Raw genomic sequence first — 72,089 nt, forward strand, 5'->3', positions numbered from 1 at the left:
ATTCATTCGCAGTCACTCACTCAGTGTTACTCACTCACAGAGTCACTCACTCACCCTCACTCGCACTTTCACTCCACACACAATCATTCAACACACAGTCACTCACTCACATTCACAAACAGAGTCATTCACACAGTCACTGACTCACTCACACAGTCACTTTGTCACACAGTCACTGGCTCACTCGCACAGTCACTCACATAGTCATTCACTCACACAAGCACTCGCTCACACAGAGTGGAGGCGAGTGCGGGGGGTGGAATGCTGGGGTTGAGTGTGGGGGAAGGGAGAGTGGTGGGAGGGAGAGTGGCGGGTGGGGAGCATGGGGGGAGTGTGGGGGATTGTCGTGCGGAAGTGGGGGAATGCGTGGGGAGAGTGCGGTTTGTGGGGGGAGTGCTGGGGTGAGTTTCGGGTGAGGGAATGTGTGCGGAGTGTGTGGGGCGGGGAGTGAGGAACAGGGGAGTGTGGGAGTGTGCGGGGAGAGTGAGGGGTGGGGCAGCTGAACACCAATTGTCACTTCTGATCCCCACTTTCCTATCATTTGCTCCAAGAAACACAACGACTGATGCCGCAGTCACTACCTGCTCGTAACAGCTATTTGTTGGAGATTATTGAGTCCGGATCGGACTGTGCAATAATTGTTCTAACGACTGATTTTATCTTCTCTTTCCAGCTCCTCCCAGAGAACAGTCAATTGCACAGACACTCACAGTCATTCACTCGCACAATCAAAACACAGTCACTCACACAGTCACTCCCTCACAGTCACTCACACAGTCACTCAAACAGACATCCACAGTCACTCAATCACTCACACAATCACTCACTCGCCCAGTCTCTCAGAGTAACTCGCGCACACAATCACTTGCACATTCATTCACAGTCACTCACACACAGTCACTCGCGCACACAGTCACTCAATCATTCATAGTCGCTCACTCATACAGTCTCTCACTAACTGACAGTCACTCATTCACACTGTCACTCACTCACACGCTCATTCACTCGCACAGTCACTCAAACGGTGACTCATAGTCACTCATTCACACTGTCACTCACACAGTGATACACTCACAGTCACATGCACAATCACTCTCAGAGTCACTCTGATAGTCACTCAGACTCACAGACTCACACATTCACTCACACAATCACTGACACTCACAGAGTCATTCACATACACACACTCACAATCACTCCCACAGTCGCTCATTCACAGTCACTTGGGCAGTCACTGAATCACACAGTCACTCTCTCACAATATTGCTCACAGCTACTCACTAAATCACGAGCAGAATCACTCATAGGGGGACTCACAGTCACTCACTCACAAAGTCATACCCACATTCACTCACTCAGAGTCACACACACAGTCACTCTAATAGTCACTCAGAGTCACTCACTCACACAGGCATTCACTCATCCAGTCACTCACACACATACAGTCACTCACAAAGCAATACTCTCATATTCACTCACTCAATCACACAGTGATTCACGTAAACAATTACTCACAAACACAGTAATTCAAACACAGATACTCGCTCACACAATCACTTACACACAGTCACTCACAATGCAGTCACTCACACACCGTCAATCACATACACACAGTCACGGACACACAATCACTCACACACACAGTTTCTCTCACACACACAGTCACTTACATACACACACACTCACAGTCATTCACACACAGTCATTCACATACAGTCACTCACACACATAGTCACACACTCACACAGTCACTCACACGCAGTCACTCACACATATATAGTGACTCGTGCACACACAGTCACTCACCAACATAGTCACACACTCACACATTTATTTTCACACTCACGCAGTCACACACACAGCCATTCACATCCACTCACTCACAATCACCCGCACAGTCACTAACTCACAGTCACTCGGGCAGTTACTCACTCATACAGTTACTCACAAACACAACCACTCAAAAGCAGTCACTCACTCACACTGTCACTCAGAGTTACTCAGTCAATCACTCGCACAGTCACTCACAGAGGGACTCATAATCACTCACTCACAGATTCATTCACTCACACTGTCACTCACAGACACACAGCTATTCTCTCACATTCACTCACTCCATCACACAATGATTCACGTAACGAATTACTCACAAACACAGTCATTCAAACACAGTGACTCAGTCACACAATCACTCACCCAATGGCACTCATACATGTAGTCATTCACACACAGAGTCAATCACACATACACTGTCAATTACACACAATCACGCACACACACAGTCATTTATACACACACACAGTCACACACACTCACACAGTCACACACAATCACACAGTCACTCATATACATAGTCACTCACTCACACATTCACTCATTCACACACAGTCATTCACATTCACTTACAGTCACTTACACAACAATTCACTCACATTCACTCACTCAATCACACAGTGAGTCAGTCAAACAATTAGTCACACGCACAGTCACTAAAACACAGTCAGTCGCAAACAGTCACTCACACACACACATGTCACCCACACACACAGTCACTCACGTACAATCACTCACACAATCACTCATACACAGTCACTCACACAAGCAGTCATTCATACAGTCACTCACTCTTAGAGTCACTCACTCACACAGACACTCACAGTCACACAACGTTACTCATAATGATTCACTCACACAGTCAGCCCCTCACAAAGTCATTCATAGTCTTACAAAGTTATTCACAATGATTCACTCACAGTCAGTCACTCGCACAGTTAATCATTCACACAGTTACTCATAGTTACACAAAGTTAATCATAATGATTCACTCACACAGTCAGTCATTCACACAGTTAGTCACTCACACAGTTACTAACAGTCACACAAGCAATCATTCACACACACAGTCACTTACAAACACACAGTCACTCACTCACTCACGCAGTCAATGATTCACACAGTCATTCACTGTCACTCACTGATACAGTTATTCACTTGGCCAATTTTTCACAGTCATTCACATGCACAGGGTGGAGGAGACTGAGGAGGCGGTTGGTGTGCGGGGCGCGATGTGCACGGGTTAGAAAGTACGGGGCGCGGGGGTGGGAGTTTGGGCAGAGGGAGTGTGTGTGGTTGATNGGGGGGGGGGGCAGCTTGTGACCAATTGTCACTTCTGATACTCACCTTCCTGTCATTTGCTCCAACAAACCCAACGACTGATGTTTTCGCTACTTCCCAACTGCACTGACCATGCAATCCCTGGACAGAGTATCACAGGATCAACACACGATTAGTCACTCACACAATTACTCAAACAGTCATTCACTCACAGCGACTCTCACACGGTCACATACACACAGCACTAACAGTCACTCAGTCACTGCACAGTCACTCAGTCACCCTCACTCACACAGTCACTCATACACAGTCCCTCACACTTTCACTCACTCTCACAATCACTCACTCACAAAGTACCTCACGGTCACACAAACTCTTACTCATAACGACTTACTTATACAGTCACTGACTCACACAGTCAATCATTTACATATTCAAACATGGAGTCATTCCTAGTCACTCACTTATACAGTCACTTACTCACCTACTGGCTCACTGACTCACACAGTTATTCACATACACAGGGTGGAGGGGAGTGAGGGGAGGATTGGAAGAGCGCTGGTGGGGGTTTGAGCGGAGGGAATGTGTGTGGTTGATGGGAGGCAGCTGGTGACCAATTGTCACTTCTGATCCTCACCTTCCTGTCATTTGCTCCCACAAACACAAAGACTGATGTTTTCTCCTCTTCCCAGCTCTGCAGACCATCCAATCAGCGGACAGAGAGTATCACAGGATCGACACGAACAGAAACTGGGCTGAAGCCCGTGATCACTGCCGCAGTCACTACACGGATCTCGTCAGTATCCGGAGCCCAGAGGAGAAGAGACTCATTGATCCCCTGTTTAATGGAGGTCAATTCGTTTGGATCGGGCTGTACAATAATGACCAGAGTGAGGCGGGTTGGAAATGGTCAAATGGAGACAACTTCAACTATACACACTGGTACTCAGGAGTGGAGCCGAATGAGTACACGTACGTATCAGTCTGTGTCCGTGTGATCAACAATGGAGATGCTGGTGGTGTATGGCATGACACTATATGCGGATATACAGGCCCTTTCGCCTGTTACAGAGGTAATGAGTGTATGGCTGACATGACAGGGTGAGATGTGATCTCAGCAACGTCTCCCTGCTGTGGGCTCGGTGGCGGTGGATGTGAGTGTGGGGCGGGTTTACTGCAGGGCCTTAGGGCCCCCGGAGCTCTGAAGGGCCACAGCTATAATGGGCAGCTTTCGCCCCTGTCTATGCGGAGAGTGAGTTACGGAGCTGAAGGATTAACCCAAACCTCCATCACCGCCCCCACCTGCTGTCACTCACTGGGTTGTTCCAGTCACTCACGCAATCAGTACAGTCACTCACACAGACCCGTAGTTCAAGGCACAGTCACTCACTCACACAATCACTCAACGTGAGTCACTCATATAATTACTCACTCACACTCACTCCCAATCTATGGGCAACATTGTTCAGCGAGTGGGGTCAGATTAATGGGATGTGTTCTCACCTATGTGAGGACATGTGCCTTGTGGTGGAGTATGCGGGGGAAGCATGGTGGTGGAGGGTATGAACGGCAGATTCAGGGGGAAGCGCGCGTGTGTGTCGGTGGGAGTCTGAGGGAGTTTGTAAGGTGGGAGCGTGGGTGGAGAGTGTGTGTTGCGGATGTCGGGTGTGAGTGGGGCGGTTGGGTACACTGTGAGAGGGGAGATTGGTAGGGCAGAATTGTTGGGCGGAGCGTGGAGGAGTGTCGGGGTGATGTGTCAGGGAGAAGTGTGGGAGGAGGGAGCGTGGGGTGGGGAGCGTGAGGGGATTCGTGTGAGAGTGTAGCGTGGGGGAATTGTGGTGGGGGCGTTTCGAGAGTTTGGTGGGGCGTATGGAGGGGTAAGTGTGGGGCAGAGGGTGGAGCATTATTGATATCACAACCTGTCAGACACCTCAGATGCTGGTGCTCATTAGTCAGGTTAGTGTCCCTGGGCTGCCCGTTAGGGGCTGTTTTCCTGACAGGGAAATTCACAAATCGGGGCCTCCTGCTCGACTCTTGGGCTTTGCTCATTCAGTTCTGCAACTGGCCTCATGGCCTCGTAGGTAAATGGCGGCCGAGCTGGTGTCTGGTCTGGTTTACACAGCGACACCCCAATTTAACAGACTTCATTGTGGGGACCTATAGGATAGTGTGGGGACCTATAGGTTAATGAGGGGACCTGTAGGTTCGTATGGGAACCAGCAGGTTTGTTTGGGGGCCTGTAGTTTAGTGCAGAGACCTGTACGTTTGTATAGGGTTGTTTACGTTAGTGTGGAAACGTCTACGTTAGTATAGGGCTGTTTAGCTTAGTCTGGGGAGCTGTACGTTAGTATGAAGAACTGTAGGTTAGTGTGTGGAGCTGTAGATTAGTGTGGGAAGCTGTAGGTTACTGTGGGCAGCTGTAGGTTACTGTGGGGTGCTGTAGGTTAGCGTGGGGTGCTGTAGTTTAGTGTGGGAAGCTATAGCACAGTTGGGGTTGTTTGCGTTAGTGTGAGGACTTGTAGGTTAGTTTAAGGCCCTTTTGGTCATTCACATCCATTCACTCACAATCACTCCCACAGTCGCTCATTCACAGTCACTCGGGCAGTCACTGAATCACACAGTCACTCTCTCACAATGTCGCTCACATTTACTCACTAAAACACCAGCAGAGTCACTCACAGTGGGACTCACTGTCACTCACTCACAAAGTCATACCCACAATCACTCACTCACAGTCACACACACAGTCACTCTCATTGTCACTCAGAGTCACTCACTCACACAGGCATTCACTCATCCAGTCACTCGTACACATACAGTCACTCAGACAGCAATACTCTCACATTCACTCACTCAGTCACACAGTGATTCACGTAAAGAATTACTCACAAACACAGTAACTCAAACACAGTGACTCACTCACACAATCACTCACACACACTCACTCTCACATCCAGTAACTCACACTCACAGTCAATCACACACACAGTCACTGACACACAATCACTCACACACGCAGTTACTCATACACACACACAGTCACTTATACAAACACACTCAAACACAGTCACTCACACACAGTCACTCACACATAAATAGTCACTCACGCACACATTCACTCACACAAATATTCACAAACTCACACAGTCACTCACACACACAGTTACTTACGCACACAATCTCACAGACTCACACAGTCACTTACACATAGTGACTCATACACACACATTCACTCACAAACATAGTCACAGATTCACACATTCACTCACACACTCAGTCACACAACAGTCATTGACATTCACTCACTCACAATCACTCGCACAGACACTCACAGACACACAGCGATTCTCTCACATTCACTCACTCCATCACACAGCGATTCACGTAAACAATTACTCACAAACACAATAAGTCAAACACAGTGACTCACTCACACAATCACTTACACACAGTCACTCACAGTGCAATCATTCACACACCGTCAATCACACACACACAGTCACTGACACACAATCACTCACACACACAGTTACTGTCACACACACACACCGTCACTTATACACACACTCACACATAGTCCCACACAGTGACACACACACAGTCACTCACACACAGTCACTCACACATAAATAGTCTCTCACACACACAGTCACTCACACACATAGTCACACACTCTGACCAGACTGAGGCCGGCTGGAAATGGTCAAGTGGAGACAACGTCAATTATATACACTGGGGAGATATGGACCCGAATGATTACACATCCGGATCAGTCTGTGTCTGGGTGTACGTTGGTGGAGATGCAGCTCCTCTATGGTTAGATGCTCCATGCCATTACGAACGCCCCTTTATCTGTTACACAGGTAAAGAGTGTGTGGCTGAAATGACAGATTGAGTTGTGATCTCAGCAGCGTCTCCCTGCTGTGGGCTCGTTGGCTGTGAGTGTAGGGCTGGGTCACTGATATTCTGGGACAGTGTAAGAGAAGGAGTTTTACTCTGCCTCTAACCTGCGCTGTAACCAACATTGTTGTCCATTAGATGGGAATAACGTACAACAGAATATTCTGGAGGTTACGCTAGTGTATGGTTTATTGCTGGTAGCTACAGAGCGTGAATGTGGGGTAACAGATTAGAACTGTCTCCTGTACAGGGCCAGTAACTCCCCCGTGTTTATTTCCAGAGAGAAAGACACCAACAACAGCTCCGTCCACTGCAGCTACTGAAACCACCCCATACACATCCGGCAGAGACACCTTCACCCCATCACAGAGCCCAGCAACCGAGCCCACCTCCCGCTCAGAGCCAGGTCAGTGTCCATGGGCTGCCCGTTAGGCGCTGTGTTTCTGACGGTGGCTCCAAACAAAGCTCATCCGTGACTTCAAACCATCTCGTTCATTCCCAATTATGGTATTTCAGATCCACCTGCCCTTCCCCAGAGCACGGAGTCTCCTCCTCCACCTTCCAGCTTCCCTCCTCCCAACATACCAGGACCTACAGCGACTCCCGAGAACATATTTACCGGGACCTCCAGAGTGACAGGTAAGTAACTGTCTACCAGTGAGTTCTGCTGCTGATTGCCAACCGGTTTGTGGGTCAGATTGTAGCTCCAGGTGTGGAGCATTATTAACATCACAACCTGTCAGACAGCTCAGATGCTGGTGCTCATTCGTCAGGTCAGTGTCCCTCGGCTGCCCGTTTGGGGCTGTTTTCCTGACGGTGAAATTCATAAGTCGGTGCCTCCAGTTGGACTGTGGGGCGTTGCTCATTCAGTTCTAAAACTGACCTCGTGGCCTCATAGATAAATGGCAGCCGAGCAGGTGTCTGGTCTGGTTTACACAGCGACACCCCAATTTAACAAACTTCATTGTGTGGACCTGTAGGTTAGTGCGGGGACATGTAGGTTACTGTGGGAACCTGTGGGTTAGTGTGGGGACCCAAAGATTAGTCTGGGGACCAGCAGGTTAGTGTGGGGCCTGTAGGTTTGTGTTGGGAACTTCAGGTTAGCGTGGGGACCTGTAGGTTCGTATGGGGACCTGTAGGTTAGTTTGGGGACCTGTTGGATAGTTTGGAGGCCTGTACGTTTGTGTCGGGTTGTTTACGTTAGTGTGAAAACCTGTAAGTTAGAAAAGGGCTGTTTAGGTTAGTGTGGGGAGCTGTACATTTGTATGGAGACCTGTAGGTTACTGTAGGGAGCTGTAGGTTAGTGTGGGCTTTTATAGGTAAATTTGGTAACCTGTAGGTTTGTATGGAGACCTGTATGTTAGTATGGCGTTGTGTAAGATAATGTATTGACCTATTGGTTAGAGTGGGGAGCTGTAGGTCTGTGTGGGGAGCTGTAGATTATTGTGCGAAGCTATAGGACAATGTGGGGTTGTTTGCGTTAGTGTGAGGACTTGTAGGTTAGTTTGAGGCCCTGTAGGTCAATGTGGGGTCCTGCAAGTTAGTGTACGTTAGTATGAGAACTTGTAGCTCCGTGGTTAGAGCACTGGCGTTGCAAAGGCGAGCACCTGGTTTCGATTCCCAGCAGCTGATACGTTGGGCGAGTTTCATTATTCCACACGTTTCTGTTTACGGATCGGTTCGATCGGTGGTTTACTTTTCCCGGGATAATAATACTCTCCACAANTTTTTTAATTTTTTGAAATGTAATAATAATCCACGGCTGTTTGAGTGACGTCGCTCGGCACAATTGGCTGCTGCGTTTCGCGCACAAACTACACAGTCACTACACTTTACAGTATATCCTGTGAAGCGCTTTCACACATGACAAGGCGCTGTATCAAATGCAAGGATTATTATTATTAATACTGTTATGATTATAGGAGCATATCCCTATCTGATTGTGGACAACATAAAGAATCATGTAACCTGGTGCTTGGCTGCTGGACTCGAGGCTTGAAGTAATATGTGGAGTGTGAGCAGAGACGAACTGGGTAATGCTTCTCCTGTCTCCACAGAAAGGCAACCAACACCCTCTTCCCTTCCAGTGAGGACTTCGACCATCGAGTATCAAGATTTCTGTGACGCTAACCCTGGTCAGTGCACTTTGTGTCTCAGCAATTCTCAACTTGTCGACAGCTCTTTACATACTCTTCTTCTGTCACCTGGACTCTCCCCCCACCAACCCTCAAAACTCCCAACCCCCAAACCGCAGCACCTCACCCCCAACCCACAACTCACCCCAACCCCCAACACCCGACCCCAAATAACCCCAATATTCCAACCCCCCAACCACCAAAAGCACCCAACTCACTCCAAATCCCAAACCCACAAACCACAAAGCTCAACACCCCCAACCCTCAATTCCCCAACCCCTGAAACTCACGAACCCAACTCCCGACCCTAACCACCCCCTAAACCCGCCGAACCCGTCCCTACCACTAACCGCAACCCCAGACCTGCCAGACCCGCAACCCCGCCAACCCAACAAACAACTTCCCACAACCAAACACCGACCCTCGAACACGCCAACCACACCAAATCAACCCGCAACATCCCCAAAAGCCCGCATATCACCGTCCCACCACACCCCCCATCTCACCGCTCGCCTCATCCACTCCCTCACCAGCCCAACACCGCACCTCACTTCAACCCCAGCTCACTTCACCCGCAGCTCACATCACCCCCACCTCACCTACCACCCACCTCAACCGCCCACCTCCCATTTGAGTCTCTTCGACCTCACCCTCCAGAGGTACAACACTGGAGACAGGAGGAGACCATTCAGCGCAGGAAGCCTGTTCACCCAGTTTGTTAAATTGTGGCAGATCTTTTCATCCAATTCGCTGCCTTTTCTCCACAAACCCCTTTACTTCCCAAATGATTGTCCTACATTTGCGGTGTTGAGTTCAGATGATATCCCACCAATGGCGCTCGCATTCCTCTCTCTGACCAAGGCCAGTGCAACGGGAGCCATAAGGTTCTCGGGACTGAGCCATTGTGTTTGTTTGTGTGTGTGTGAGGGGAATCTTCTCAATCGTTTTCAAATCCCTTCATGTCCTCACACCTCCAAATCTCCCCAACCTGCTTCCCCTCCATTCCAATACCCACTGCCTCCGCTAGACTGGCTCTGCTCTTTGCCCCTCGTGCCCTCCCATCAATGGCCGAGCTTTCAGCCACTATGCCCCCAAACTTTGGAACACGCTTCCTCTTTTCCTCCCTCTTGTCCTCTCCTACCCCATTTCCAGGTCGTACCTGAAAACCTTCATACTTGACAGTGCCTACGGTCACCTCACCCCGGCTCAGCGTCGTGCTCTGTCACTATCAAACGCTCGGGGACGCTGCCGAGCATCAGGGGCGCTGTGTAAAGGCGAGTTGATGTTGTTGTTGTGATTCTCTGACGATGCCGTCAGTTTTGTCTCCGACTCCAGCTGTGGGTCAGCAATTGAAGAACCGTTGCCTAAAACTGAGATTAAGAAACCATTTGTTGTTTAGAATGGCATTTGGTGCCTTTAACGCTCCACATTACGTACAAGGGAAATCCTCCGACTCCTGAAGAAATTGAGCAACTGAAGGCGTCGGCTTGGGAGCAGGTAAGTCGTGGACCTGAATTGACGCTACACTGTATGAAACATGGGCCCCAGCCCTGACCACACAATGAGCTACAGCTCCCTGTAACCTTCCTCTTGTCGCTGTTTCCAGTCTCAGGTGGACGTCAAAGATACCAAGGGACAGTTGGAAGAGAGAACGGAGTTTCTCCCTGTGTCCTGGTCAGCAATTCTCCAAATAAAATTGCTCGCTCACTCCTTTTGAGAATTTGCTGTGTGCGAATTGGCTGCCGCGTTCAGCATTCAAAAAAATACACTTTACATTATTTCCCGTGAATCCGTTTGGGACGTCCAACCAGCACTAAAGACGCGATAGCAATCGTAAAGATTGTTATTGCTATCATGTTAAATGGGATTAACCCTTCACAATCCCACTAGCTTTCTGCAAATGACTGACATCTCTTTCTGTCCAACCTGCCCTCTGCGCTGCTCTGATCTCCATGTCAATTGTTTATTTTATTCAGTTACACGAGAGGCTGAAGAAAGCATTCCCCAAGTTGACTTTCGGGAGAGTGAAGCCCAAGGATCGTTCTGCTGGCAAGAATCCGTGAGGGATGAGGGGAACGGAATAAGGAAAAGCCGGCAATGCCTGGACACAGCTTGTGTCATGTTCTCTCAGCAGTTGCTGCCTTGCCCCTGGCTTTAGAGGGTTTTAGGAAGGCTTGTGTTTCTGCATCATGTTGTTTGAGCCAATGGTGATGGGTTAGCACTCTCGTGCTTAGCTTTAATCCAACGCTGTGACAAAGGGGTGTATTTTAACGCTTCTTTATTGTATTCCAATAGTTGTGATTTTACGCATTATTTTATTGTATGGCTAAGAAATGAGTAATGTTTCATTTTATTTACCGAGCGGAGATGGACCTTACTTCCTGTCCTGTGATTCCTATAATACATAGTTTAGAGATAAACGCTCCTTTGATGTGCAGTTTTGAGTAGATTGACTGGCAATAGCGGTAATGGCAATATATGGAGATTGAAGTATGTTTTTTGTTGTTTGAGCCGATGCAGATGGGTTAATAGCGCTCAGCTTTACCCCAACTTTGTGACAAAGGGGGTACATTTTACCGCTTGTATATTTTAATTCAATAGTTGTCGACAATCTGGGAATAAACATGGGAACCTTATACATTGTAAACCTTTGCATTTGTATCTCCTCATCTGAAACCCTTTCAATTCCCAATAAAGCTTCTTGAACACAAAGTGTGGAGGGAAGGTTGGGCACATATTTTGTAAGCTTTTGCTTGCGAAGAAGTTTCTGCTCATTTAATCCAGGCTGTAACAATGCTGGAGACGGGAATCTGCATTGATACTGACCTGGGAGTGTGGACGCACACTGCAGTGGGAGGTGTACTGTATCTATAACCCTGACATGGGAGTATGGATGCACAGAGAAGAGGGAGCTTTACTCTGTATGTATCTCTAAATTGGGAGTTTCGACGCACAGTATAGAGTTTTACTATATACAGAGTTTTACCGTATGTCTAGCCCTGACCTGACATTGTGGACACACAGTCTAGAGGGAGCTTTACTGATTTTCTAACCCTTCATTATTAGTGTGGACGGATGCACAGTGCAGAGGGAGGTTAACAGTGTCTCTAACCCTGATGTGGGAGTGTGGATGCACAGTTCAGAGGAGCTTTACTTTGTCTCTAGCCTTGGATTTGCAGTCTAGACGGACGCACAGTGAAGAGGGAGCTTTACTGTGTCTAGAGCCCTGACCTGGGAGTGTAGGCACACAGTGTAAAGTGAGCTTAACTGTGTCTCTCATCCTGAACTGGGAGTGTGGAAGGACGCACAGTGTAGAGGAACTTTACTGTGCCGCTAATCCTGACCTGTGACTGTGGACATATAGTGTAGCGGGAGCTTTACTGTGTTTCGTTCCTCCATGTGCCTCCATTTGCCAGCTGTCAGCAGGAACGTGGCTGTTTGCCTATTGGAGGAATGTTTTTCCGAGGGTAATAATCCCTTCAACATAAAATTAATAAATGGTTCACTTGAATCCGCGACTGTTTGGGGGGCGCTGCTTTGTATAATTGGCTGCTGCGTTTTTCGCACAAAATACACACAGTCACTACACTGTACCGCATGTTGTGTGAAGCGCTTTGAGACGTGTGGACAACATGTGATCAGGCGCCGTATCAAAGGCCAGGAATATTGTTATTGTTATTATTGTTATATTGGCCTGCTCCAATTTTCCAGAACCACCCGCCTCACCATTGGCGGGAGAGCCTCAGCCACTCTGCCCTCAACCTCTGGAATTCCATCACCCAATCACTCCGCCTCGCACCCTTCTTAGCCTTCTTCAAGTCCCATCTCAAGTACCTCCTTTTCGACCATGCCATCGGCCACCTCCCTTCCCCTCCCATCCCTTCTGCCTCCCTGACCCCAACTCAGGTCTGAAATGCTGTACTCTGTCCTGCGCCTTGGGACGCCCTCCCCAAATGAAAGCACAATACAAATGTAATTGTGTTGTTGTGTGTGCTGGTGTCTGTTTCTGTGTGTGTGTTTGCGTGGGTTTGTTTCCTTGTGTGTTTGATTTTGGGTATTTCTGTGCATGGTTCTCTGTGTATTTGTGCGTGTAACTTTGTGTTTGTTTGTGTGTGTTTCTGTGTGCGCGTGTATGTGTATTTATGCATTAGTGAGTTTCTGTGTGTGTGTTTATGTGTGTTTGTGTATGTGTCTGTGTGTATTTCTGTGTGTGTGTCTGTGCGTGTGTTTCTCTATTTCTGTTTATTGTGTGTGCTTGTGTGATCGTTTGTGTTTGTTTGTGTTTATACGTGTTACTTTGTGTATTTGTTTGTATATCTGTGTTGATTTTGTGTTTCTGCGGAGCGTATTTGTGTGCGTCTGTGTTTTTGTGTGTTTGATTGTTTATGTGTGTTTTTTGTGATTGCGTGTGCTTGTGTATGTTTCTGTATGTGGGTTTGCATGTGTGTGTTTGAAGTGTGTGTATTTGTGTGTGTTCCTGTGTTTACTTGTGTGTTTTTCTTTGTGCGTTTCTGTGTTTGTGGTTCTATGTATGTGTTTGCATGCGTTTGTTTGTGTTTGTGAGTAATATGTGTTTGTGAGTTGATGTTTGTGTGTTTCTGTGTGTATGTGTCTGTGTGTATTTCTGCGTGTGTCTCTCTGTGTGTTTGTGTGATTTTGCATGTTTGTGTTTTTGTTTGTGTGTTTGTCCCTGTGTCTGTTTTTGGGTTTCTGTGTGTGTTTATTGATGTGTGTGTCGGTTTGTTTGTATGTATGATTGTGTATGTGTGTCTTTGTGTTTGCTTGTGACACTGACTGAGGCAGTACTGTCCACACAGTCTGTTTAATGTGGAATATATTCTGGAGACTTTAATGATTGTTTATTAAAGATGTTAATCCTGATTATTATCACAAAAACTATCACACACCGGGGTCTCTTTCTTTCTCTTTCTCAGTCTCACGCTTCTCTCTCTCTCTCTCTCCCTCTCTCACTCTCTCTTTCTCTCCCTCTCTCTCTCAGTCTCTCTCTCTCTATCTCTGGCTCCGTCTCTCGTTCTCAGTCTCTCTCTTCGAATTTCTCTCAGTCTTTATTTCTCTCTCTTTCTCTCCCAGTCTCTCGGGCTTTCTCTCAGTGTCTCCCACAAAACACATGTTTTTATATATTTCCTCCGACAGTCTCTCTCTTTCTCTCTCTCTTTCAAACTCTCTCAGTCGCCCCCTCTCTCACTCTCTGTCTCTCCCTGAGGCGCTCTCTCTCTCTCTCTTACACACGCACTCACCCAGTTTCTCTCTCGCAGTCGCTCTCTCTCAGTCTCTCAGCCTTTCTCACTGTCTCTCTGTGTGTCTTTGCCACGTACGATACAGTCACTACATTTCATAATACATTTTCCCATACAGTTTCAGCCTGTATTTCACTCCCACTCGGTCTCCTTCTGCCACGCTGTCCATCTCTCGCAGTTTCTCTCTCTTTATCTCTCCCACAAAACACACCGTCACCACACGTTATGCTCTGTCACTATCACTCTCAGGCTCTCTTACTCTGAGTCTCTCTCACTTAGTCTATCTCTCAGTCTTTCTTTCACACACACATACACATAGAGACACACAGACACAGGCAGACACACTCACGGCAACAGACAGACACACAAAGAAACACATAGAAACACACTCATACACACGTACAGTGATACACACAGAAACACACACAGAGACATACACATACAGATATAAACAGACACACATACAAATAGATATAGACACACACAATCACAGGCACACACAGACACATACAAGCCAACACACACACAGATAAACAGATACACATACACATTGACACAGACGCTCACAGGCACAAACAGTCATACACAAGCAAATACACACACAAGCACATAATGACACAGATACACACGCACACAGATACACAAAAACACAGACCTCCAATGACACACACAAACACACACAGATACACAAAGACACACACATACACACACACACACAGGCACACATACACACACAAAGGCACACATACACATAGATATACACACAGACACACACATAGACACCCACATTCACATACACACACACATACAGGCACACACCCACAAAGACCGATACGCACAGACCCACACACAGCAAATGTCAGTGAAATCTCTTAAAACGAAATGGAAACTGAGCAACTCTCTGCAGCACAAAATCAGCTTCAAACTCAACAAATAAAGGCACATATTTTACTGTAAACCCATTGAAACATCGGCTTAACCAAAAAAAATTTTTGAAGTCACTCACTTTTTACAGATCTCTGCGTGTGCGTATCTGTCTGTATCTCTCAGTGAATCTATGTCTGTGGCTCTGTCTGTCTCTGTGTCTTTCTCAGTATCACTGTATCTGTGTGTCTGTTTGTCTGTCTGTGTCACTAAGTCTCCAATCCTCAGGGTTCAAGTGCATCAGTGCAAAATATCCGCAATTCTGCATTAATATTAAGCAAATAAACCGCTTTTTGCATTAACTTTGTATTGTAATTATAAGTCCCTCTCTGGATGACACACGGGTAATCGGTTTGCAAAGTCCTCACATTCCCAGGGTTTAAATAGTAGCAGTTTATTAAACCACAATGTATAAAGACATGAAACGGGTTATAACATTTAAGTGCATAGTGTAAAACATTGCGGAATCTGCATTAATATCAAGTATATCAAAACGTTTTTGCATTAACTTTGCATTTTGATTTTAACCCCAAACCCAGGAAAAATATTGCAATTTTACAATCCCCGGATCCCGAAGTTCTAAGTGCATCAGTGCAAAATATTCTTAATTCTGCATTTATATTAACCGAATGCACATAGATACACAGAAACCCGCACACAGACAGACAAACACACAGACACAAAGACATACACACCCAGACACACACACACACACAGTTACATACACACACAAATATACAGACAATAACGCAGCCACACACAGACACACAGATACACTCGCAGAGACTCACGTGGATACACAGATACACAGACACATACACAGACCCACACACCGAGACATAGAAACACACACACAGATACACAGATATAGAAACACACACATAGACACACAGAGACACATACACATCCGCACAGAGACACACATACACACACAAACACACATAGACACACAAACAGGCACGCATGTCGACACACACACACAGACATACAAACACACACGCAGGCACACATAGACTCATGTGTACACACAGATATACACAGAACCAAATATACATATACAGGCGCCGCGCTCCAAAAAAAACACCGTCGGTCCCGCGCGCGGACAGAAAGAGACGGCACTGCGCAGCCGCCGAGTTAGAGAAAAAAAAGAAGCGCCAAAGTCAGTCGACGAGAGACACACAGAGAGAGAGAGAGAGAGAAAACAGTGCGGCAATGCCAACCCCCAGTCACCAGCACCCACCCCCCACACATACACACAGACACATACAGAGAGAGAGAGACAATAGTGCGGCAATGCCAACCCCCAGTCAGCAGCCACCACCCCCCACCCCCCCATACACACAGACACACACACAGACAGGGAGAGGGACAGACACAGAGAGAGAGAGAGAGAGAGAGAGAACAGTGCGGCAATGCCAACCACCAGTCAGCAGCCACCCCCCCCCCCCCACACACACACACAGACACACACAGACAGGGAGAGGGACAGACACAGAAAGATAGAGAGAGAGAGAGAGAGAACAGTGCGGCAATGCCAACCCCCAGTCACCAGCACCCACGCCCCACACATACACACAGACACATAGAGAGAGAGAGAGAGAGACAAAAGTGCGGCAATGCCAACCCCCAGTCACCAGCTCCCCCCCAGACACACACACAGATACAGACAAGGAGAGGGACAGACACACAGAGAAAGAGAGAGAGAGAGAGAGAACAGTGCGGCAGTGCCAACCCTCAGTCAGCAGTCCCACACACTCACACAAACACACACACACACTCAGGCAGACAGACAGGGAGAGAGACAGACAGATTGGGACACAGAGAGAGAGAGAGAGCAGTGCGACGATGCCAACCTCCGTCGCCAGCCACACACTCTCACACAGACACACACACACAGATAGGGAGAGAGACAGACAGACTGAGAGAGTGACACCGTTACACGAACAGACACAAAGACAGATAGACACACAGTGAGGAAGCAATGTAAGCCACTAGTCACCAAACTCAGACACATAGACAGACAGACCAACGTACAGAGACTCAGGCAGACAGACAGACAAACAGGTAGACACACAGACAGAGATAGACACAGTCAGACAGAGACACAGACAGACGCAGAGACAGATACACAGAAAGACAGGAAGACGCACGGACAGACAGAGAGACTCACAGTGAGGAACCAATATAAGCCACTAGTCACCAACCACAGACAGACGGAGACACAAAGAGACAGACAGAAGCGAGTGAACACATCGATCATTTATTTAATTTCATTAATTAAATAATTATTAAATAATTGTTTGTTAATAATTAAATAATTGTTTCATTAATTCTGAACAGAAGGAAAGACGTGACAGGAAGAGGTTTCTGTGAGTGACGCCACGGCTTCTCTATCAGGACGTCGGTGAAATGAAATATCCGGACAGAGACTCGAAGCTTTTCTGAACCGACGACCGGACGTGGTGAAGATCTTCCTGTTGGACAGTGACCTGCGGTCACCTCCCCCTCGGCTCGGCCTCGAGCTCCGCCACTGTCCAGCGCTCTTGGAACCTCCCACTCACCAGCGGCGCCATATAAAGCCAAGTTGTTGTTGTTGTTACAAACACAATATTAATACAGAATGGTTTAGTTTGACACAGTAGCCGTTGTCCCCACCGCAGGGCGAGGAGACGGGCAAACTGTACAGTGTAATGTTTTATCCGAGGCTCCAGGAGAACAGTACATTGACACTGTACGAAAGGCTGATCCCGTCACTACAGTCATCCAAACTGCTCACTGTGGCCACAAACAGCCCATACCCTTGGGCGTCACCCAAATATATTGCCCAAAATATATAGAGTCAGTTCACTTCACAATATATCCTGTGAAGCGCTTGGAGTGGCGTTGTATCAAATGTAAGGCTTACAATTATTATCACTCAAACTACCAGTGATTGCAGCAACTGCTATGGTACAGGACTCCACAGATTAAATCGCTGTACACAATAACACCCCCCAAACCATAAGGAAACTAATGTTCAGAATTTTAAATAAATAACAGACAGACAGATAAATGTGGAAGAATTTTGTTGGAAGCTGTAGCCACTCTCTACCCTTGGCCTTGAAAAAGATTCCCGCCTGACCTAACAGGTATGAAATAGACAAATGAGACGGAAATATTTGCAGTCCCAAAACCTCTCAATGTTCTACATTAAAACACCACAGAAGTCATATCATTCGGGAGCATATCATTTAATATGACTGATGAAATATATAATAATAATAATCCTTATATTTAATATCGTGCCTCATCCCGTCTTCGGAACATCTCAAACTGTTTCACAGAATACACTGTTAAGTAAATTGACACTATTTGTGGGCGAAATGCGGCAGTCAATTTTACAATCGACGTCCCACAAACATCCGTGGATTGATTGAGTAAATTATGATCAGAATATATTCAGGGGGGAGGGAAAAATATCCCCGGAAAGTGATCCAACAATTGACTAACTAATGCCTTCCGATTTATTGCCAGGTAAACAGAGCCATGCTTGTCAAGTAAGGAAATTTGCCTATGGTATCGCCCTCACCAGCCCGGGAATCGAATCCATGTGGTCAAACTTACGAGGCACTCACTCTAACCACTGAGCTGTAGGACTCGAGGAAAAGTGCGAGTTGCAGGAAAACTGTACAAGTTGTGAAAAATCAGATTGTCTAAATAATCTACACTGCGAACGTGTAATTTAATACAGCCAATAAGTGCCCACACAGTGATGGGTTAAGAGCACATTTCCCCCGAATCAATGCATCTTGGACTGTCACCACATGCATATTGAAAGCCAAGCGCTGGTATGGCACTGAATCGCGGGTTTGTTGTGGCTTCTAGTTTTCCCATCAGCATAAACGTGAAGAAGAAATATCTTGTGGAAACAGTTCATGCCAATCTCGCTTGTGGTCAGCTTTTGAGGAAGAAAGAAACCAGTAAAAACCTGAATATCTAAAGGTTAGCCTTTACAGCCACAACAAGAAAATTACACTTGTAAGTTGCCTTTCGTATTCAGAGGATGTCACAAGGTATTGGACAACAACAACAACAACAAGATTCCATTTATAAAGCGCCTTTCACGTCAGGAGGACGTCCCAAGGCGCTGCACAGTTGGGTCATGACCCGAGCAGGGGGGAAATGGTGAGGGGAGGGAAGGGAGGGAGCGAGGAGGGGGGAAATGGTCAGGGTAAGGGGAGGGAAGGGAGGGAGCGAGGAGGGGGAAGAGAGTCGAGAGGGGAGCTGAAGGCTCGGTCAAAGAGAAAGGTTTTGAGACCGGCCTTGAAGGAGGAAAGGGAGGAAGCGGCGAAGGCACTGGGGGATAGAGTTCCAGAGCCTCGGGGCTGAGAGGCTGAAGGCCCGACCACCGATGGTAGGGCGGTTGGGGCGGGGGACGTGGAGCAGACCGGAGCCAGAGGAACGGAGGGTACGGGCAGGTAGGTAGGGGGATAGTAGGTCGGAGAGGTAGGAGGGAGCAAGGCCGTGAATGGCCTTGTAGGTGAGGATGAGGATCTTGAAATCAATCCTCTGGGGGATGGGGAGCCAGTCACCCAGTCACGCGAGCGAGCGTGGGAGTGATGTGATCGCGAAGCCTGGTGCGGGACAGTACACGAGCTGCAGAGTTCTGAATGACCTGCAGTGTGGAGGGAGGTGGCGGGAAGGCCGCGAGGAGAGAGTTCCCATAGTCCAGCCTTGAGGTGACAAAGGCGTGGACCAGGGTTTCAGCGGCGTGAGGGGTGAGGTAGTGCCGTAGTCTGGCGATGTTCCGGAGGTGATGGAAGGCGGTGCCAGTTGTGGTGCGGATGTGAGGGAGAAAGGACAGCTCAGGGTCGAACAAAACGCCGAGGTTCCTGACTGGCTTTGAGAGGTGGAGAGTGCAGCCTTGGATGCTGATGGTGTCAGCGCCTGAGGTGCGGAGGCGCTGACGTGAGCCAATCAGGAGGGCCTCGGTTTTTCGCACGTTGAGCTGAAGAAAGTTGTCTCTCGTCCAGGACTCGATGTCGGACAGGCAGCTGTCAGGACATCGGTGGTCGTGGAGTTGAGAGTAGAGGAGGAAAGGTAGAGTTGGGTGTCATCCGCATACATGTGGAAGTTAACTCCATGTCTGCGGATGATGTCACCAAGGGGGAGCATATAGAGGGTGAAGAGGAGGGGACCGAGGACAGAGCCCTGAGGGACACCACATGAGACAGTGCGGGGGGTGGAGGGGAAGCCATTCGTCGAGACAAAGTGAAGATGGTGAGAAAGGTACGACCTAAACCATTCAAGGACAGTGCCTTGAAGGTTGAGGTGGGAGGACAAGCGGTGGAGGAGGATAGCGTGGTCGACCGTAACGAATGCTGCCGATAGGTCGAGGAGGACGAGGAGGCAAAGGGAGCCCTGGTCACAGATGGTCAGGATATCATTGGTGACCTTGACCAGGGCAGTTTCTGTGCTATGAGCAGCACGGAAACCTGACTGAAGGGGTTCGAAAAGAGAATGGGTGGAAAGGAAAGAGCGCAGTTGGGAGGCGACAACTCTCTCACACACACACTGACTGCTCTCACACACCCACACACACACTGACTGCTCTCACACACACACACACTGACTGCTCACACACACACACACACTGACTGCTCACACACACACACACACTGACTGCTCTCTCTCACACACACACACACACTGACTGCGCTCACACACACACACTGACTGCTCTCACACACACACACACACTGACTGCTCTCACACACACTGACTGCTCTCTCACACACACACTGACTGCTCTCTCACACACACACACTGACTGCCTCACACACACACACACACACACTGACTACTTTCTCTCACACACAAACACAAACTGACTGCTCTCACACACACACACTGACTGCACTCTCTCTCACACACACACTGACTGCTCTCACACACACACACCTACACACACACTGACTGCTCTCACTCACACACAGAGACACTGACTGCTCTCTCTCACACTCACACTGACTGCTCTCTCTCACACACACACACTGACTGCTCTCTCTCACACACACATACACACACACACACACACTGACTGCTCTCACACACACACACACTGACTGCTCTCTCACACACACACACTGATTCTCTCACACACACACACTCTGACTGCTCACACACACACACTGACTGCTCACACACACACTGACTGCTCTCTCACACACACACACTGACTGCTCTCTCACGCACACACACACACTGACTGCTCTCACACACACACACACTGACTGCTCTCTCACACACACACTGATTGCTCTCTCTCTCACACACACACACACTGACTGCTCTCACACACACACACACTGACTGCTCACACACACACAATGACTGCTCTCACACACACACACACACATGGCTTTACAGCCATCGGTATGTGCCACTGTATGCCATCACGATAGGTAGCAGAGGCCATCTGGAGTGTGGGGAGGTCTGTGCTGGTTCAGTTACAATTGAACATTGTGGATCAGACGGGGAATCCCCCGAATGCTCGTTTGTGCCGCTCCATCCGCAGCTCAGCATAGGATGGGGGGGCCGATGAGTGAGTCTTTACCTCATCAACATGGAGAGTGGCGGTTCGCTCTTGAAGAGCCTTCCAAAGGTGGAAAAACAGGATACGATGTGTAAAGGGTTGATTATCTGCAGAAAAAAAATCCCTAAAAGCGTAAAGCGGGAGTAAAACAACGGTGTTAAGCCCGTAAGCACTGTCAGACCAAATTTGAGTTGGTTGATTTGCTGTGTGTAACTGCAGTGTATAAGGTTCAAGTTCAACCCATTGCCCACAAATGTATAGTCAATTCACTTTCCAGTCTTTTCTGTCGAGAAGACGAGAAAAGCGTTGAACCAATTACAAGGATTATTATTAATTTATTATTATTGTTATTAAGCTGAGTGAGGGACACATGTCAATTTAAGTGTTTCTTGTGGAAGAACTGCAGCAAAACCAGTTTACTGCACTCCTGGTATAGAGTCGGAAGAGTCATCCACTTTAGACACCAATAACCGTCCGTGGATCCCCATCTGGTGTTTTGAGGGGAGTCTTTGATACCGGGAGCTGAGGAAACTGAAGGAAGGGCGCGGGACAAGTGAGCTCGACTCCGAAATAATGCATCATCTGAGGAACGAGCGGAGCTTGTCTCGGTGTGAATTCGATGTCCGACCCAACAACAACAGCAGCGTCCAGTGATTTAAGTCTCTGTGAGGAGAAGAGGGTATCACCGGCTTCATCTGAAGGTATGGGCGGCGTGTGCGGGTAGTGCAGTGTTATATTCTGTAGCCGGAAATATAGGTGAAGGGTCTCTCCGCCCGGCAAGTGGCGAGAAGGTGGCGTTCACAAGGGTCGCGCCGTTGTTCCACTGCAGTCAGTTTGCGAGATGCCAATGCAATGGGCGACATCCGTTGGTGATACTGTTGAGCGAGTCCCGGTGTGAGGCTGAGATCCGTGACAACCGCCTCTCCTCTCCATGGACCGCGGCCGCGGGGGCTGGTGAGCGGCGACTTGTTCGCCCGCACGACCCGCCCGTGTCAGAGCCGTCACCGACTCAGTGTGTTCCTGCTGCCAAAGCCCGTGCCTCTCTCCCTCTATTCCAGGGGGAAGATTGTCCCGGGGTTCGGCCGATTCGGGAGAACAGAGGAATGAACGATCGCCGGTGTCCGAACAAACCGAGAATAGCCCGGAGCGCCGTGGTTGCCTTCGGGAGGGGTCGGCTTTGTATCAGCTCAACCTTTCTTCCCCCAAACTCCCCTTCTACCGTATAAACCCCGTGTCGGTTCCTATTGAGCTTCCAAACCATCGGATTTCACCTGAACGCCCAACGCAACCGCCCCACCATTGGTGGGAGAGACTTCAGCCACTCTGCCCCCAACCGCTGGAACACCATTCCCCAATCACTCCGCCTCACCTTCTCCTTAGCCTCCTTCAAGTCCCACCTCAAGAGCCTCCTCCTCGACCATGCCATCGACCATTCCCTTTACCCTCCACTCCCTTCTCCCCTCTTCCCCTCCCATTCATTCTCCCCCCTGACCCCAGTTCGGTTCTGAAATTCTGTCACCCTTCAGGACGTCCTCCCGACGTGAAAGGCGTTACACATATGTCATCTTGTTGTTGCTGTTGTTGTTGTTGTGGCTCCGTGTCGCATGATGGACGTTAAAATCCCACATGATAACACTTTCACTGCCCCCGATTCCCGGTAAATCTAATAACCCGTTTAGTTGCCCATCAATTAGCCTCAGTGCAGCGCCCACAGGAACATCAGTCTCACGGCCTCCGAACAGTGACCGCGGGATTCAGAGTGAACGGTGCCTCCACAATATGCTGCACAGCGAGAGGTCACTGTGAGACCAGACCAGAGAAACTGTCCTGGTTTCCCCCGGAACAGGGGGTTGAGGGTCAGATGTCAAGAGGAGGAACAGATTATCAAGCGGCATTGAATGGGGTGGCGTTTGATGCGGGGTGGAGGCAGGGGATGGAGCGGGGAACTAAAGCTCAGTTACGGTGATTCGAACGGCTTCCTTCCGTACTGAACGCATATGATTCTCCACTTCACGCGTAAATCACTTTCCTATTTTTTTGGTGTAAAATAGACAGTTTTTGCCCCATTTGAACCAACTTTCATCAGTGACTATTGTGACCTATTTTCCTTCTCTCTTTCTCTCTCTCTAGTTTCGTTCCCCACGGTTTGCAGCGAGAGTTGATCAAACCAGATTAGCCTGGGCTAACTCCGACTCAGGCAACCAGTGCAATGCCAGATCGCGTGGCTTCTGGATTGAAGGAGAAGGTGAGTCGCGGCGGTTAAACATGGAATAAGGTGATGGGGACGGATCAGCTTTATATACAAGAAAACTAACACCAATTTGTCCCAATTCCATTTTAGCATTTATTTGGCCACATGGTGGGAGGATGGTGGGAGGAACTGCCGCTAAATTGGACCGCCCTATTATGGAAGGAGTCCAAATGTTGGGACCCCCTATTATGGAGGGAGTCGTGATGTTGAGACCCCCTATTATGCAGGGAGTGGAGATGTTGGGACCCCCAATTATTGAGGGAGTGCGGATGTTGGGACCCGCTATTATGGAGCGAGTCGGGCCAACCCATCGTTCAAACAGGGAGTTCGACCTTCGAGAAACCTATTTGTTTTGCAGGACGCAAATCATCTGGATCCCTTTGTATAGTTTAATAAAAATACCTATTTTCAGAATAAGTCTCCTCCGTTGTCTATCGACACGCACAGACAGACACACACTGTCTGCTTTCTCTGTATATCTCTCTCTCATTCCACCCCCCTCACACACACATACTAACTACTCTCTCTCTATCTCTTTCTCTCGCACACACACACACTGACTGCTCTCTCACACACTGACTGCTCTCTCTTTCTCACTCACACAATAACAGTTCTCTCTCCCATACAGACTGACTGCTCTCTATCTCCCCTTCACACATACACTGACTGCTCTCATTCTCTCTCACACACTATCCAATCTATCTCCCATAAAGACTGCCTGTCCTCTCCCTCTCTCACACACATACACCCACCAACACACTGAGTGATCTCACTTTCACTAGCTCATACACAAACACTAACTGCTGAGGCACAGAGAGAGGGAAAGAGATAGACGGAGACTAAGAAAGACCATGAAAGAGACTGAAACAGAGAGACAGAAATATATAAACTGAGAGAGACTGACAGAGAGAGAGAGACAGTGAGAGAAAATGCATCAGTTGTGGTCGCTTACAGCAGTTTAGCAGTGACTGAGGGTCGGGGCTCTCCAGCCGCCCGCACGCTCGGAGGCGTTGTGTGTCAATAACAGTCCCCAGAGCAGAAATGGGAGAGAAATCAGGATTAACATCTTTAATAATCAGTCACTACAGTGTCCAGAATATATTCCATATTACACAGACTGTGTGGACAGTCACTGCCTCAGTCAGTGTCACACTAACACTGTCAGTCCAGCTCTGATTCCGCTCAGTGACTTCAGCTGATTCGATCCGTATAAACTGAAGCTGTTCCCCTACAGCCTGAAACACATTAAACAGGAAACAAACCCATGGGATAATGATACGAACTTTGAACTGTTCATGTCGCATTTGAGTAAGTAACTAAATGTTTTGAAACTGTTCCCATTCTGATACACAGCCCTTTCTCTGAGTGTTTAGCACATTGAACACTGACACAAACACTCACCAGATGTCCTCCAGGCTGGTGCAGATCAGTGTGAGGAGGCGGAGAGCGGGGACAGAGCCCTCTGTGAAGGAGTTAGACCTCAGATCCAGGTCCCTCAGTGAGCGGTTTGTACTGAGAGCGGAGACCAGATCATCAGTGCAGCCATCGGTCAGTCTGTTGCTGTCCAGACTGGAGATCAGAGACACAGAGACATGACAGGGATCAGAGTAAACACATTGTGTATAACCCACTGTCACCCACCACAGGCCGTCACCCACGGAAGGAAGAGGCGTCAGAGGCCACAAGCGGATAAAGAGATGGAAACGACCCTCAGACTGTCCCTGACCCCAGCGAGGGACCTCAGAGGGTTTGCACGATAACCAGATATAATAGATAATATAACAATAATCCTGGCATTTGTTACAGCGCCGCATCGTGTCTTGGAGACGCCTCAAAGCTCTTCACAGGATATACTTTAAAGGGAATTGATTGCATATTTTGTGCAAAATATTTATTTGAAGGGATTATTAACCCTGGAAAGTCGATCTGCAAATCGTCTTTCTCTCACTCAGTCTCTCTTTCCATCTCTGTCTCTTTCCCTCCATCTCTCTCAGGCCACCTCTGTCTCTTAATCTCAAGGGATTATTGACGCGATTTGCAAATTGTATAACAACCGGATTGTGACTGACTGTGAGGCAAACAGACACGAGTGGAATAAGGAAACATCCGTAAGGTTTTGCCCTGTCAGGAATCACCCCCAGACTCTCACTAGCGAGGCGAGGGCTCTAACCACTGGGCTACAGGGCTCAGACTGTAGTGTGTGGGCAGACTCAGGGCTAAAGCTGGGTAGACTTTATTTTTATTTTCGGTAAGCGTTTTGCACAGACGTTTTGACTGTAAAGATACCAACAGAAAACTACCTCAGGACATGAGTTTTCGACGATAAAAAAAGTTCAGTCCGGTAGCTAAAACGAATTGGGAATATGGATGGAATCATTGACCTGAGTGAGTTAAACATGTCTGAGCAGGACATGTTGCAGGATTGCGCGCGTGCACACACACACACATTCACACACATAATACACAAACAGACATGTATACAAAAACAAACACATGCGCCGATACATACACATATACACACATAATCACACACAATCACACATGCACACATATACCCACACCGCACGCGCGCACACACATTATAGGACACACATTGGCTCACAAACACGCACAAAAACCCATAACACACCCACATACACACGTATACAATCACACACACAAATGCCAACAGACACACACAGAAATACGCACACATGCACATAAACAAACACACACAAACGCGCACACACACAAACAGACACACAAACACAAAAACTCACCCACGCAAGCACATACGTACGCAAACACAACCATAGAATTACTCACAAGCATCTACAAACACACACTAACAAACACACACACAAAAGCACACACCATCCCCCCAAAATGTAAACACACACACATATAAAAACATACAAACGCACACAGAAACACACATAAATACACACAGACGCACACTTAAAAACTCACAAAACACACACAGCACAAACTGACATACGAACAAACGCACACAAATATACACACACAAACTCACAAACACAACGAAACACACAAACATAGAAAAACGCTCCCAAACTCTCTCAGACGTAAGCACACACAAAGGCAAACACACAAGCGCAAAAGCACGCACACATATTCACACAAGCAGATACGTACAAACATAAATAAAATCACACACAAACACACACATATAAATACACACACATGCAAACAAATACATGACCCACAGATAAATACACACACAAAGACATACACACATGCACACAGGCAAGGGAGGAAGCGAGATGAAGGGACCGTGGGATGGGACTGCAGAATGCGGGGGCAGAGAGGCTGAAAGCCCGGTCACCGATGGGAGGGCGGGAGATAATGGATAGCCGTAAAGTTGAGGACGAGCACCCTGAATTCGATCGTCTAGGGGATGGGGAGCCAGTGGAGTCGGACGAAGTTGGCAGTGATGGGGTCGGGAGAGCGTGGGAGTGATGGGGTCGAGTGAGGGTTGGAGTGATGGGGTCGGGCGAGGGTGGGAGTGATGGGGTCGGGCGAACACGGGAGTGATGGGGTCGGGCGAGGTTGGGAGCGGTGGTGTCGGGCGAGGAGGGTGTGATGGGATCGGTCGAGGGTGGGAGTGATTGGGTCGGGCGAGGGTGGGAGTGATGAGGTCGGGCGAGGGTGGGAGTGGTAGGGGTCGGGAGAGGGTGGGTGTGATGGGATCGGTCGAGGGTGGAAGTGATGGGGTCGGGCGAGGGTTGGAGTGATGGGGTCGGGCGAGGGTGGGAGTGATGTGGTCGGGCGAGGGTGGGAGTGATGTGGTCGGGCGAGGGTGGGAATGATGAGTTCAGGCGAGGGTGGCAGTTATGGGGTCGGCCGAGGGTGGGAGTGAAGGTATCGGGCGAGGGTGGGAGTGATGCGGTTGGGCGAGGGTCTGAGTAATATGGAAGGGCGAGGGTGGGAGTGATGGGTTCGTGCGAGGGTGGGAGTGGTGGTGTCGGGCAAGGGTGGGAGAGATGGGGTCGAGCGAGGGTGGGAGTGATGTGGTCGGGGATCCTGGTGTGTGAGAGGACACGGCTGCAGAGTTTTCGATTATCTGTAGCTTGTGAAGGAAAGAGTTGGGAACACACACATAAACACACACACACAGTCGCACACACTCACAGGAACATACAACACACAGAACAACAACAGCAACAACAAAAACAAGATTACATTTGTATAGCGCCTTTCACGTCGGGAGGACGTCCCACGTCGCTGACGCGCGCGCGCAGACACACAGAAACACTCAGAAACACAAACAAACACAAGACACACATGTACACAAGCATGCACACAAACCAACAGACGCACATAAATACACACACAGAAACACACACATAAAAAACCGCACAGAAACACACACAACCCACCGCCCCACGCAGACACAAACAGTCGCAGACAGAAATACATCGAGACACACACAGATACACTCAAAAAGACAAGAACAAACAAATTCACAAACACGAAGCAAACACACACAAACACAGATTAAAACACAAATAAACAAACACGAACAAATGCAAACATACAAACACATACACAAAAACAGATGGACAGACATACTCAGACGCACGCACACATACACACCGACACGTAAGCAGACACACACAAGACACCCGCAGACACATAGACAAACACATGCACTGACACACAACCGCAAACACATATATACATACATACATAACAACATTGTTTCCATAGATTTATGTTAAATTGTGGTTTAAGAATATAGCATAGAAGTGCAAAGGCTGTAAAGCTCAGTAGCTGTAAAGTGCAACCCAAAACAATGGGAAGATAAGGTCAGGACGTACAAGGACACAGAAAGTCCGTTCAGACTTACACACTGGACTAAGGGGCTGATCAGGAGACAATAAAATGTGGTTAAAGGGAGAATCGAAATATCTTATGGATATAACCATATAAGGAGTTGTTTTTCTTAAAAAAAGACAGCTTTGTCTGGAGTTATTAAGTTGTCTTTAAACAAAGGTGTGTTAGATATCTCTCGGGAACGGTAGCGGAGCAGTGCGAGACACGACCAGTGCTGTGACAGGAATCCGCTCGGTACCGTTTTGTATTATTTTATTGTTTCATTTATTTGTGTATTTCCTGCTGCTTTGACCTGAATAAAGTGAATAAACTCAACCAATTGGTAAACTGGAATCGCATCATTCTAAAGTTGTTGGGAGATAGTTGCAAATGTTTATAACAACAGACAGGAGCACACAGAGACATATTAACACATGTTGAGATTTTGATGTAAACGATGGCTTGTGGTCTCACACTGTCACACCGATTCCTGTCACAATATTCCGCTTCACTGATCAGACAGTCACAATAAACTCATTGAGATATTGGAGTCATTCAGACTCTGGAGACACACTGTGTTACTTACCACAGTCTCTGTATTTTACACTCCGGGTTCCTCAGAGCCTCACACAGTCGCTTCACTCCACAATCTCCCAGTTTATTATCACTCAGGTTCAGCTCCGTCAGTGAGTGGTTTGTGCTGAGAGCGGAGGTCAGTTCCTCGGTGCAATCCGCTGTCAGTCTGTTCCTGTGCAGCCTGGAGATCAGAGACACAGAAACATAACAGCGATCAGAGTAAACACCGTGTGTAAAACCCACTGTAACTCAGTTTATTTGATGCCGGACAGGTTGGAGTGCGACACACACACACACAAATTCACATATCAGCACACACACATACACACACGCACAGAAATCACATGCACACACACAGACACACTGGTACACACGCAAACATAGACACGAACACACACAGACACAGATACACACTTACTCCCACACACACATTCACACACACAAAAATAAACACATGATCCACAGACAAATACACACACACAGTAACACACACAAACACAGACAGATGCGCTCACACAGAGACACACACACAAACAAACGTATACATAAAAACAAACTGACAAACACTCACACACGTACACACAAACACGAAGACAAACAATCACAACATACAAACACACATAAAAACAAATAAATACACCCAGACACACAAAATCACGTACAAACATACACACATAAATACACATACACAAATACACAAACAAACAGACACACAAATATACACACAGTCAAACAAAGAAAGCCACAAACACGCACAAACACTCACAAACTCGTGCACACAAAATCGCACACACGCAAACACACAAACGCGCAAACACAGACACTCACAAACACAGACAGCGCAAACACTCACACAAGCACACATACAAAGATAAACTAAATCACACACAAACAGACATATGATCCACAAACAAATACATACACAGCCATACACAAACACACACAGACACACTGAAACACAAACACACACATAAATACACACACACACACACATGACCCACAGGCAAATACACACACATGGACACACACACGGGCAAGCACGCTCACGCAAACGCAGGCGTGCAAAATCTGATACAAGCACACACACGTATATACACATACACACACATACAAAAACACATGAGCCATAGACAAATGCACACACACAGAGACACAAACACACACATACACACACACAGATACACATAGACACAGAAACGCACACGCAGAAATACACATACAAGCGCATGCACACAAACAAACACACAAATACACACACAAACGTACATGCACCGACACGCATACACACACGCACCCACAAATGCACTCCCAAAAACGCGCACACAAACCAACCCACGCAAAAACATACCCACACAAACACACACACAAACACACACAAACAATTACAGAACACACATACAGAAAAAAGCACACAAACACACACATAAACACACACACATATACAAAATTGGATAAACAAACACACTAATACACATTCAGAAACATACAAACAAACACGCGCAAAAAGAAGCTCACAAACATGCACAGTCAAATACAACAAACATAACCACACACATACAAAAATATGCACCACATGTAGAAACATACATAAAGACACACACTCAAAAACACCACGGAAACACAAAATCAAATACAAACATACATCCGCATAAATACACATGCGCAGATACACACAAACAGTCACACAACATACGCAAATATACACACACACAAACACACACATACACCCATACACAAACACACAAAAACACTCATAAAACATTCACAAATTCTCACACACCAAATCACACAAACGCAAACACACACACACAAAAACACAGAAGCAAGCATATGCACCAACATAAAGAAAATCATACAAAAACACACACATAAATACACATACACACACAAACAAGCACACAAACGTACCCACAAATACACACACAGAAACACCCACAATCACACACACAAACACACTCACACGAACATACCCATGAAAAGGCAGCCACGCAAACTAACCCCAAAATACACACGCACATAAATACACATACAAACATGCACACCCACAAACAAACATACACACCTACAGCCACACATACAATCTTATACACATACACAAACACAAACACGAGACAACAAAATTAAATTAATAAAGCGACTTTCATGCCGGGAGGACGTCCCAAATCGAAGAAAAGTCAGGTATCAGGGTCCGAGCATGGGGAAGAGGTGGGGGAAGGGTGGAGTAGTGGTGAGTGGTGGGGGAGAGATTGGTAGAGGTGAGGGGTGGGGGAGGGATGGGGTAGTGGTGAGAGAAGGCAGAGAGCTGGGAGGGAGACCGAAGGACGGTCGAAGGGCTTGAGACCGGCCTTGGAGGAGGCAAGGGAGGAAGCGAGGCGAAGGAACCGTGTGATGGAGTTGCAGAGTGTGGGGGCAGAGAGGCTGAAAGCCCGGACACCGATGGGAGGGCGGGTGGGGCGGGAGTCATGGAGCAGCCCGGAGCGCGCTGGACGGAAGGAGTGGGCAGGTTGGTAGGATTCAGCAGGTCAATGAGGGGAGGAGAGTTTGAGGCCATGGATGGCCTTCAAGGTGAGGACGAGGATCTTGAACTCGATTCTCTGGGGGATGTGGAGCCAGTAGAGTCGTGCGAGGGTGGAAGAGTTGGGGTCGGGCGAGGGTGGGAGTGATGGGGTGGGCGAGGGTTGATGTGATCGGGAGAGGGTGGGAGTGATGGGGTCGGGCGAGGGTGGGAGTGATGGAGTCGGGCGAGGGTGAGAGTGATGGGGTGGGCAAGGGTGGGAGTGATGGGGTGAGAGTGATTGGGTGGGCGAGAGTGGGAGTAATGGGGTCGGGCGAGTGTGGCAATGGTGGGCTTTGGCGAGGTTGGGAATGGTGGGGTCGGTTGAGGTTGCGAGTGATGGGGTCGGGCTAGGGTGGGGGTGATGGGGTCGGGCGAGGTTGGGAGTGATGACGTTGGGGGAGGGAGTGATGGGGTCGGGCGAGGGTGCGAGTGATAGGGTCGGGTGAGGGTGGGAGTGATGCGGTCGGTTGGGGGTAGGAGTGATGAGCTTGGGGGAGGGAGGGAGTGATGGGGTCGGGTGAGGGTGGGAGTGATGGGGTCGGGCGAGGGTGGGCGTGATAGGGTCGGGCGACGGTGGGAGTGATGGGGTCGGGTGATGGTGGTAGTGATGGGGTCGGGGAGCCTGGTGTGTCAGAGGACACGAGCTGCAGTTTTGGATGATCTGCAGCTGTGAAGCGAAGAGTTCGGAATACACACTCAAACACACACACAATCGCATGCACTCACAAGAACATACACACACACAACAACATTACATTTGTATATCGCCCTTCACGTCGGGAGGATGTTCCAAGGTGCTGACACACACAAACACAAAAACACACACACACAAAGAAACACAAACACAGACACACACACACAGAAATACATAGACAGACACAGACACACTCAAAAACACACAAACACACACAAGACAGAAACAAACACAAACACACTGACACAGAAATAAACACAAACACACACTGACAAGAACACACACAAAAACCGATGGACACACACAGACAGACACACGCACACATACACACAGACACGCAAACAGAAACTCACACACTCGGACACATAAACACATGCACTGAAACACACACAGACACAAACAGTGGTGTCGTGGGTTAATATTAAACTGTGTTTTAAGTGTCAATAATATTTGTTGTCATGGATTAATGTTAAAGTGTGGTTTAAGAATATAACATAGAAGTGCAAAGGCGGCAAAGCTCAGTAACTGAAGACAGAACCCATAACAATGGCAATATAAGGTCAGGACCTACAAGGACACAGGAAGTCTGTTCAAACTTACAAACTGGAAGAAGGGACTGATCGGGAGAGAATAAAATGTGGTTAAAGGGCGAATTGAAAGATATTGTGGATATAACCATTTAAGGAGTTGTTTTTCTTAAAAAAGACAGCTTTGGGTGGAGTTATTATGTTGTCTTGAAACAAAGCTGTGTTGCATATCTCTCGGGAACGGTAGAGGAGCAGTGCGAGACACGACCAGGGATGTGACAAAAATCCGGTCGGTACCGCTTTGTGTCTTGTGTATTATTTTATTGTTTCATTTATTTGTGTATTTCCTGCTGTTTTGAACTTAATAAAGTGACAGAACTCAACCAATTGATCAATTCGAATCGGATCAATCTAAAGTTGTTGGAGTAAATTGCAAATGTTTCTAACAACAGACGCACACCAACACACACAGACACACAGTCAGACACACAGACCAGACAGACACACACACACACACACACACACACACACATACAGACACCCACACAGACACACTCACAGACACGGCCACACACACACATTAATACATGTTGAGAGTTTGATATAAAAGATGGCTTGTGGCCTCACACTGTTACACGGATTCCTGTCACAATATTCAGCCGCACTGATCAGACAGTCACAATAAACACATTGAGATATTGGAGATATTCAGACTCTGGAGACACAGTGCGTTACTTACCACAGTCTCTGTATTTTACACTCCGGGTTCCTGAGAGCCTCACACAGTCGCATCACTCCACAATCTCCAAGTTTATTGCTCTCCAGCCTGGACACAGGGACACAAACACAGGGAATATAGTGTAACAACACAAAACACATTGACATGTATATACAGGAGCCCTTCACGTGGGGAGCAAGTCCCAAGGCGCTGAGACCAGGGTCAGACACCCCCACACATATCACAGTCTCCCTCTCTCTCTCTCTCTCTCTCTCTATCTCTGATTCTGTCTTTGTCTCTCCCACAAAACAGTCACTACCTTTTATAAAATATATTCTCTTTCGCCATCTCTCTCTCCGTGTCTCCTTCTCTGTCTTTCACTTTGTGTCGCAGTCTCTCTCTCTCTCTCTCAGTTTATTTCACTGCCTCTTCCACAAAACACAGTTGTTGCACTTTGTAACATATTCTCTTTCACAATCTCTCTTTCTTTCAGTCTCTCTCTCTTTCACTGTCTCACAATCATTCCCTGTCTCGCTCAGTCTCTCTCTCTCAGGCTCTTTGAGGCTATCCTTCAGTCTCTCTCTGACTCTGTATCTCTGAGTCTATTTCTCTCTCAGTCGCTTTCTCTATCTCTCCCTCAATTTCTCCTAATCTCACTCTCTCTGTCAGTCAATCTTTATCTGTTTCCCCCCAAAAACACACACTCGCTACACTTTGAAATATATTTTCTCTCAGTCTCTGTCTGTCTCTCCAACCTACTATCCCCCTACCTACCTGCCCGTACCCTCCGTTCCTCTGGCTCCGGTCTGCTCCACGTCCCCCGCCCCAACCGCCCTACTATCGGTGGTCGGGCCTTCAGCCTCTCAGCCCCGAGGCTCTGGAACTCCATCCCCCAGTGCCTTCGCCTTGCTTCCTCCCTTTCCTCCTTCAAGGCCGGTCTCAAAACCTTTCTCTTTGACCGAGCCTTCAGCTCCCCTCTCGACTCTCTTCCTCCTCCTCGCTCCCTCCCTTCCCTCCCCTCACCCTGACCATTTCCCCCCTCCTCTCTCCCTCCTTCCCTCCCCTCACCCTGACCATTTCCCCCCTGCTCGGGTCATGACCCAACTGTGCAGCGCCTTGGGACGTCCTCCTGACGTGAAAGGCGCTCTATAAATGGAATCTTGTTGTTGTTGTTGTTGTTGTCTCTCTCTCTCTCAATCTCTTCCTCAGTCTCTCTCTCTCTCCCTCTCTCTCTCTATCTGTCCATGTCTGTCAGTGTCTCCTTGTGTCTCTCTCTCAATCTCTCTGTCAGTCAATCTCATTCATTCACTATCGTTCTCTGTCTGTCTAACCGACAAACATACACTCACTACACATTGTAGTATAATCTCTCCCCATTTCTGTCTCACTCAGTCTTTCAGTCTCTCTCTGTCTCTCTCTGTCTCAGTATCTCTCTCAGTCGCTCACTAAGACTATGTCTCTCCCTCCCTCCCTCCCTGCCTCCCTCACTCTCACTCTCTCTCTCGGTCTCTCTTTCACTGTCTCTCCCTCTGCCTCTCTCTAAGTTTCTCTCTCTCTTTCTTACATTCTCGCCCTCAAGTCTCTCTCTCTCTCTCTCTCTCTCTCTCTCTCTGGGTCTCTCTCTTTCACAGTCTCTCCCTCTGCCTCTCCCTTTCTTTCTCTCTCTCTCAATATCGCTCTCTCACTCTCTCACCCCCTCTCTCTCAGTCTCTTAGCCTCTGTCTTTCAGTCTTTCTCGCTTAGTCTCTCTAACTTTCTCCCCCTCAGCCTCTCTCTTTCTCGGTCTCTCTCTCTCTCTGTGTCTCTCGGACTCTCTTTCTCTATCTCTGTCTCTCAGTCTCTCTTCCTCTCAGTCTCTCAGACTATCTTTCTGTATCGGTGTCTCTCAGTATCTCTTTCTGTCTCACTCTCACAGTCTCTCTCACTCTGGGTCTCTGAGTCACTTTCTCTCTCAGAGTCTCTCTCTGTTTGTTTCTCTCCCTCTGTCGCAGTCATTCTCTTTCTCTCATTTTCTCACTCAGTTTGTCTCTCTCAGTCTCCCTTTCCCAGGCGCTCACTCTCCTAGTTTCTTAATCTGCTTCAGTCTCTCTCTCAGCCATTGGCTCTCTCAGCCTCTTTCTCTCTGTCTTTCAAAGTCTCTCTCTCTCTCTCTCTCTCTCTCTCTCTCTCAGTATCTCAGTCTTTCTCAGTGCCTCTCTGATTCGCTCTCATCCTTCTTTCTGCTATTTCTCTCTCTCGCTCTCTCTTTCTCTCTCTTTTTTTCAGTCTTTCTCACTGACTCTCAGTTTGTCTCTCTCTCGGTCTCTTTTTCGCTCTCGCAATAACTCTCTGTCACACACAAAACACAGTTTCACTATACTCTATAATATTTTTCTCACAGTCTCCCTCTTTCTACGTTTTTCTCTCTCTCTCTCATTCTCTTTCTGGGTCTCTCGCTCTGTTTTTCTCTCATTCAGTCTCCCACTCTGTCTGTCTTTCTCTCAGTAGTTCTATCTCAGTCTCCATCTTGGGTTCTTTATCTCAGTCTCTATCGGATTCTTTTTCTCTCCCTCTCTCAGTCTCTATCTCTCAATCTCGCTCTCTAAGTTTCACTCTCTACCTGTCTCTGTCTTCATCTCTTGCTCGATTTTTCTCTACTCAGTCTCTCTTCACTATCTGTCTCTCCCATTTTCTCTTTCTGTCTGTCTCTTAGTCCCTCTCATAAAAAAGTCAATACACGTTATATTTCTTCTCCCCTAGTCTCTCTCTTTCTCAGTCTGTCTGTCTGTCTCTCTCTCTCTCTCTCTCGCTCTCTCTCTCAATCTTTCTCTCAGGCTCTGTGTCTCTATGCCCCTCTATCTCTGAGTCTCTCTCACAGTCTCTCGCGAAATATTTTTTTCAAGCGATTATTAACCCTGGAAACGTGATCTGCAAATCGTCTAACAAGCGGATTGTGACTGACTGCGAGCCAAACAGACACGAGTCTTTGTCTCTGAATCTCAGTCTCTCTCTTTCTTTCAATCTCTCAAGTGCTCGCTCTCTCTCTTTCTGTCTCGCTCTCAATTACTCATTCAATCCGCAGTTGCATACTTTGTAATATATTCTACCCCACTCTCTCTCTAACAGAGTCTCCCTCTCTGTCTCTCTCTCAGTCACTCTCTCTGTCTTTCAAGCGCGCTCTCTCTCAAACTCGTTCTCTCGTTCTCTCTCTCTCTCTCTCTCTCTCTCAGTATCTCTCTTTTCTCTCTCTGTCGCTCCCACAAATCACAAAGTGAGTTTACTTTAAAACATAGTTTCACTCCCAGTCTCTCTTCCTCCCTTTCTATCAGTATATCTCGCTGGCTCTCTCTCAGTCTCTCTTCTTACTATCTGTCTGTCTCTCTCGCAGTCAGTCACTGTCTCTCCTAGTCCATCTCTCTCTCACCCTCTCTCTATCTGTCACAGTCTTTCTCTCTGTGTGTCTCCCCAAAGCATAGTCACCACACATTATCATTTATTTTCGCTGAAATTCTCTCTCAGTCTTTCTTTCTGTTTCTGATTCTCCTTCTCTCTATGTCTCCCTCTCTGTCAGTTTCTCTCTCGTTCTCTCTGTCTCTATGAGAAACACAGTCACTGCACTATATGGTATATTTATTATATATATTATATATATTATATAACCCTACCTCAGTCTCTCTCTCTCACACACACACACACACACAGTCTCTCTCTGTCTCTCCCACATAATTCAAAGTCACAACACTTAGGGTTAGATAGTTATTAGTAACAATATATTCTCTCACACAGTCTCTTTCTCCCCCACTATCTCAGTCTCTCTTTCTCTCAGTCTCTCTCTCTTTCTCTCTCTCTCTCACACACACACAGGAAGACTCTGGCTCGCTATCTCTTTCTCTCGGGCTCTCTGAGGCTCTCGCTCAATCTCTCTCTCTCTCTCTTTCTCCCTCTCTCTCTCTGTGTCTATCACTTTCTCTCTCAGTCTCTCTCAGAATCTCTTTCTCCGCCTCTCCTGCAGTTTCTCCGTTTTCTCTCTCTCTCTCTCGCTCTCAGTCTTTCTCCGTTTCTCCAACCAAACTCATAGTCCATACTTTTTAAATTATTTTCTCTCTCTCTCTCTCTCTCTCTCTGTTTTTCTCTCTTTCCCTCTCTCAGTCTTACTTTCTGTTGCTGTCTCTCTTTCTCTCGTAGTCAATCTCTCTTTCATAGTCTCTTCCATTCTCTCAGTCGCTCTCTCTCTCTTTCTCTTTGTATCTCTCGCTGTCTCTCTCTGTATCTCACCCTCCACAAAACACAGACACTACACTTTATAATATATGTTCTCTTATAATCTCTCTAAATCTCTCTCTCTCAGTTTCTCGATCTTTCTCTGTAGGTCAGTCACTCTATCTCTCCCATGAAACACAGGCACTACACTTCATATATAGTGGAGTCCTGCAGCTCAGTGGTTAGTGCACACGCTTTTCAAGTGAGAGGCCTGAGTTCAATTCCAGGTCAGGGCGAAACCTTGGGCAAGTTTCCTTACTCCACACAGAGACTAATAATAATCCCTCCAAAAACCAAAACAATAATAAATTGGTCATTTTCAATCTACGACTGTTTGTGGGACATTGATGTGTGCAATTGGCTGCCGCGTTCGCCCCCAAATATACAGTAATTCACTTTACAGTGTGTTCTGTGAAGCGCTTTGGGACATCCTCCCGGACGTGAAAAGCGCTATATCAAATGCAAGGATTATTGTTATTATTGTTATATTTTCAATCTTTCTCAGTCTCTCTTCCTCTCAGTCTCTCTCTGTCTCTCTTTATCTCGAACTCAGTCTCTCTCTATCTAACTCAGAGCCTCTCTCTCTGCCTCTCAGTCTCTCTCTCTCAGTTTCTGTCTCTCTAACTCAGTCTCCCTCTCAGATTCTTTCTCTCTGTCTCTCCCACAAAGCGCAGCAACTGCACTTAATAATATATTTTCTTTCACATTCGTACTACCTCACTCTCCATCTGAGTCTCTCTCTCTCTGTCTCTCTCTAACTCATTCCCTCTATCTGCCTCTCTTTTTCTTTCAGTCTCTCTCTCATTTTCTCACAAAAAAACGTCACTACACTTTATAATATATTCACACGCACCATCTCTCCCAGTTTCTCTCTCCGTTTCTCTCTCAGTCTCTCTCTCCATTTCTCCGTCAGCCTCTCTCGCTATCTCTCACTCTGTCTTTCTCTCACTTAATCTCTCTCTATCTCTCATTCTATCTCTCTCATTCTCTTTCTGTCTCTGTCTCTCTCTTTGTCAGCCTCTTATACTCTCAGTCCCCGTCTATCTCACAGTCACTCTCAGATTTTTCCGTTCTGTCTCTCCCACAAAACAGTCACTGCACCTTGTAATATATTTTCTGTCTCAGTCTCTCTCACTGTTTCTCTCTTGGTGTCTCTCACAGAACACACACAATACATGATATTTTCTCTCACATTCTGTCTCTCTCTTTCTCTCAGCTTGTCCATAACTCTCAGTCTCTCTCATTCTATTTGTCTCAGTCTCTCTCTATCTCTGTCTGTCTCAGGCTCTCCCTCAGTCTTCCCCACAAAATAAACAGACCCTACAGTTTATAATATATTTCCTCCCTCAGTCTCTCTCTCACATTCATTCACTCTATGTTAATCTAATCCTCTCTTTCTCTTTGGCTTTCACTTTCTCTCCTTCTCTCACAGTCTCTCTGTCTCTCGCTCTCTCTTTCTCTCACGCAGACGCTCTCTCAGTGCCTCTTTCTGACTCTCTCCATCTCGTTCTCTCTCTCTCTCTCTCTCTCTCTATGTATCTGTCATTCTCTCTCTCTCTCTCAGTCACTGTCTCTCATTCTCACTCTCTCAGTCACTGTCTCACCCCCAAAACATACTGTCACTACACTGCACATTATATTGTCTGTCACAGTGTATTTCCCTCTCTCCCACTCAATCTCGCTCTGCCTCTCGCTGTATCTTTCTCTCATTCAATCTCTAGCTAAGTCACTTCCAGGCTCACTCTGAATCTCTTACTCTTCCTGTTTGTCTGTCTGTATGTCAATTTGATACTCTGACTGTCTATCTCTTCCTCTGTCTCAATATGTCTCTCTCTCTCTCTATGACTATGTCTGTCTATCTCACTCTCTGTTTGTCTGTGTCTGTGTGTCTGTCTGTCTGTCTGTCTGTCTGACTGTCTATATCTCTCACTCTTTTTCTCTGTCTTTCTGTATGTCTGTCTCTCTGTCTGTCTCTCTGTCTGTGTCTCTGTCTGTTTCTCTGTGTCAATGCTTCTCTGCCTTCCCCTCTCTCTCTCTCTGGGTATCTCTTGCTGCCCACCTCCCTCTCTCTGTCAGTTTATTTCTCTCAATCTCTATCTCACGCTCTCAGTCTCTGTCTCTGTCGCAGCTACTCTGTCTCTCAGTCTCTCGTGCTTTCAGAGACTGAGAGAGAGGGAGAAACAAATGTGTAGTGACGGTGTGTTTTTATGTGAGAAACAGAGAGAGAGGGGAAGGATACTGAGAGAGAGAGAGTGACTCAGTGACAAAGAGAGAGAATAGGAGAGAGAGAATAGCTGCAAAATTAAATAGAAAATGAGACAGAGTTAGTGAAGAGAGAGAGACTGAGAGGGAGAATAGATCATTAAGTGTTATACCTGTTTCTTGTGGAGGAGACATAGAGACTGACAGAAAGAGAGAGAGAGAGAAACAGAGAGACTGTGTGCGTAAGAGAGGGAGAGGGAGACACACACACACAGAGCGCGAATTTATTGAAAAGTGTAGTGACTGTATTTTGTGGGAAAGATAGAGAGGGAGACCAACGGAAGAGGCAGTGAGAGACTGAGATTGAGAGACAGACTGAGAGTGAAAAAAGAGACAGAAAGTGAGAATGAGAGAGAGGCGAGGAGAAAGACTGACAGCGAAAGAGAGAAAAAGGCCGTGAGCGATAGATATCCAGTGTGGTTTGTGGGAGAGACAGAGAGAGAGAGAGACTGAGGGAGAAAGAAAGAGGGGGAGAGACTGAGCAAAAATATATCAGTGTGTGTAGCGAATGCGTGTTTTGTGGGAGTGACAGAGAGACTGAAACTGAGAGGGAGAGCGACCGAGAGAGAGACTGAAAGAGAGAGTGAGAGAGACAGAGAAAGACTGAGAGAGATAGGGATAGAGAGAGATTTAGAGAAACGGACAGACACAGACGGACTTAGAGAGAGAGAGAGAGAGAAAGAGAGACTGACAGTAAAAGAGACTGAGAAGGAATATGTTATAAAGTGTAGTGACTGTATGTTTTGTGGGAGAGACAGAAAAACACAACCGTTTGTGAAGACAAAGTGTAGCTGGTGTAAGAGACAGCATCAGATAACAATAATAAAAATAATAATAAGCCTTGCATTGGTTACAGCACTTTATCTCGACAAGACGCCTTAATATTCTGGGCTACTGGGGCTACATGCAGTGGGATCTCCCCAGTGCCTGGTCCTGGCAGCAGCACAGTTTACGCTGCGTCTACTCCAACAGCACTGTAACCCTCAGTCAGTGTGTGAGTGAGGCTAATGTCTCGGCTTCTGCCAGCTCGGCGTGTAATCTCCAGTATCAGGGAAATGGTTACATCTCTATTCTCTCGTTATCCAAACACTGTGAGCTCCAGATCCGGGAAAGAGAATCTCTGTGGCCGTGAGATTTCAGGAGCTGGAAATGGAGACGCTTCCCGAGGGCCAGGGGAACCCACGCCTGTCAGACTGGTGTCAGGCTGAGGGAGATGTGTTTGTTGTGAAACATATTGTATCTGTGTTATAACATTGTACTGGAGACAGTGTGTGGCTGCCCCTGGATAAATGGGATGGCGAAGCCCCCGGGAGGTCCCATCGCCCTGGAATGCAGCACTGGGGGAGTTGCTGCCGCCGGGAAGAGAGGACAATTGATGCCTGCGGGCTAACCACATAGTTCATGGGAGTGAGTTGTGGGGGCCTGAGCTGGTGGGAAATTCAGATGGCTAGAGGTTAGAAGTGTTTCCGTGTGTCAGAGACTCGTGCTCAGGGGAACCATCTCCTGCTTGAATAAACAGGAACCACTAAATGGCGCCTTGCAGCGCAAGCTCTGGTCTGTCTGACCTGGGATCAAGTTACAATGTAGTCAGTAAAGTGAGAATTCAAGTCGGGAGTCAGGAATCAATCCCAATAACATCAGCAATCAGGGAATGCCACCGAAGGGTGTTGAGCAGTCAGGTGTGCAGTGGAATGTCAGCCATTCAACTACCAATCCCCCCGGACAGGACTGTGGTGTGTGACAGCCATCACAGTGTCACCCACTGTTCCCTCCAGCTGTGTGATACCATTCTCCCATTGATCAGCTAGTGTTAATGTCACTAACATCCTGGAGAATGGCTTTCAAACAAAAATAATAGGAATAAGATTTACAAAAAAGAGCAAACTTACTGCAACTCCTGACACTTGTGCAGAACAGGAACCAGACGCTGGAGACCCTCATCCTGAATGTAACAGCTACTCAGATCCATTAGTGTTATTGTATCACACAGTGCAATGGCCTGAGACACCACAACACAATCTATCGGTGTCAGCCTCAATGCTTTCTCTGAAGAGCAGTCACCAAATGTCAGTGTGTGTACAGGGCCCAGTGTGAGCTGTGCCAGGGCTTGATTCTGAGACTCAAACAGGTAGTGGAGTGTGTTCAGCAGTTTCCTTTTCCCAGTGACGGTGTCTGTGTCACTGATCTGAGCTTTAAATTTCTCCTTCAGCCAATCGATAACCGCACAGGTTGTCTGATGGACAAATGGACCCAGAAACTCCTCCAGTGGCTGAGCTGCCCGCGGGGAGGAGAGACCAGCAACAAAGCGGAGAAATATCTCAAACCGGCCGTCTTTCTCCTTGTCACTGCGGATCAAACGCCACATGGTGTTTTTGGAATGAGGAGACAGGAACTGAGCGAGTGCGGCTACAAACTCCTGGATGGTGAGGTGCGTGAATGTGTAGACCACACTGTGCTCTGAAGACTCTCTCTCCACAAGTTCAACGAGAAAGCCAGAGAGGAACTGGGAGGATTGGCGGTTATATTTGAACAGATCTTCATTATTAAAGACAATGTTTCTCTGGGAGACTCCATTGAAGGCCATCTCACCAATCTTCAGCATCACATCACGGGGGCTCTCCATCTTGACACTGTGATGTGATAGTATGTTATAAATATAATAGGAGAAGAGTTGTGTGATTGTCTTGGGAACTCGCTGTTTGTTGCTGTGTTTCCGTGTAAAGAAGGGACCCAGAGACAGAGCGAGGATCCAGCAGTAGGACGGGTTGTAGCACATGGTGAACAGGAGCTCGTTCTCCTCCACGTGGCTGTAAACAGCAGCCGCCACCTCCTGATCTTCAAAAACTTGTGAAAATATTCCCTTCTCTCTTCACCCACAAATCCCAGGATTTCAGCCCAGACACTGACCTGAGCCTTTGCCAGTAAATGTAATGCAGTGGGGCGGCTGGTCACCAGCACTGAGCAGCCTGGCAGCAGCTTTTTCTGTATTAAACTGTACACAATGTCAGAAAGTTTACAGCAGAATTCAGGGTGTGTGCACCTGCGCTGAGGCTCTGTGTCTCTCCGACTGTCAGCGAAATCAATCTTTGCCCTTAGTTCATCCAAACCATCAAATATAAAGAGCAATGTCTCTGGGTGTTTCCAAAGCTCACCCAGAACATCCCTGAGGTAAGGATACTGCTCCACGATCAGGCGGCTCAGTGTTGCTCTGTCGTGAAATCTGTTTAGGTCTCGGAATTTAAAAACGAATACAAAGTGGAAGTGAGGATAGATTTTGCCTGTGGCCCAGTCATGGACAATCTTTTGCACCATGGTTGTTTTTCCAATCCCCGCCACTCCACTCACAACTGCGGAAATCCCTGTACGAGAGTCATATCCACTTCCCTGAGAAGAAGGTAAATGACTTCCTTTTGAGAAGCTGCTGTGGAACAGTTTATCAGTTCGCACTGTTTCCAACTCTCCCCGGAGTTGCTTCTGTCTCCACTCCTCGTGGTCTCTGCCTCTCGCCAGCAGCTCATGTCCTTCAAGTTTCCGGTGACGGAGATCAGAAATGATAGTTAACTCCGTGTAGTGATCAACCAACTGAAACGTTCTCACCTTCTCCTTCATCAGGATGGTCTTCACTTCCAGTTTCTCACATTGTTTCTGTAACGTCTCCTTGTGCAGTCGCTGAATGGCTTCATTTCGAATATTAAATAATCATAAAGTTAATGGAAGGATTATTGAGCATTGTTAAACAATAATACTTAGATTCAGAGTAGGGCCTCTCAGAGTAGGACTGCTGCCCAAAGCTCTGCACTCGAATTACCAAGTAGTTTAATGACTTTGTTGGCAAATGCAGTAGCTTATTTTTGCACAGCGATGTCCCGCAAGCAGTCGTCAAGTGACTGACCGCATAGATTTGAGGAATTTTTGTCCACGAAACCGGGAGAGAGAAACTCACTTCTCTTTTCAGATGGTATCATGGGGTTTTTAATGTCCACCTGGAACGGGACACAAGGCCTTGTTTTGATATCCCAGTGGTGGCATCTCCGACAACTCAGCACATCTCAGAACTGCCACTGGTGTGTCACCCAGTTCTGTTGATGTGAACTTGAACCCACAACCTCTGATTCCAAGACAAGAGGAATACCAACTGAGCCAGGTAAAAAAGGGTTAAGCAATCTGAATTACACTCACACCACGGTAGATTTTCAGGCCATTATATGACGACTTGTGAGATGTCATCTCTGAGTATTGTGAGAATGATCATTTTCAATATTTGCTGAAATATTGTAAAAATCCAATAAGGTCACCCCTCCCTCATTATTTATCTCCTCCCCCCATCTCCCTCCTTATCTCCCTCCTCCGCTCTTCACTCCACTCCCTCATTATCTGCCTCCTTCCCTCTCTCCTCCTCATCTGAATTTTCTGGAAATCAACAAGTAAATGGAAAAGTGTCAAACTGTTTATTTCAGAAGTGTTTGGCCAACTTGAATCTTGCCCTATCACATACCTATGAGATCACTGAGGACTTCTGGTAGACTTCCACCAATGGTCACTTCATTCACTAGACTGGCACCTGTTTGAAGAGAGTTAATTTATTAGTTTGAATGAACAGTAGAAAGCTTACATCCTGAGTTGGTATCATTCTCGCTCCTGAGACAGAAGATTGTAGGATCAAACTCCACATCAGGGCTTTGATTTCATACACCAGGCTGACAATCCACTGCAGGAATCCCTGCTAGTTACTTTGCCAATTATATTAAATTTGTGTCCCCGGGTTATTTACCCAGAGGAAACAACAGTTTCTCCCACTTTACTTTATGAAAACTACTCTTACTTTTGAACATCTATCTTAAATCTACTATGTTGAACTTATTCATGCCAGAGTCAGAAGTTTTCAGGTTCAAGCCTCACGGCGCCACTTTCACCCATATTCTCTGTATGCAGCAGTGGTGGAGTGGAGATTAAATAAGTGGGAAAGATATGGAGGTGCAGAGAAATGTAGGCATTTGAAAACAAGAGTGAGGATCTTGAAGTCGATCCATTCGAAAATTGGAAAGGACTGGTGTGATTGGGGTCCTGAGCTTTCTGTGGTTTGGTATCCGGATGGCGGAGTAATTGAGTATTGTTTATGGTGTTACTAAGAAAACCAGCAGGGATGGCATTTGAACTATCTAGCCGGGAAGTGACAGAGGCGTGAAAGAGGGTTTTGACTGCTGTGGGTGTGAGATACGGACAGAGGTGGGCAACGTGGCAAGGGGTGGAACAAACCGGTCCTGGTCAGAGATTGGGTACAGTGGAGCAAGGAAAGCTATGGATCGAACTTAATTCCTAGCACGCACACGGGTTTGTTGTGTTTGAGAGAAGCCTGGGGATACAGAGGAGTTCGGACGTACAGCAAAGTAGACGATGGCGGGAGTCAAGGACTATGGCTTTCATCTTCCCGACGCTCAGCTCCAGGAAGTTTGCGCTCATTCAAGCCTTGAAAACCATCAGACAAACTGACAGGGCATTGGTGGCCTGGGAGATGCAATTGGAGAAGATGTAGGAGGCGGAGACGTAGATTTGGGTATCATCCGCATTCATGTGGTCTGTGTCCACTACTCATAAGCGCTTTGGTTTGCAGCGTTAAGAGGAGCTGATTTGGAAACATCCTCTCCCCCAAAATGCCAGGTTGGCTTTTGTGTCACTGTAAAAGCTGGCCCATTTGCCAGCCTGGATGGTCTGTCATCATCACTGATTCAGTTCGTGGACAGTCCAACAAGTCACCGATTTTCCATTTCACAAATTGGGAATTTGCTTAACCCGAATACTCAATGACTGGGATCCCAGTTCCAAAGTGTGTCAGATAAATGTATGAGTTTATGTTTTAAAGGACTTAATAAACCCTTTACCTTTGTTCATTGTCATCTCTTTAAGACTTTCCTCTAAATCAGTTAAAGAGAAGCCATTAAGTGTTTGCGTGTTGCAGAGTGTCTGATCCACACCACGGGTCGTGGCATTGAGCGTTGCACTGGCTCTTGGTTCAGGCTTCGTGGAGGCCATCTCATTCGAATCTCCCAAAGTGGTGGAACTGTGTCACAATGTAGTTCAGGAACACCGTATGTGGTCGCTGTTTCAGTTCCGCCAGATGTGGATGGGTTCAGTAGTAGTAATGTGACCGTTTAATTGAATCATTGGTTTTCTCGTGACTCTGTATTTTAAAGATGTTTCTTTTCCAACAATGTTCCAACAAGACGTTCAATTGCCGTTATGTGCGGCCTAGTTAGCAAGATTTATGACAGGTGCTGAGTCTTCTTTACGTTTCTTGTAGAACAACTGTTACAAGGCTAACAAGGAATCCAGACGTCATCTCTCAGGCAATAGTACTATGTTAGCATTTCAAATGGAATGTCCTTCTTTTGCACATTTGACATCTATCCTGCAATGAAGTAAATTGCAAGACTATCATTATAATAAATTAAGGAAATAAGTATATTCAGATTTCTCACTAAAATGCAGTTAGGCATAAATGTACTAACCGTACATTCATTTGTTTTCTTTCAGGTCAGGAGGATGTCTCAAAACATTTCCCCACTTACTGAGAATTATTGTGAATCAGTATTTTGTACGTGAATGAAGCAGCCACTTTGACAGAATTATGGAGCACAGAAGGAGGCCATTCCTCCGATTTCGTCTGTGCCAGCTCTTTGAAAAGAGCAACCCAAACCAATCCCATTCCCCCGCTCTCTCCCCATCGCCCTGCAAATTTGTTCTCCGCAAATAATTAACTACTTCTCTCTACTTCTCCCTTAGAATCTGCTTCCGACACCATTTCAGCAATCTATTCCAGAACAAAAAAATATCCTCACCTCCCCGCTGCTTCTTTTAACAATTATTTTAAATCGGTATCCTCGGGTTACCGACCCACCCTTAAATACCGACCCATGGGGGACACCAGTGAACACATTTGTCTCAGCTTTCTGTCTCCCAGTCAGTTCTTATCCATGCTATTACTCTGCATTTGATACCGTGTGCTTCCATTTTGCTTACAAGTTTCTTATGTGGCACTTTATCGAATACCTTTTGAGAATCCATATAAACTACTCTGCAATACATACATCAACAATCCTTCATCAAAAGGCTCTATCGGGTTCTTCAGGCACGATTTGTCTTTAATAAACCAATGTTGACTGTCCTTTATTAATCCATACTTTACTAAGTGAAATGTTATATTAACCCTGATTATAATCTCCAGACGTTTCCCTCCCACTGACGTCAGTGTGACTGGCCTTGGTTTAACATTCTTTCCCGGGTTTATCCTGGCATTCACGCTTGCCCAGCCCAGCTCCATGCCACCAATAGTGACAAAAAATACACTTCTCCAGATCAGCCCCATGGTATCCTCACCAAGACTGACGCAAACGCATCCCCAACCCAGCCCCATGCCACCATCACATACTTCCCCTACTGAGCACCACGTCATCAACACTGATACACATCTACAACCCAGCATCTTGCCACCAACACTGACATACACACACTTTACCAGCTCAGCCCTATGCCTCCAACACTGACACACGCAGACTTCTCGAGCTCAGCCCCATGTAACTAAGTCTGACACACCCAATTCCCCAACCCAGCCACATGCCACAGACACTGACACACTCTTCACCAGCAAAGCCCCATAGTATCCTCAACAACACTGACCCACACATACTTTACCAGCTCAGCACCAGGGTGCCCTCACCAACACCGACACATTTCACAAGCTCAGCCCCATGGTGCCCTCACCAACACTGACACACACACACAACCAGCTCAGCTCCATGTTACCAACGCTGATACACACACTTCACCAACTCAGCTCCTTGTTACCAACAATGACACACACAAACTCCATCAGCTCAGCCCCGTGGTCACCTCACCAACACTGACGCACACACTTCACCATCTCAGCTCCATGTTACCCATACTGACACAAATATTTCACTAACTCAGCTGCATGGCACCAACACTGATACACACACTTCACCATCTCAGCTGCACACCACCAACAGTGACAGACATATACTTCCACACCTAACCACCAAGTCACTACACTGACACACACAAACACGTCACCAGCTCAGCCCTATGCCATCAACGGCGACACTCACATACTTCAACTCAGCCCCATGACACCAGCACTGACAAACACACACTGTAAGACATCAAATTCTGATTGATCTCCGTCTATCTTCAGTTGAATGTAGACAAAACGGAGGCTCACCTGTTTGAGTCCTGATAGCATTTACTCACCCTAAGTATTGACGGCATCAATCGGCATCAAAGCTAAATTCACCTTTCTGTGCCAATGAGAAGATCATTGTCTTATTCCACCTGAACTGTCTTTTAATCCATGTAATCTGTCTCTCACTCACTCTTGGCTTTCGCTCACATCTATAATATTGGTTACTTGCAGCTGCATGTCTTACAACCCCTTCCCCTGGGGTATACAAAAACATATATATATATCTTTATTATATTGGGGCCAGACTATACGAATCCCTCACTCAATGGCACTCAAACACGCTCTCTACTCTAACTGCAGACCATACAAAACTGCAGCTTCTTTGCGATCCTACACCAGTCTCCATATCTCTATCATTATGTCCTCCGGTTATGAATGGCGCTATACAAATGAGATGTTGTATTGTATTAACATCATCCTCTCGCTCCACTCGATCCTGCAGTATGTGATTTGGTTGCCGGGTGTCTGGCACATGGGCAAAGCCATCACCGTGATTAGGGATATCCAAATCAGACTGAGAATGCTTCCACCAACCAGCACATCAAACACGCTGTGCTTAGAATGGAACGCACCAGAGGCATATCTACTTTGAACCTTATCCCTGAAAATATTAAGCACAAATTGGCGAGAGTCAAAGCATGGGGACCTCATTGGGTATGGTTATGGATAGGGGACATTGATGGAGCTTACCAAGCTCAAAATGTGTGGCGTGCCTTTGGAACACTGTTTGAAAGCTTCTCTTGCGGATTCAATTAGGATCCGTGTCCCCTTGTTTACATCTCTGCATGACTCGCACATTCTATCTCTGCGACATTTTTCAACCCCAATGCCCCAGCTGCTCTGTGCATTCGAGCTTATGTATACTTTTTTTCCCATGCCTGATGCTCCCGAACATCAGTGCACAATCTTTCATCTCCTTTTTCCCAGTTCTGGAACTCTACTCCGGAGTCCTTTGGCATTGCACCTCTGATAATGCAAAACACCCCAAGTATTGCATTAGATTCTCATCTTAGATCATGTTATTTCAGGTCCAGATTTGTGGTTAAACTCACCCTTCTGACACAGGTGAGAGAGAGAGAGAACATTGAGCTAGGTTGTTACGCGTTGTACATTGCCCTGTAACGTGCAGTTGATGCTGAATTTCTTTATTAATCTCTTTATTTGAGCAATAAAACAGTTCACTCCTCCCTGTACAATTCCTCTTACAATATATATATTTTATAGCCAGTTATCGTTTAAGCGCTGTGGGATGCTGCCCCGCATGAAGGTGCTATATAAATGCAAATTTTTGTATCTAGTTCTCTTCCCCAAACACTCGACTTCCTATCCAACATCAGACAAACACCAGTGTGAGAGTACCACCTGCAACTTCAACCTTCCCTTATATGTATTTCAGTAAACAGCCTCAGTCCCCTGTGTTCAGTGCTCCAATCTCCTGTTCATGCTCTTTGAACTCTCATTTATGTAACAGTCAGCGAAACGTTATCAATGCAAACAGGCAATGTTGCCTTTTATGGATATTTTCAGGTAATATAACTGGGTGTTGGGCTCTAGACTTGGGACCAATAAGATCGGGCGAGCTACATTCAACTCCTGAAAGTCAATGCCATGAGAACCATGATAACACATTCATATCTACTTTTGTGAAAGAGAAAGAAAATGGAGGCAATTCAGTCGGCAAGTTTATGATTGAGCATTAAATCTGAATTCCCACATAGTGAAAGATAGTGAGCAATATTCAGAAAGTTCCAGCTTCTCTTCACCATCTCCAGATCCACAATAGACTGAAACACTGAGCTACAGTGGTGAATTTTAAACCAACATTAGATATTCGTGGAGCTTCAGCCATGAAAAGGGACATCTCAGAGAAGTCGACAAAACAATAGCAAGAACAACAATATAGCCGCCTTCACGTGTTTGGCATCTCACAGCACTTAAACAGCAGTGTAGTTGCCGAACTGAATATTATTTTTATCACCTTCGAAAATCCATCCACAAACCAAACAGCATCCAACCAAATCTGAGATGTCCATGCATCCCACATGTAGTGGAAACTACAGCGATAGATTGTAGATGGAATGAGCAACTTCACTCTGGAGTGTCCATCCTGCTTAACTATTGCCGGAAAGTATTAGGTGCAGGTTGGCAAGAGCCAAGGCAAGTGGGAGGCCAGAGTGCGTGTTGGGGTAATAGCTGGAGTCTACCTACGCAAAGAGCAAGATGGAAGGATTGAGGCAATGGCTGAAAAACCGTCTGCTCAACTCCTTAAAGCAGGGTAGAGGAAAGCAAGCAGGATCATGGCTAGTTTTAGGGGAACCAGCTATGAGCAAGGATTGAACAATCTCAGGAAAAAGCCATTCAGCCCATACAGTCTGGCTGGTGCTAATATTCCACACGAGGGCCCATCAATGATCAACAATATTTCGGATCAATCAAGCTCATGAGTCGATGTTGGAGAACATTTCTGCCTTAAACGATGGCACAATGGTGAGTTAAATTAATTAAACAGATTACATTTAAATTATTCCATGATCACTGGTTCTGGGTTTATTTAATAGCAGTAAACTTTCACTAACTACAAAACAACAAGTTGCATTTATCTTGTGATGTTCGCATGGAGTGGCATCTTCCAGCGTTTAAAACCTGCAGTAACTTTCAAGCTTTATTTCAGCCACAATCAGAACAAACAAGAGACTCACCATCTTGTATCCCCGCTGACTGACCTCCGGTTCCTGCCTCTGGTTCCCGAGCCTCTCAGTGATGATCTTCAGTGTTCTGGGCTGTACAGATAGTAACACACACTGGTCAGAGTCCAGCAGCTAATGTATAGCAGTAAATCACAGCCTCGCCCTGTTCCCAAGGAGATTTCCACAGAAAATAATTGCTTATCAGTTATAAAAGTTCCACTGTTCGGGATTAAGTGGCTAAGCACCAATTTAAGATCGTTAACAAACGAGCATATGAGAAGTTTGGTGATTATTTTTCCTGCACAGCTGGTTGTATGGTTATGGAAAGCCCTGACGGGAGGGATGTTTCAGGCAGAATCCATGTTCGCTTTCAAAACATGTCTCGATATCGATCTGAAAGGAGTGAGCTATCTCAAGAGCGAACATTGCAGGGAAATGGGACGAAAAGAATTGTTATAAAAAGTGCCACCAATGTGACCATAAACCGAATAACCTTCTTCTGTGCTGCACATCTCTATGGTTGTTTGTTTGTGGGGGTGGTACAAAACGTTGGCTTCTGGGATTTTTCGAAAAAGTAATCGGGAAAGGTCCGAAAAAAAACATCCGTTTTTTATGTTGTTTTAAATATTGTGGATTTTCTCTCTAATTTCCTCTTTTCCTACTTTCTCACTTTCCGTCTTTCACACTTTCTCTCTGTCCTCTCTCAGTCATTGGCCCCCCTTCTCGCTCTGTCTCACAGACACTCTTTCGCTCCCTCAATTCCTCTCTCTCTCCCTCTCTATCCCCCTTCTCTCACACACGCCTATCCCTCCACTCACACTCTCTTTCCCCTCTCACAGTCTCTCTATCTCCACTCTCTCGATCACTCACTCGCCCCTCTCCTTCACACTCTCTCCTCCCACAATATCAGTCACTTTCTTTCACTCTTTGTCTCTGCTTTCTCACTGTCTCTCTTTCTTTCTCTCACCACTTCAACTCTCTCTCTCACTCTCTCACCCCTTTCCGTCAACCACTTTCCCACTCACATTCTTAACCACACTCTCACTCTTAAAAAAATTCTCTCCCCCTCTGCCATAAAGTCACTCACTGCCACCCTCTCACTGCTCTGCTTCCTCCCACTCTCTCTGCTTCTTTCTCTCAACCCATCCACTCTCCACCATTCGCTCTCTACGCCTCCCCTAACACACACACACTCTTTCCCAAACTCTCAATCACTCACTCACAGTCTGCTGTCTATTTCTCTCTCTCTCTCCCGGTGTTGTTTCATTCACTCACCCACGCCATTTCTATCACTCTCTCCCCCATTTCTGCCAACCACTCTACCCTCAAACCCCCTGTCTCCCATTCATTTCTCGCGCACTTTACCTCTCCCTCTCCTCTCATTCCAAGTGCTAAAAACCTGAAGTAACTTCACTGCCTCATTTCAGTCACAATCATAGCAAATGGGAGACTCACCGTCTTGTCTCCCCGTTGACTGAGCTCCGGTTCCTGCCTCTGGTTTCCGAGCCTCTCAGTGATGTGCTTCAGTGTTCTGGGCTCTACAGGTAATAACACACCCTGATCAGAGTCCAGCAGCTAATGTCTGGCAGTAAATCATAGCCAAGCACTGTTCCCTTGGAGATTTCCACATAAACTCAATGTTTACCTCCTACAAAAGTTCCACTGGTCGGGGCTCAGTTCCCAAAGCATCAATTTAAGATAGACAGATAGCAAATTAGCAAATCAGGAGGTTTGGAGAATATGTTGTCCTGCACATTTGGTTAATGGGTTATGGAAAGCTTTGGCTGGAATGGTCTTTGAGGCAGAATCTATATTGGTTTTCAATACATGTCTACATATCGATCTAAAAGGAGTGAACTATCTACAAATGGATTTGGGAACGGAGCAGCGAAATGGGGCTAAAAGGATAGTTATAAAAAGTGCCACCACATCCACCATAAGCTGAATAATCTTCGTCTGTGCTTTACATCTCTATGTTCCTTTGTTTGTAGGTGTGGTACAAAAGTTTGGCTTCAGGGATATTTCGAAAAACTAAATGGGAACGGAAGAAATAAACTTATTGGAGATGACAATTTTTTTAATATTGTGTTAAATGTTGTGGATTCGCTCATTTTCACTCTTTCAACTCACACTCTGTCTGTATCACTCTCTCAATCAGTCTCTGCCCTCTCTCTCTTTGTTTCTCTCACACATTCCCTCCCCCTCTCAGTTACTCTCTCACACACCCTTTTTCACAAACAACATCACCCCACTCACACTCTGTTTCCCCTCTCACACTCTTTCTATCTCCCCTCTCTCTGTCAATCACTCCCCCTCTTCACTCTCCTCTTTCGCAAACACTTTCTCCTCCCACACGCTCAATTATTCCCTTTCACTCTCTGTCTCTGCTTTCTCCCTCTGTCTCTGTTTCTTACTCTCGCCACAACCCGCACACACCCCCTCCCACGCGCCACCCCCGCCCGTCTTTCTCTTTCACTCCATCCACCATTTCTGTCAATCACTCTCGCCCTCTTTTCTCACTCACACTCTGCTTCGCTTCTATCAGTCTCTGTAACAATCCATCTGTCTCCCTCTCTGTCAAACACTCATTCATTGCTTCTCTCTATCACTTCTTTATTTCTCCCATTCCCTAAATTTCGCTGTTTCATTCTCTCACCCCACACTCACTCTATCTCTCTCTTTACTCAATGTTCATCCACCCCTCTCCCCTCCACACTGTCTCTCTCATTTCTTACTCACACTCTTACCCACTCACATTCTCTTCTCCTATTCTCTCACAATCATTCTCACTCACTGCCCCTCTCCACCCCTCTCACACACACTCCGTCTCACAATCTCACTCACTCAGGCACTCACTGCTTTCACCATCTCTCTCCCTGAACCTGTTTCTTTCTCTCATGCCCATCCTCTCTCTTACACCCTCTCCCCTATTTCTGTAAATCGTACTGTCTCACATTTTTCAGGCGCACTCTCATTCTCTCCTTTATCCTCTCATTCTTTCTCAATTCATCATGTTTCACTTCTGTTACGCAGTCTGTCAAGTGCACTGTGATTAAACGACTGCATGAGTTGCAGTATATAAAGCATTTGTTGTGGTCTATGTTAATACAACAAGAAGGTGAGTGACGAGTTCTGGTCATTATCCATTTTATATAGTGTCACCAATAAATTCCGTCTGCAGAAACTGTACAATCTGCTAAAGAGCAAGAGAAGTTGGGAATCCGTTTTTCTATCCATCATCAGACCAACACCAGCGTGCATTTGCCACCTCCCACTTCAAATTCACTTTGATTCATTTTAACAGCCCTCCATATTCAGAGCATCCACTGTGCTCTCTATCTAATCTCCTGATCCTGATCTTTGAACCTCATTTGTGTAACAGTCAGCGAAACGTTATCATTGCTAATGTGCAACGTTGCCTTTTATGGATATTTTCAGTTAATGTAACTGTGGGTTGGGCTCCGGACTTGGTGCCAAGAAGCCTGAGTCAACAACTTGAGCAACATTTTGTCAAAAATCGTTTCCACTTGCGGAGAAGCAGAAAGAAAATGGCGGCATTCGTTTGATTGTAGACTGAAACATAATTTAGTCTTATTTCCTACAGGGTAAAATAAACTGAGAACCGTTCAGCAATACCCCAGCTCCTGTATAGCGTCTCCATATTCGGAACAGATTGATCTCTCGAATTGGAGGAATGTGTCTTAAACTATCGTTGGACAAACTGTACCCAACAAATGGACGTTTCACAGGAGGCAATAAAAACAATAGCAACAACAACTATATAGTGCCCTTCTCGTGGGTTGCAGCTTGGAGCACATAAGCAGCAGTGAGGTATCTGAGCTGAATTTTTTTTGTCAGCCGAGTGTCTGTCCCACCGAAAACGGATCAACAAACCGAACATGATTCAAAACAAAGCTGAGTAACTGCTGGAGTCCAACCAACCAAAACCGCAAGAAGGAAGGATTGAGGCAATGACTGACAAAAGCGTCAGCACAGATCCTTGATGTAGTGCAGAGGAGAACAACCAGGATGATCACCAGTGTTAGAGGAATGAACTATGAGCAAGGTTGAGACAAGCTGAGGCTCTTGCATTCATAGATGCATAGAAAGTACAGCTCAGTTTTGGTCCGACCGCCTGGCTGTTGCTTAAATTCCACATTAGTATGTTAACAATGGTTCAGATCAATCAAGTTACCCAATGGATTTCGGAGACCATTTATTTCTTAACCATTCTACGATGATTAATTCAAATAGCAGCAAAAACTTGCATTGATATAGCGGCCAACACGCCGGACAGTGTGTCGAAGAATGTTGGAGTGGTGGAGGACACTAAGTGTGAGAGAGGGAAGAGGTGACCGTAAGCACAGTCGTAAAGCGAGATCTTCCGTTTATGAAACAAATGATATTTTAACTCTTGCTCATTCAGTTACTCCTGGCTTCTTTAATTACAATAAATGTTGCACGAACAACAACTTGCATTTATATGGGTTTTTCTCTCTGTGCGCTTACAACCTGGGATAATAGTATAACATTATTGCAGACACAATCAGATCTAATAAGAGACTCACCGTCTTGTCTCCCCGCTGACTGAGCTGCGGTTCCTGACTTTGGTTCCCGAGCCTCTCAATGATATGGCTTCAGTGTTCTGGGCTGTACAGGTAATAACACACCCTGGTCAGAGTCCAGCAGCTAATGTCTGACAGTAAATCATAGCCTCGCCCTGTTCCCTTGGAGATTTCCACAGAAAATGTGGAACTGCTATAAAAGTTCCACTGGTCGAGGTTTAGTTCTTAAAGCATCAATTTGAGACAAACAAATAGCAAACTATTAAATGAGGAGGTTTGGAGAATATGTTGTCCTACGCGTTTGGTTGTTGGGTTACGGAAATCTCTGGCGGAAATGGTGTTTGAGGCAGAATCCATATTGGTTTTCAAAACATGTCTACATATCGATCTAAATGGAGTGAACGATCGACAAATAGATTTGGGAACAGAGCAGGGAAATGGGACGGAAAGAATTTTTATAAATGTGCCACCACATCCACCATAAGCTGAATACTCTTCGTCGGTGCTGTACATCTCTATGGTTCTTTGTTTGTGGGTTTGGTACAAAGTTTGGCTTCAGGGATCTTTGAAAAACTAAACGGAAAAGGAAGAAATAAACTTATTGGAGATGCCATTTTTTAAAAATATTGTGTTAAATGTTGTGGATTTTGTCGCTCATTTTATCTCTTTCCTCTCACAGTCTCTCTGTATCACTCTCTCAATCACTCTCTGCCCCCTGTCCTTTTGTTTCTCTCACACATTCTCTCCCTATCTCAGTTACTCTCTCTCACACACCCTTTCTCCCCACACAACAACACCCTCTCACAATCTCTTTCCCTTCTCACACTCCCTCTATCTCCCCTCTCTCTATCACTCACTCCCCATCTTCACTCTCCTCTTGCGCAAACATTTTCTCCTCCCACACACTCAATCATTCTCTTTTACTCTGTCTCTGCTTTCTCCCTCCTTGTCTCTGTTTCTTGCTGTCGCCACAACCCCACCCCCCACACACTCCCCAACCCGTCTTTCTCTTTCACTCCGTCCACCATTTCGGTCAATCACTCTCGCCCTCTTTTCTCACTCACCCTCTCACACGCTGTCTCTCTTCTATCAGTCTGGGTATCAATCAATCTGTCTCCCCCTCTGTCAAACACTCACTCATTGCCTCTATATCACTTCTTTGTTACTTTCATTCCCTAAATTTCGCTGTTTCATTCTCTCACCCCACACCCACTCTATCTCTCTCTACTCCATGTCCATCAACCCCTCTCCCCCCACTGTCTCTCTCATTTCTTACTCACACTCTTACCCACACACACTCTTCTCTCATTCTCTCACAAACATTCTCCCTCACTGCCCCTCTCCACCACTCTCTCAACACACACCGTCTCACAATCTCACTCATTCAGTCACTCACTGCTTGCACCATCTCTCACTCAGTCACTCACTGCTTTCACCATCTCTCTCTCCCTGAATCTGTTTCTTTCTCTCATTCCCATTCTCTCTCTTACACACTCTCCCCTATTTATGTAAATTGGACTGTCTCTCGTTTCTCAGGCGCACTCTCGCTCTCTCTGTCATACTCTCATTCTTTCTCAATTTATTATGTTTCACTTCTGTTAAACATTCTGTCAAGTGCACTGTGATTATACGCTGCAAGAGTTGCACTACATAAAGCATTTGTTGCTGTCTATGTTAATACAACAATAATTTACACCTCCACTTCAAATTCACCTTTGATTCATTTTAACAACCCTCCCAATTTAGAGGATCCACTGTGCTCTCTATCTAATCTCCTGATCGTGATCTTCGAACCTCATTTGTAAACGTTATCATTGCCAATATGCAATGTTGCCTTTTATGCATATTTTCAGCTAATGTACCTGTGGATTGGGCTTCGCAATTGGGACCAGGAAGATAGTTAAAAACATGAGCAACATTTTATCAAAAATCATTTCCACTTGTCGGAAAAGAGAAAGAAAATGGCGGCATTCAGTCCGTTAGAATGTAGACTGCAACATAATTTAGCCTTATTTCATCCAGTGTAGAAGAAGGTGAGAACCATTCAGAAATATGCCATCTTCTCTATAGTGTCAATATATTCGGAGCAGACTGATCTCTCGAGTTGGAGGGATAAGTTGTAAACTATCGTTAGATAATCGAGGGAGATTCACCCAGGAAAAGAGACGTCTCAGAGGAGACAATAAAATCAATAGCAACAACAACAATACAGTGCCCTTCACGTGGGTAACATCTCGGAGCACTTAAGCAGCGGTATGGTTTCGTAGCTGAAATTTTTTGTCAGCCGAGTGTCTGTCGCACATGAAAACCGGTCAACAAACACTGTGAGTCTAACCAACCAAAACCGCAAGATGGAAGGATTGAGGCAAAGAATGACTAAAGAATCAGCACAGATCCTTAACGCAGTGTAGAGGAGAGCGACCAGGATGATCACCAGTGTTAGAGGAAATAAATATGAACAAGGATTAGACAAGCTGTCGCTCTTAGATTCATAGATGCATAGAAAATATAGGCTATTCGGCCCAACTGTCAGGCTGTTGCTTATACTCCACATCTCTATGTTGACAGTTGTTCAGATAAATCAAGTTCCCCTATGGATTTTGGAGACCATTTATAACTTAAACCGTACTAAGGTGATCTGTTCGAATAACGACAGCAATTTGCATTGATATAAACATCATAAATATAATCTTACAGAGCTGGGGGTCAAACCAGACGCCAAGATTGTGCACTGGTTCAGTGAGTCTGAGGGAGAGCCCATGGAGGTTGAGGAGCTCAGATCCGCGGGAGTGAATACTTTGAGAGTCAAAGAGTATGGCTTCCATCTTGTCCTCATTCAGCTGCAGGAAGTTTGCTTTCATCCAGGCCACGATGTCTGCCAGTCAAGATGATGGAACATTCGTGGACCTGGAGTCGATACTGGAGAAGACAAAGTAGATTTGTGTACCATCAGCATATATGTGGACGTTTACTCCATATCTGCGGATGATATAGCCCAGAGGGAGCATATAGATGAGGAAAAGAAGAGGGTCAAAAATGGAGACCTGGGGTTACCACAGGTTTCGCCCTCTGCCTGGAATTGAACTCAGATCTCTCGCTTGCAAAGCGAGTGCTCTAATCACTGAGCTACAGGACTCCAAAACTACACGTGTAGTTCTGTTATTGTTGTTGTTGTAAAGGCTAACCTTGAGATGTTCAGGTTGTCGCTGGTTTCTTTCTTCCTCAAAAGCTGTCAAACCAACGGGATTGTCATGAACAGTTTCCACAAGATATTTGTCCTTCACATTGAGGGTGATGTGAAATCCAGAAGCCACAATAAACCCGCGATTCAATGTCACTCCAGCGCTTGGCTCTCTGTGCGCATGTGGTGATGGATCAAGACGCATTGAATCGGGGAAACTGTAGTCTTAACCCGTTCCTGACATTTTCTGGCTGTACTAAATTGCACATGTTTATTAAATCTAATTTTCCACAATTTGTACAGTTTGCCTGCAATTCGGACTTCACGCGGAGTCCTGCAGCTCAGCGGTTAGAGCTCTCGCCTCACATGCTGGAGGACCTGAACTCCATTAATACAAGAATTATTATTATTATATTCACATAAGTCATATTCAATGTTTGGGTCCAGACGGATATGCTTCTGTGATGATTTATTGTGGTACATTTAGAGGTTTCGGGATTGCTAATATTCATTTGTCTCTTTGATACCTGGAAAGGGCTGAATCTTTTACTTGGCCAAAGGTGTAGAGTGACTAAAGATTCCAACAAAACTCTTCTATTCATTTATTTACAATTTTGAATATAAGTTTCCTAATGGTTTGCGTTATTTTTGTTATTTTTGTGGAGTGATTTAATAGGTGGAGTCCTGTAGCATATCAGTTAATAACTCGTCATTTAATAATAAATTCAATAATAAGCTGCGCATTTGATACGCCGTCTCATCGCGTACCCGAGACGCCTGAAAGCGCTTCACAGGATATATTGTGAAGTGAACTGACTGTATGTTTTGTGGGCAATATATTTGGGTGACGCCCAAATGTCTGGGCTGTTTGTGGCCCCAGTGACCTGTTTGGATGACTGTAGTGACGGGATCAGCCTTTCGTACAGTGTCAATGTACTGTTTTCCTGGAGCCTCGGATAAAACATTACACTGCACAGTTTGCCCGTCTCCTCGCCCTGCGGTGGGGACAACGGCTACTGTGTCAAACTAAACCATTCTGTATTAATATTGTGTCTGTAACAACAACAACAACAACTTGCCTTTATATGGCGCCGCTGGTGAAGGGGAGAGTCCCAGAGCGCTGGACAGTGGCGGAGCTCGAGGCCGAGCCGAGGGGGAGGTGACCGCAGGTCACGGTCCAACACGAAGGTCTTCACCGCGTCCGGTCATCGGGTCAGAAAAGCTTCGAGTCTCTGTCCGCAGGTTTCACTTCACCGACGTCCTGACAGAGAAGCCGCGGCGTCACTCACACACACGAACCTCTTCCTGTCTCGTCTTTCCTTCTGTTCAGAATTAAGGAGAGAATTAAACTTTATCTTTTTGGGGTAAAACATTCCTGATTTGTTTGTGGGGTTTACTCCTCGGCGACGGGAGGCCTCAGTGTGAGGTGTAAACTGTTTAAATTCGCCAATGTCTGTCTGTCTTTCTCTCTCTTTCTGTGTCCCTGTATCTCTGTGGCTGGTGACCAGGTGTTGACATTGGCTCCTCACTGTCTGTGTGTGTGACTGGGGGTGGGGGTGACTGGGGGTGGGGGTGACTGGGGGGTGGGGGTGACTGGGGTGGGGGGTGACTGGGGGGTGGGGGTGACTGGGGTGGGGGGTGACATGGCCGCACTGTTGTCTGTCTCTCTCTCTGTGTCTCTCGTCGACTGATGAACAGCAGCGCCTGACTTTGGCGCCTTTTTTTTTCTGACTCGGCGCCTGCGCAGTGGTGTCCCTGAGCGCGAGGCCAACGGTATTTTTTTGAACTCGGCGCCTGCGCAGTGCCGTCTCCGGGCGCGGGGCTGACGGTGTTTCGGGGCGCGGCGCCTGTCTGTCTGAGCGCGAGGCGGGACCGCGGGAGGTGGTGATGGCGGCGGAGACGACGGTCAGTGTTGGTGACAGAGAGAGAGAGAGAGAGACATAGACACACAAACACACACTCTCACTCTCTGTCACTCTCTCTCACACACACTGAGGCTGAAACACACACAAACAGACATACACACACAGACACACTAAGACACACACACGCACAGACTGACACACACATACACGGACACACACAGACATACTAAGACACACACACACACACAGACTAACATACGCACACACACGCACGCTGAGCCAGGCTGACAAACACACACACAGGTACACACACACACACACACACAGAGACAGTCTATCACACAAATACAGACACACACACAGACTGACACACATTCTCACTGTCAGTCTCTCACCCTCTCTCCCACATTCTCTCTCATACACATTGAACCCACAGACACACACACACACACAAACAAACCCAGACACCGAGCCAGGCCAACACTGTGTGTGTTTGTGTGATAGCGCGGCTCGGTGTCTGTGTGTGTGAGAAAGAGGAGAGAGAGAGGGTGAGAGAGAGGGTGACAGGGACTGACAGAGAGTGAGAGTGTGTGTCTGTTTGTGTGTGTGTGTGTGTGTGTGTACTCGGTACCAAACACAAGGATTGTTACTGCTATCACTCAAATGACGAGTGACTGCACTCACTACGACACCACAGGACTCCACAGATTAAACCGCTCCGCACAGATCACATCCCCGCAAACCGCGAGAAAAATAATACCCCGAATTAGAAATGAATGAATAAATGTGGAAGAATGTTGTTGGAGCTTCAGTCCCTCTCTCCCCTCGGCCTGGAATGAAGGTCCCGTCTGATCCCACAGTGTACAACAGGCAAATGAGACGGGAATATCATCCGCCCCGAAACCGCTCAATGTTCCTCAATACATCATCACAGAAGTCATATCAGTTCGGACCATAAAACTTAATAATATTATACACAGAAACACACACTTCCACTCTCTCTCTCACTCTCTCTATCTCTCACACACTCTCTCTCACATTCTCTCTCTCACTCTCACTCTCTCACAGTCTCACTCTCTCACACAATTTCACTCTCTCACACTCTCACAGTCTCACTCTCTCACAAAGTCTCTCTCTCACAGTCTCTCTCTCACACTCACTCTCTCACAGTCTCTCTCACACACTCACTCTCTCACACACTCACTCTCTCACAGTCTCTCACTCTCACACAGTCTCTCACTCTCACACAGTCTCTCTCACACTCACTCTCTCACACTCACTCTCTCACACAGTCTCACTCACACACTCTTACTCTCTCACACCCTCTCACTCTCTCACAGTCTCTCACTCTCACTTTCTCACGCAGTCTCTCTCTCACACACTCTCACTCTCAGTCTCACACTCTATCACACAGTCTCTCTCGCTCTCACACACTCTCACTCTCTCACACACTCTCACTCTCTCACACAGTCTCTCACTCTCACATTCTCAGAGTCTCTCACTATCTCACAGTCTCTCTCTCTCTCACACATTCACTCTCACTCTCTCGCTCTCTCTCACAAACTCAGTCTATCTCTCACTCTGTCACAGTCTCTCTCACACAGTCTCTCTCTCTCACACACTCTCTCACTCTGTTACACATTCTCACACTCTCTCTCATACTCTCTCTCTCTGTCACCGACACTGACCGTCGTCTCCGCCGCCATCACCACCTCCCGCGGTCCCGCCTCGCGCTCAGACAGACAGGCGCCGCGCCCCGAAACACCGTCAGCCCCGCGCGCGGAGACGGCACTGCGCAGGCGCCGAGTTCAAAAAAAAACGTCGGCCTCGCGCTCAGGGACACCACTGCGCAGCCGCCGAGTCAGAGGGAAACAGAGGCGCCAAAGTCAGGCGACGAGAGACACAGAGAGAGAGAGAGAGAGAGAGACAACCGACCGACAGAGGCGACTGAACCCATCGACCGTTTAAACCTCACACTGAGGCCTCCCGACGCCAATGAATAACCCACACAAACAATTCTGGAATTTTTTACCCAAAGGACAAAGGCGGATCCCGTCACTACAGTCATCCACGCACTTGATCCACAGAGAGCCCAGACATTGGGGCCTCACCCAAATATATTGCCCACAATACACACAGTGAGTTCACTTTACACTATATCCTGTGTTGCGCTTTAAGATGTGATGCGGCGCCACAACAAATGGAAATATTATCAGTGTTATCTCTGAAATTACTGGTGTTGCACTAACTGCTTCCGCTGCAGGACTCCACCGATTATATCGCCGCCTTCAAATAACACTCCCGGAAACCATAAGGGCACTAATGTTCAGCATTGGAAATAAATGAAGAGATGTGGACGCTTTGGATTAGAAAAGATTCCATTCTGATCCAACAGACATCAAATAGCCATCCAGCAACACCTAAACATGAAACTGTTAAAACATGACAGAAGTTGTATCGGTTCAGATCATAGCATTTTAGATGACTTATTTAATACAATAATAATAATAATTCTTGCATTTGGTACAGCGCCTTATCGCGTCTTCACAGAATATCCTTCAATGAATTGTCTGTGTTCTCTGACACTGAGAGCCAAGCGCTGGAATGGCATTGAATCGCGGGTTTACTGTGGCTTTTAGGTTTCACCTCAACGTCAATGTGAAGGACAAATACATCGAGGAGACAGTTCATGACCATCTCGTTTGTTTTGTCAGCTTCTGAGGAAGAAGGCAACCGTTGAAAACCTAAACATCTCAAGGTTAGAACAAGAATAACATCGCATTTGTACAGCAGCTTTCACATCAGGATGGTATCCCAAGGCAATGGGCAGTCAGACCTGAGCTGTAGGTTGGGATTGGGGAGGGGGGACAGGAGGGCGACCAAAACCATGGTCGTGGTGGAGGGTCTTGAGATGGGTCTTCAATGGAGAGGGTGAGGCAGAGGGACTGTGGGATGGAGTACCAGCGAGTGGGGCAGAATGGCTGAAGGCCGCCCGCTGGGTACTTGCGGAAACTTTGCTCTGTTAACTAGTACCGCCTTATTCTCTGTTGTACCTTTTCAATGTGATGCAGATAACATGCAGGTTATTAAAAAACACATAACCTGACCTTGATATAGCACTTTGCTGTTACCAAACCCCTCCTCAAAATACCCACCCGCAATCCCTCTAACCTTTCATACAACCACCCAATTTACAGCCCCCCTTTCCTTGCCCCTTGGGGTTAAGCCGAGCTTTGCTGGACTGATCGAGGTCAGCTTCCTAATACATTCCATATTTTGCAGGAAAGAAGTTCACACATCTGAGATAAAGAGTAAATGGATCCTTCAGCACAGATGTAGGATCATTGGAACACAGAAATTAAAGGCTGTAGCTTCAGACATCTGACAAATTTAAGTCTGAGAAACAAGTAGGTCGTGAAAGGCTGCTCAGACGTTGTCCATCTCTATCTATCTCTCTCTCTCTGTATAAAACTCGTGAAGGGTGGGGCCTTCCTCTGTGATAACGGGAGGTGGAGGTAGATACACGCACACAAAAAAAGTAATTTTGGAAGAGTTGGATTTGTGTTGAGGATCTGCACATTTCCCAGTGGAATCGATGTTGATTCTCCCAGTCTGTTCAGTGGCTGTAAGCTGGTGTTTATTGGCTGTTGGCTGGTGTTTTGTGGCTGTGGTGGTGTTTAGTAGTTATGGCTGGTGTTTACTGGTAGGCGTTTAGCGGCTGTTGTTTATTGGCCGTGTCTGGAGTTTAGTGACTGTGGAAGTGTTATTGGCTGCTAAATCGCGTCTCTTGACTTGTAGCGGGTGTGTGTGTTTGTCTGTCTGCGTAACTGTGATCGAGTATGTGTTTCTATGTTCATGCATATGTGTGATTGTGTGTCTGTATGTGTTCATATAATTTTACAATGACGGCTATATTGTCTGAATTAACAGTGAGCAACTCAATATAGTCAGATATTTACAGAGTGTGTATATGTGTGTGCCTGTGTTTTCTGATCTGTATGAATCTATGTGCGAATCTATGCTATCATGTGTCTGTATCTGTTGTTGTTATAGAGGGTGTTTAATATATATAGCTGTTCAGTGGCTCTGGTTCTCCGATATTAATAGGGATCCACCACTATATAATCTGATGTTGACAATGTGTGTGTAGATCTGTATGTGTGTATGTGTATGTTTGTGTCTGCGGTCCTTTGTCTGTGAGTGCACATCTGTTGCTGGTGTTCAGTGTCTGTAGCTGCTATTCAGTACCAACTCGCTGGTGTTTGGTGGCCGTTGTATAATGGCTACCAGCTGGTGTTTAGTGGCTACGAGCTGGTGTTTAGTAACAGGTGTTTAGTGGCTGCGGCTGGTGTTCGGTAGCTGCAAGTTGGTGTTTAGTGGCTGCGGCAGGTGTTTAGTAACAGGTGTTTAGTGGCTGCGGCTGGTGTTCGGTAGCTGCAAGTTGGTGTTTAGTGGCTGCGGCAGGTGTTTAGTAGCTGTTAGATGGTGTTTAGTGGCTGCAATTTGGTGTTTGGTAGCTGGTAACTGGTGTTTGGTAGCTGCGAGCTGTTATTTAGTGGGTGCTGCCTGCTGTTTAATGGCTGCGGCTGGTTTTAAGTGCCTGCGTACTGGTGCTTAGTGGCTGCTATCTGCTGTTTGTGGCTGTTAGCTGGTGTTTAGTGCCTGCTATCTGGTTTGTAGTGGCTGTGGCTGGTGTTCAGTGGCTGCTATCTGGTTTGTAGTGGCTGTGGCTGGTGTTCAGTGGCTGCTATCTGGTTTGTAGTGGCTGTGGCTGGTGTTCAGTGGCTGCTATCTGGTTTGTAGTGGCTGTGGCTGGTGTTCAGTGGCTGCTATCTGGTTTGTAGTGGCTGTGGCTGGTGTTTAGTGGCTGCGGCTGGTGTTTGTGGCTGTTATCTGGTGTTCAGTGGCTGCAGCTGATGTTTATTTGCAGGTGTTTAATGGCTGGTGTTTATTGACTGTGGGTGGAGTTTACTGACTCTGACTGGTGTTTATTGATTGTGGAATGTGTTTAGTGGCTGCTAATTTGTGTCTGGCAACTCTTAGCTGGTGCTTTGCATGTTTGTGTGTCTGTGTATTTGATCGAGTATTTGTTTCTATGTTTGTACATATGTGTGTTTGTGTGTATCTCTGTGGTCTATATAATTTTACAATGACGGATATATTGTCTGATATTAACAGTGAGCAACTCAATATAGTCAGAAATTTACGGAGTTTGTATATGTGTGTTCCTGTGTTTCCTGGTCTGCATTAATCTATGTGTGAATCTATGCTATCATGTGTCTTTGTCTGTTGTTGTTATTGAGGGCGTTTCATGTCTTCCAGCTGTTCAGTGGCTCTGGTTGTCTGATATTAACAGGAAGCACCTCTATACAGTCTGATGTTGACAATGTGTATGTAGATCTGTATGTGTGTGTGTGTGTCTTTGTTCCTTTGTCTGTGTGTGCGCATCTGTTGCTGTTGTTCAGTGGCTGTCGCTGCTCTTCAGTGCCAACGACCTGGCGTTTGGTGGCCGGTGTTCAGTAGCTAACAGCTGGTGTTTAGTGGCCGGTGTTTAGTGGCTGGTAGCTGGTGTTTGGAAACTGCTAACAGTTGTTTGTGGTTTCGAGCTGGTGGTTAGTGGCTGCTATCTGGTGTTTCTTGGCTGTTATCTGGTTTATTGGCTGCTATCTGGTGGTTATTGGCTGCTATCTGGTGGTTATTGGCTGCTATCTGGTGGTTATTGGCTGCTATCTGGTGGTTATTGGCTGCTATCTGGTGGTTATTGGCTGCTATCTGGTGTTTATTGGCTGCTATCTGGTGTTTATTGGCTGCTATCTGGTGGTTATTGGCTGCTATCTCTCTGAATCTATCTGTGAATCTTTGCTTTCATGTGTCTATGTCCGTTGTGTTGCAGTGGGTGTTTAATAGCTTCTACCTGTTTGGTGGCTCTGGCTGTCTGATGTTAACATGGAGCACCTCCATATAATCTGATGTTAATTGTGCGTACTTAGATCAGAATGTGTGTATGTCTGTGTATGTTCGTATATGTGTCTGTGATTCTGTCTATGTCTGTGTGCGCATCTGTTGCTGGTGTTCAGTGTCTGTCTGTTATTCTATGTCTGCTGCCCGGTGTTTAGTGGCTGCTCGCTGGTGTTTAGTGGCTGGTAGCCGGTGTTTATTGGCTGTTAGCCGGTGTTCAGTGGCTGCTAGTTGGTGGTCAGTGTCTGCGGGTTGTGTTTAGCGATTGTGTAAGTTGTTTATCAGTTGCTAACTTGCGTCTGTTGACTTCTAGTTGGTGCATCATGTATGTGTGTCTCAATATCTGTGATCGTGTGCGTATTGGTATTTTCACGCATGTGTATCTGTGTGTGTGATCGAGTGTGTGTTTCTATATTCGCGCATATGTGTGTCTTTGTGTGTTCGTGCGTCTCTCTCTGTGTTTGTTTGTGTCTATATAATGATTTAACAATGACTACTTTATCGCCTGATACTAACAGTGAGCACCTCAATATAGTCAGATATTTAGGTAGTGTGCATATGTGTCTGCCTGTGATTTATGGTCTGTATGAATCCATCTGTGAATCTTTGCTTTCATGTATCTGTGTCTGTTGTTGTTACAGATGGTTTTTAATATCTTCCAGCAGTTTCGTGGCTCTGGCTGTCTGATATTATTAGGAAGCACCTCTGTGCAGTCTTATGTTAACACTGTGTGTAGATCTCTTTTTGTGTGTGTCTGTGTATGTGCTCCCGTGGTTCTGTGTTTCTGTGTGTGCGCATCTGTTGCTGATGTTCATTTGCTGTGCCTGTTAATCTGTACCTGTAAACTGGTGTTTTGTGGCCGCTATCTGGTGTTCAGTGGCTGCCACCTCGTGTTGAATGCTGCAAACTGGTGTTCAGTGGCTGTTGGCTGGTGGTTTTTGGCTGCTCGCCGGTGTTTATTGGCTGGTGTTTAGCGGCTGGTGTTTGTTGGTTGTGTCTGGATTTCAGTGGCTGTGGGTGGGGTTTGGTGACTGTGGAAGTGTTTCTTGGCTAATTGGCGTCTGCTCTCTTGTAGCTGGTGTGTGTGCGCGTTTCTGCGTGTGTGTGATCGAGTATGTGCGTCTATGTGTATGTTTGTGTGTTTCGCTGTGTGTGTCTATATAATGATATTAAGAATGACGGCTATATTGTCTAATATTAACAATGAGCACCTCAATATAGTCAGATATTTACAAAGTGTGTATATGTGTCTGCCTGTGTTTGTTGGTATGTGTGAATCTATGCTTTGATGTGTCTGTGCCTGTTGTTGTTTTGGATGGTATTTAAAATCTTCCAGATGTTTAGCGGCTCTGGCTGTGTGTGTCTGTGTATGTGTGCCCGTGTGTTTGTGTTTCTGTCTGTCTGTAAGTGCGCCTCAGTTGCTGTAGTTCAGTGGCTGTGGCAGTTTATTTAATGCCTCCGAGCTGGTGTTTCGTGGTTGCGAGCTGGTGAATTGTTGCTCGTGTTTAGTGGCTGCGAGCTCGTGTTCAATGGCCGGTGTTTAGTGGCTGCAAACTGCTGTTCAGTGGCTGGTGTTTACTGGCAGGCCTTTAGCGGCTGGTGTTTATTGGCTGTGTCTGGAGTTTAGTTACTGTGGAAGTGTTTATTGGCCGCTAAATCGCGTCTGTTGACTTGTCGCTGATGTGTGTGTGTGTGCGTTATTCTGATCGAGTATGTGTTTCTGTGTTTATGCATATGTGTGTTTGTGTGTCTCTGTGTCTATATAATTTTACAATGACGGCTATATTGTCTGATATTAACAGTGAGCAACTCAATATATTCAGATATTTACGGAGTGTGTGTATATGTGTGTGCCTGTGTTTTCTGGTCTGTACGAATGTATGTGTGAATCTATGCTATCATGTGTCTCTGTCTGTTGTTGTTATAGAGGGTGTTTAATATCTTCCAACTGTTTAGTGGCTCTGGTTGTCTGATATTAACAGGGAGCAACTCTGTATAGTCTGATGTTGACAATGTGTATGTAGATCTCTATGTTTATGTGTGTGTCCGACTGTCTTTGGTCCTTTGTCTGTGTGTGCGCATCTGTTCCTGGTGTTCAGTGGCTATAGCTGCTCTTCAGTGCCAACTGCTGGTGTTTGGTGGCCGGTGTTTAGTGGCTACTAACTTGTGTTTAGTAGCTACGAGCTGGTGTTTAGTAGCTACGAGCTGGTGTTTAGTAGCTACGAGCTGGTGTTTAGTAGATACGAGCTGGTGTTTAGTGGCCGGTGTTTAGTGGTTGCTAGTTGGTGTTTGGAAGCTGCTGGCTGGTGTATGTGGCTGCATGTTGGTGTTTTGTGTCTCGCAGCTGTTGTTTGTGGCTGTTGGCCTGTATTTATTGGCTGCTAGCAGGGGTGTAGTGGCTGCTCGCTGGTGTTTAATGGCTGCGGCTGGTGTTCAGTGGTTGCCAGCTGGTGTTCAATTGCTGCTCGCTGATGCTTGTGGCTGCAGTTGGTGTTTAGTGGCTGATATCTGTTGTCTGTGGCTGTTATCTGGTGTTCAGTGGCTGCAGCTGATGTTTATTTGCAGGTGGTTAACGTCTGGTGTTTATTGACTGTGGGTGGAGTTTATTGACTCTGACCGGTGTTTATTGATTGTGGAGGTGTTTAGTGGCTGTTACCCGGTGTTTGTGGCTGCTATCTGGTGTTTAGTGGCTGCTAGCCGGTGTTTAGTGGCTGCTAGCCGCTGTTTAGTTGCTGTAGTCGGTGTTTAGTGGCTGTAGTCGGTGTTTAGTGGCTGTAGCCGGTGTTTACTGGCTGCTAGCCGGTGTTTACTGGCTGCTAGCCGGTGTTTAGTGGCTGTAATCTGGTTGTTTTTGGCTGCTCGCTGGTGTTTCTGGCTGCTAGCCGGTGTTTATTGGCAGGTGTTTAGTGGTTGCAGTTTAATGACTGTGGGTGGAGTTTATTGAAATTGGTTGATGTTTATTGATTGTGGAAGGAGTTTCTTGGCTGCTAATTTGTGTCTAGCGACCCAAACTGGTGATTTGCATGTTTGTGTGTATGTGTGATCGAGTTTGTGGCAACGGCTGGTGTTTGTTGGCAGGTGTTCAGTGACTGGTGTTTATTGGCTGTGTCTGTAGCTTAGCGGCTGTGGGTGGTGTTTATTGATTGTGGAAGTTGTTTATAAGTTGCTAAATTGCTTCTGTTGACTTGTCGCTGGTGCATGATGTGTGTATGTGTGTCTGTGTATCTGTGATAGAGTGCGTGTTTCTATGTTTGCGCATATTTGTGTGCTAGCAGGTGTTTAGAGGCTGCTAGCAGGTGTTTAGAGGCTGCTAGCAGGTGTTTAGTGGCTGCTGGCAGGTGTTTAGTGGCTGCTAGCTGGTGTTTAGTGGCTGCTAGCAGGTGTTTAGTGGCTGCTAGCTGGTGGTTTTTGGTTGCCAGCTGGTGTTTATTGGCAGGTGATTAATGGCTGGTGTTTATTGACTGTCGGTGGAGGTTATTGACTGTGGCTGGTGTTTATTGATTGTGGAAGGTGTTTATTGGCTGCTAATTTGTGTCTACTGACTCCCAGCTAGCAGCTTGCATGTTTGTGTCTCTGTGTATTTGTGATCGAGTATATGTTTGTATGTTTGTGCATGTGTGTCTTTGTGGTCCATTTAATTTTACAACGACGGCTATATTGGCTGATATTAACAGTGAGCACCTCAATACAGTCAGATATTTACAGAGAGCGTATATGTGTCTGCCTGTGCTTGTTGGTCTGTGTGAATCTATGCTTTCATGTGTCTGTTGTTGTGGCGGATAGTTGCTGCAAGCTGGTGTTCAGTTGCCGGTGGTCAGCGGCTGCACTCTGGTGTTCAGTGCCCGGTGATTAGTAGCTGCTTCTGGTGTTTAGTGGCTAATGGTTGATTTTTAATGGCTGCTCGCTGGTGTTTTATGACTGTTAGCTGGTGCTTAGTGCATGCTCTCCGATGTTTGTGACTGCAAGCTGTTGTCTAGTGGCGGTTAGCTGGTGCTTGTGAATGTTAGCTGGTGTTTGTGGCTGCTAACTTGTGTTAAGTGGCTGCATCTGGTTTGCAGCGGCTGTGGCTGATGTTTATTGGCTGCTACCTGGTGTTTAGCAGCTGCTATCTGGTGTTTTTGGCTGTGAGCCGGTGTTTATTGGCAGGTGTTTAGTCACTGCTGTTTACTGACTGTGGGTGGAGTTTATAGACTCTGAGTGGTGTTTATTGATCGTGGAAGGTGTTTATTGGATGCTAGTTTGGGTCTATTAACTCCTAGTTGGTGCTTTGCATGTTTGTTTGTCTGTGTATGTGTGACCGAGTTTGTGTTTCTACGTTTGTGCACATGTGTGTTTGTATGTCTCTGTGGTCTATATAAATTTACAATGACGGCTATATTGTCTGATATTAACAGTGAGCAACTCAATATGGTCAGATACTTACAGAGTAAGTATACGCCTCTGCCTGTGTTTTTTGGTCTGTGTGGTTCCATACTTTCATATGTCTCTGTTATTGCTGCAGAGGGTGTTTAGTATCTTCTAGCTGTTTAGTGGCTCTGGCTGTCCGACATTAACAGGGAGCACCTCTGTATAGTCTGATGTTAATAGTGTATATGTAGATCTGTATTTGTCTGTGCCTGTACTCCCGTGTTTCTGTGTGTGCGCATCTGTAGCTGATGTTCATTGGCTGTGGTTGTTAATCTGTGCCTGCAAACTGCTGTTTTGTGGCAGATATCTGGTGTTTAGTGGCTGCTACCTCGTGTTAAATGGCTGAAAGCTGGTATTCAGTGGCTGCTCGCTGTTGTTTAGTGGTTGTGGTGGTGTTTAGTAGTTATGGCTGGTGTTAGCTGGCAGGCGTTTAGCGGCTGCTGTTTATTGGCTGTGTCTGGTGTCTAGAGACTGTTGAAGTGTTTATTGGCTGCTGAATCCCGTCTGTTGACTTGTAGCGGGTGTGTGTTTGTGTGTGTCTGCGTATTTGTGATCGACTATGTGTTTCTATGTTTATGCATATGTGTATTTGTGCGTCTGTGTGTGTCTATACAATTTTACAATG

The 72,089-nt window shown here is 46.5% G+C and overlaps 3 protein-coding genes across 3 annotated transcripts; 1 reads left to right on the forward strand and 2 right to left on the reverse strand.

Moving 5' to 3' along the window:
* The first annotated feature begins 3,982 nt into the window (after positions 1-3,982).
* Positions 3,983-11,861, forward strand: LOC103171740 (extensin-like). Its single transcript, XM_042345993.1, has 6 exons — positions 3,983-4,086; positions 7,295-7,420; positions 7,531-7,653; positions 9,072-9,149; positions 10,549-10,646; positions 11,126-11,861. Exons 1-6 carry the CDS (start codon positions 3,996-3,998, stop codon positions 11,210-11,212), a joined length of 603 nt encoding a protein of 200 aa, XP_042201927.1. The 5' UTR covers positions 3,983-3,995; the 3' UTR covers positions 11,213-11,861.
* A 13,337-nt stretch (positions 11,862-25,198) lies between these two features.
* LOC121851913 (NACHT, LRR and PYD domains-containing protein 3-like) lies at positions 25,199-42,627 on the reverse strand. The gene is made up of 5 exons (XM_042345994.1): positions 42,434-42,627; positions 34,065-34,151; positions 29,558-29,728; positions 25,558-25,725; positions 25,199-25,391 (listed from the first exon to the last, which is right to left on the reverse strand). Exons 1-5 carry the CDS (start codon positions 42,511-42,513, stop codon positions 25,385-25,387), a joined length of 513 nt encoding a protein of 170 aa, XP_042201928.1. The 5' UTR covers positions 42,514-42,627; the 3' UTR covers positions 25,199-25,384.
* Positions 42,527-53,105, reverse strand: LOC121851912 (NACHT, LRR and PYD domains-containing protein 3-like). Its single transcript, XM_042345992.1, is given in 7 exon segments — positions 42,527-42,543; positions 42,633-43,346; positions 43,349-44,221; positions 45,040-45,105; positions 46,424-46,950; positions 51,501-51,581; positions 52,944-53,105. Coding segments are annotated over 5 exon segments (1,821 nt in total). The 5' UTR covers positions 46,575-46,950; positions 51,501-51,581; positions 52,944-53,105.
* Positions 53,106-72,089: the final 18,984 nt, after the last annotated feature.

The sequence above is a fragment of the Callorhinchus milii genome, unplaced genomic scaffold (assembly GCF_018977255.1).
Source record: "Callorhinchus milii isolate IMCB2004 unplaced genomic scaffold, IMCB_Cmil_1.0 Scaffold206, whole genome shotgun sequence".
Taxonomy (NCBI): domain Eukaryota; kingdom Metazoa; phylum Chordata; class Chondrichthyes; order Chimaeriformes; family Callorhinchidae; genus Callorhinchus; species Callorhinchus milii.

What these genes read in the sequence shown, in the direction of transcription:
- LOC103171740 (XM_042345993.1), top strand. Translation starts at nt 3,996, where the DNA reads ATGACCAGAGTGAGGCGGGTTGGAAATGGTCAAATGGAGACAACTTCA. An exon ending in GTGGAGCCGAATGAGTACAC is followed by an intron (nt 4,087 to 7,294) that starts GTACGTATCAGT and finishes GTTTATTTCCAG; the next exon opens with AGAGAAAGACACCAACAACA. An exon ending in CGGGACCTCCAGAGTGACAG is followed by an intron (nt 7,654 to 9,071) that starts GTAAGTAACTGT and finishes CTGTCTCCACAG; the next exon opens with AAAGGCAACCAACACCCTCT.
- LOC121851913 (XM_042345994.1), bottom strand. Translation starts at nt 42,513, where the DNA reads ATGGATCTGAGTAGCTGTTACATTCAGGATGAGGGTCTCCAGCGTCTG. An exon ending in TGTAAAATACAGAGACTGTG is followed by an intron (nt 29,729 to 34,064) that starts GTAAGTAACGCA and finishes TCTGATCTCCAG; the next exon opens with GCTGCACAGGAACAGACTGA. An exon ending in TGTAAAATACAGAGACTGTG is followed by an intron (nt 25,726 to 29,557) that starts GTAAGTAACACA and finishes TCTGATCTCCAG; the next exon opens with TCTGGACAGCAACAGACTGA.